Below are 72,089 nucleotides of genomic sequence, written 5' to 3' on the forward strand. Positions count from 1 at the left end.
CGTCAATCGGCGCCAAAGTTATTCAAAATAGAATTTTGAGATTTCCTATGGAAACTCGGTCCTAACTATAACTATCTACTGGCGACTGCCAGTAGATAATATATATATATATATATATATATATATATATATATATATATATATGAAGAAACCACAGTCCTGAAGCAATCTATATATCTATATATATATATTCACAGAAAAAACCATAGGTTTCAGGCACGTTATAGTTGGGAATTAGCATTTAAAAAACCTCAGAAATTCACTGAAAAAAACATAGGTTTCAGGGGTGTTGTAGTTAGCTGGACTTTTCAATTGTACAAAACCATTGAAATTCCCCCGTTATAGTTAGTTCAGCTAACTATAACTCGCGCGCCCGCAATGCACTGCTGATGATGTCACATATTACATCACTCATGACATGGTCAGTGACATCACTCATGACATCACTGATGACATCTCAAATGACATCACTGATGACATCATCCAGTGAAAACAGTTCTGGACCATTATAAATAACCTGAATCGACCGGTTACAGTTTTATCCTCAAATATACAAGAATTGGAGTGGGTTGAATTTCTATCTAGGAGGTTTTGGGAAGCTCCCTTGACAGAACTAATCGAGGGAAACACCTTTGATCAAGGGGCGGTTCATGTAAAGTCCACTGGGTTATTGAAAAGTACCAGCCCAGTAGATGTCACCACTTCAAAGCAGAAGGATCAATTGGACGTGATCATAAATCCAATGGAGGAAAATGTCCCCTTGTCAGAACCAATCGTGGGAAACACCTATGGTCAAGGGGCAGTTCAAGTAAAGTCCACTGGGTTATTGGAAAGCACCCGCGCAGAAGATGCCGCCACTTTAAAGCAGAAGGAGCAATTGAACGTGGTCATAATTCCAATGGAGGAACATTTCTCCCAGAGCTCAGCCACAAGTTACTCGTCCTCTTCGATTGAAGGAGTCAGACGTATAATTAAGAAAGGCAGAAATGATGGCGCACCAGGCCCCAACGGAATTCCTCAAGCAATCTTTAAATATGATATTCCATTTTGGGGCAATCACCTTTCCAACTTATATCAAGAAATAGAAAAACTAAACATCATACCAGTAAACTGGCAAGGTTCGATTTTGACACCTCTATTTAAAGGAGGAGAGAGAGCAAATCCGGCGCACTACAGATTGATAGCATTGCTTGACGTAGAGGCCAAATATTATGCCTCCCTGGTACTAGAAGAGCTTAAGGCATGGTCTGACGACCTAAACCTAATTCCGGAAAACCAGACGGGCTTCAGACAAGGCCTTGGCACGACGACGAATATTTTAGGTCTCTCGCTAATTACAAACAAGTGTAAGCAGAGGAAATTGCAACTTTACCTCTGCTTTATAGACCTAACAGCCGCCTTTGACAGCGTTGACCGCGACCTTCTGTGGAAAAAGCTGCGAGCCTGGAGTATCCCTGAAAGGGTTTTAAAAGGCATCCTGTTATTCTACTCTAACACCTTGATAAGGATTAAGATAGGTGACGGGTCCAGACTCTCAAGGAAGCTGACAACCACTAGAGGCTTGAAACAAGGGTGTGTTTTGGCCCCCCATCTTTTTAATTTGTTTTTATCTGACCTCTCTCCAAGGCTGGACTTTATCAATGCCCATCCACCAAAACTTGGCGAACTGAGAATTTTGCATCTCTCATACGCGGATGATGTGGTATTAATGAGCCAAACAAAGATTGGCCTGCAAAGATGCCTGAATGAAATGTCCGTTTACATTTCAGAAAACAAACTTGAAATAAATTCATCCAAAACAAAAACTATGGTGATTGGGAAAAAACAGTTAAGAAAACAGACAATCTGGCTTAATGGAATTCAACTCGAGGAGGTAAAAAAATACAAATATTTAGGCCTCTATATCGACAACTCAAGAAATCTTACGGAACACAAAAAATATATGTCCCAGAGATCAAGTGCACTAACATTTGCTCTTAGCCTATTAGCTAAAAAGCTGAAGGGCCCCTCTTACAAACCGTTGCTCGCCGTAATGAAGGCAATAATCCTGCCTACTCTAACTTATGCCAGTGCGGCCTTCCACGGCGAGGATGGAGAGCTCCTAAACCAACTAATAGCTTCCATATACAAAAAAGTATTCCAGATTCCAAGGTCAGCTTCCCCAGCCCAGGTTCGGCTGGAATTTGGCCTTACAAATGAAGAAGTTGGCAGAATGTATGCGACGGTGAAAAACTGGTACCGCTTTAAGCTAAATGCTGCTACCTCAAAAATTAACGAGGCCATCTGGTCTGATCTAAACCAAGACAAATCCTCTCCGTTTAATCAATACCTTTGTAAATCCCTTTCGGCTACATGCACGACAGAAATATGGAATAAAAACTTGCCGTACCAAACGTTCAAACAAGTTGTAAATAAAGCTTCAAAAACTCACTCTCTGCTACTGGACAAAAATATTCTAAGATCAAGGTCGCACGCCTGGATGGTGATAAACCACTATAAGTCCCTCGTTCCGGCGGCTTATCTATGTGAAACTTACTCGATTAATATAAAAAAACAACTTATGGCACTGCGTTTTGGATCATTACCATCCCTGGCTGAGCAGCCGGCCTGGCAGCATACAGGCCCTAAAACGTGCCGGCTGTGCAACCATCATAAAGAAGACTTTATTCATATAATTTGCACATGTAAAAAACTGTGGATCGAACGAGTAATCTTTCTAAAGACAAGTTTCAACGAAAGAGGTATTAGATCCTGCAGAGCCGCAATAATGGCGTGCCTAAGCCCCTCAGACCCCTCACTGCATAGCAGACTAATCAAATTTCTTAAAGCCTTTAAAAAGCATTGCTAAAAGAGTCTGAAGCTGGGCAAATGAGGTTTAATTTTCTGCATTGAACTTTTAAGAAACAAAATGATTTTATAATTACATTTCTGTTTTAACTGCTTACTGTCATTTTGTGCTTTTGCTACCTGTTTTAAATTGTTATGGTTTTAACTAACTAAACAATAAACATTACTTTACTTCATCCAGTGAATGTGTGTTTTTCTGAAAATTAAATATGTTTTATATATGTATATCTCAAGGTCGATGGAAGAATAAATGGGTATATAAGTGTCTAAATGGATGATTTGTTTTTGAAAAATTGATTGTGTAACTGACTGATTAAGTGTATCATAGTGAATACATGGCTTAGTGAGTAATGTTTAAATATGTAAATATCTGTATCAGTCTCTCACTTTGTGTATAAGTGGCTGCATGGGTTGGTGAGTAGCTACATGGGTGTCTATATATGTTATTAGTTGGTTTTTTGAGTATCAGTCTGAGTGTCTGCATGGTTCGGTGGGGGGTATTACGTAGTGCATAGGTGCATGAATGAGTGACTCAATCTTTGTATGTGTTGAAGACAGCATGTGTGCAGGACTGTATGGGTGGATGAGTGTGTGTATGGGTGTGTTAGTGAGTGAATGACTGTCTCAATAGTGTCTTTATGAGTAACTACATATGTTTTAAACTAGTATATGTGACTATTGGTGTATATAAGTGAGTATATGTGAGTGTGAGAGATTGAAAGAGTTCCTGTATGAATAAGTATGTGTTTCTATAAGTGATAGTTTAAAAGACTAAGTATGTGTAAGTTTCCGTAGAAGTAAGTGTGGTGGTGTGTGTATAACTGTATATGCAAACAAATGTATGTTTGATTCTTTATTAGCATGAGTGACTATGTGTGTGAGTAACTCTTTGGATGAGTGGCATTGTGTAACAGGATGTATAGGTGTATGAGTACATATGATGAGTGAATACATGTATGAGTGACTGTATAGGACTGTTGGTGAATGAGTGGATGTGTATGTGGATCTTAGAATTACTGAAGAGGTTGTTGTAACTGGTATTGGTATGTCCATTGTTTTGAAAAGTTTAGTCTCTATCTTTGAATGTGTGTATCAAAGGTTATATTAGGGTGAGAGGAGGTCTGCCACTCTATCACAAGGATGATGTCATCAGTGATGTCATCAGTGATGTCATTTGAGATGTCATCAGTGATGTCATGAGTGATGTAATGAGTGTCACTGACCATGTCATGAGTGATGTAATATGTGACGTCATCAGCAGTGCATTGTGGGCGCGCGAGTTATAGTTAGCTAAACTAACTATAACGGGGAATTTCGATGGCTTTGTACAAGTGAAAAGTCCAGCTAACTATAACACCCCTGAAACCTATGGTTTTTTCAGTGAATTTCTGAGGTTTTTTAAATGCTAATTCCTAACTATAACGTGCCTGAAACCTATGTTTTTTTCTGTGAATTTCAAAGGTTTTTTAAATGCTAATTTCTAACTATGCCTACAGAGATAGGACATGTGAAGAAAGAAGAAAAAATGCACAGAAAGAAAATAAAGAAGTGCAGAATGAAGCAACAGAAGTCCTCAAAGACGAAGAAAAGTGCAGGAAGAAGGATAACGTGCAGAAAGAACAAAAAGAAGAGCAGAAAGAAGCCTTGTTGCAAAATCATCCTGTACCCTCAACTTTTTCAGACGGATACTGGTGGTAACTGAGTCTGACTAACCAGTCCTAGAGCCAGTGCTATGTTAAAAGACACTTAGAATACAGTGAAAACACCTACATACAATAAGGAACATTATGCGTTGGGGTCCCCCTGTGATTAGCATGACCTCCTCTGTAAGCCCCTAGTATATATATCTTAAAACAGGCCACAGGGCGTTTTTGCACACGTTAACTCAGGCCCCGTCCCCTCCCTTCACCACTGTGTAAACACGCCCTGTGTCCGTTTTTAGTTGGGAGATTAAGTTCATTTGAATCCTGAGGGTCCCTAGGGTCCAACTAGCTCACTAGGTACCTCCAGTAAGTGCCACAGAGCTGCGTTGCAGAGAGGTGTAAAAAGTGGCACGGCCTGGACCACCTCTCTGCAATGCCGCTCAGTGGCGCTTACTGGAAGCACTTGGTGAGCTAGTTAGCCCCCAGGGGCCCTCAGTATTGAAGGAAAATTATATCCCCAATTTAAAACGTGCCATAGTGCGTGTTTGCACACGTCACCTCAGGCCCCGTCCCCTCCCTTCACCACTGTGTAAACGCGCCCTGTGGCTGTTCTAAGTTGAGAGCTTAAGTCCCCTTGAATCCTAAGGGTCCCTAGGGTCAAACTAGACCACTAGGTACCTCCAGTAAGCGCCACAGAGCTGCGTTGCAGAGAGGTGTAAAAAGGGGCTTGGCCTCAGAACACCTGTCTGCAGCGCAGCTCCCTGGTGCATACTGGAGATGCCTGTTGGGCTAGTTGGCCCTCAGGGACCCTCAGTATTGAAGAGGAATTAATTCCCCAACTTACAACTCGCCAGGGGGCGTGTTTGCAGAGTGCTGCAAAGAGGGAGCGTGGCCTCCGGCACGATGCCAGTCTTTTATTTATTTTAATTTTTTAAGAAGGGGGGCTGTGTGGTTCCCCTTCTTATTATAATTTATTGGCCCTGATGACCCCATCCCCCAGGGCCTGTCTCCTAATTATATTTTTTGACCCCAATCCCCAGGGCCGGCCACTGTTTTTATTATTTTTAAAAAATATATATTTATAGACACACCTAGGACATGCTGGACAAACCGTACGTACCTATCACGATGACGATTTGCGTGATATTCATTAAAAGGCGACTATGCATACAATGAATCCACGTGGAATGTATTTACACCACTAGTGAAGCTCTGACATGTCTGATGCCCTACCGTGCCTAATCCCGGTAGACACCCTTGTCGTTTATTTATACAAACATGGGTAGCTGTTGACGGGCACATTTAATACACATGCACACCAAGCCATTCAAAGGGGATTCAACACAAATTCGACCAAAACTATGCAAGAAACCCCCCTCACGGTTAATAAAACACACCTCCACTGCCGGATGTGTAATACTTTTTATTTTACTCTCTGGAAAGGGGACGAACATGATTTGAGAGTCACAGCGCGCTCCTGGCAGAGCCCAATGCTGTGTTAGACCCACCATTGCCTGCTGAGTGCCACACACCTCTGTGTTGTATTCCACTAGCTAGTGCATATGCTATGACACTCTCTAGCCCATGTGCACTGTAACACCACCCCGTGAATATGTCATGCCAAACTTGTCTTCGCACGGGTTATATTGCCCCATCTAACGTGCCTTCCTCGATGCCTATGTTATAACGCACAGTGCTATGCCATACATATTACAATCTGGGATCCATATCTTTGTCATAGTGCATATGCAACGTTACACTCCCCAGCACATATTTTATATTACAACTTTAGAGACTAGTTAGGTTACACAACACTGCACTGTGCATATTACACTCCAAGGCGCATATCGCATAGCACGCGCTAGTGCCTGTGCTATCTCACGCTCTCCAATGAATCTGTCATTGCGCACAATGTATTGCATATTATATTTCACGCCCGGTTCATCTTATATCACACTTTTTGGTGCATAGTTTATACCATACACTATATCTAGTTTTCATTTTCAATCGTGCTCTCAGGACTATGTTCTATATAACACTGTGTTCACCTACCCTTTTCACGGGCATTACATTTTGTGATAGGGGGTGGAGGGTCAGGGGGTGTTTCTGCTAAGTGAGCCCGGAGTCACAGTCACAAACGTCCTCTTCTTCCTGAATAAAAGGGAGATTATGCTGCATACTTGTTCATATTTTAAGTAGTTCGCACAGACACACGTTTTAAAAACAATAAAGTTCCTAATACCCGCCTTCTCTGAACAGTTAGCTTGCTGCCCCATCCCCCTCCTCCCTATCCTCTGTTGTGTGAATCCATGGACTAGCCTCCTCCCTCCTGCCATGTATGGTCTGATGTGCTGCCACTGCCCTCAATTTAGTATGATGTACCAGTCCACTCCTCCTGCCCTCCATTGCCCAATTCTATGCCCCATCATTGACCTCCTGCTTAAACTCTGTGCTTAGCTTGCTGCCCCTATTCTCCTTCCCCCTGCCCTCCGATGTCTTTGTGTATGCCCCTGCTCCATCCTTTTTGCCCACCATGTTCCATGGACCTGCCACTCCTATCTACTCTGAGTGTTCTGTTGAGCTGCCACTCCCCTCCCACCTGCCTAGCATTGTCAGATGACTGTAACCTGTCCCTGCCACCCTGCCTGTCCACATGCCATGCCCCTATCCTCTTCCTCCTGTCCTACATGGTCCATTGTACTGCCACACCCTTCTGCCCTCCCTGGTCTGTTGTGCTGCAACTGCTCCTCCTGCCTGCCCCGTGCGGTCTGTTGTGAGGCCCCTTCCCCTGAACTTTCTGGTCTGTGCACAGGTCCTGACCCTCCCTTCTATCCTCCATCGTCCTTTGTGCATGCCCCTGCACCCTCCTTCTTGCCCATCATAACCATTGTGCTACCACTAACCCTCCCACTTGCCATGCATGGTCTTCTGTGCTGCCATGGCCCCTCCCACCTTCCCTGTGTGGTCAGTTAGCTGCCCCATAACCCCTCCCACCTTCCCTCCATGGTCTGTGTGTATGCCATCACAGTCTCACTGTTGCTCTTCATGGTGTGTCTTGCTTCTAGTGCCCATCCTGCCTGACCTCCATGGCTATCTTGCTGCTCCTGCCCTGCCCCCTTGCCCCCAGCCCTCTGTTTACATGTGCAGACCCCTACTCCCTCCCTCCTGGCTTGTCTGTTCCATTGTAATGTCCCTGATCCATCCCTCCTGCCTTTTATGGTCTGTTATGCTGCAGCTTTCTCTCCTGTCTGTCCATTATGGTCCTGCCTCTTGCCCCTCTGTTCTCTGTTGTCCATGTGCATGGTCCTGTCCCCTCCCTCTTGCTTTCTATGGATTGTTGTGCTGCACTCCCGTCCCGCATGCCCTGTGTGGTGTATTGTGCTGCTGCAAACCCTGATGCCTGCCCTGCAGGGTCAGTTTGGTGCACCTCTCCATGTCCCTCCTGTTCTCTGTTATCCAAGTCCATGTCCCTACCCCATTTCCTTCCATGATCCAATGTACCATACTTGCGAACATTTTGAACTTGGTAAGAGGGAGATTTTGAAAAAAAACTGGGGTATTGATTTTCCCCTTTGAGTTACATTGAAAAAGAGGAGATTGTAGACAGGAGACAGATAAAATAAAGCCCATTTGAGCTTAAAAACATTGGACGTTTCCTGGCTGAATCGGGTCTGTTGGCATGTATGGTTGTACTACCATTGCCTCTTCCTTCTGCCCACAATGGTCTATTACATTGCCACAGCCTCTCTTGCAAGTCCTGTATTGTTGGTTTGTTGCCCCTGCCCCCCTTTCCACTGCCCTCCATAGTCTGTTGTGCTGCCACGGCCCTTCCTGCCTGCTCAGTGTGGTTAAATTGTTGCCTTTGCACCCTCCTACCTGCCTTTAATTTTCAGAGTCCGTGCCCCTGGCCTCTGCCTCTCAACAGTATCCTAATGAACAACTAGATTGCTAACATTCTATATTTATTACAAAAGTGTGGAACGCCTGACGTCATCTTGATGTAATCAAAATTGTAATACCTAGAGCATTTCCTTTAGAAATTACATATATGAGAGGGTCTTATTGGCATCAAAATTATGGTTAGTGCTCTAAAAGACTAAAATAAGGACATATTTTCTGAGTTTTCAAATAGCGAGAAAGCACTTTTACATTATTTGTTACCTTTATGTTTTTTTATCCAGTTGACCACTTGATTACATGTTGCACTTAGGGGAGAGGATGTGGTGTTACTTCCAGAACTGCAGACTTTGCAACTGGGGAACCAGGTTGGAGTTTCTGCTTCAGCTCGACATTCTGTGATTCTGGTCAAATCACTTAGCCTCCCCATGTCTACAACCAAAATGAATTTGTTCTTGTGTGATGTAACCAATGCTCATGTAAAGCACTCCAATACCTGACAAGTCTGCACTATATAACACTGCAAAAACACAAAATAATAAGTGTTTTGCACACTTCTGTCATTGGGCTATATTTGGGCTACATCTGGGTGATTTTGGGCTACATTTGGGCTCTTTTGTCTCCGGTGGCCATCTTGGGAGATTTATTTGTTATGAAGTTTCCTAATTTCCTCATGTACTGCAGTCTCCTCAGTAGGAAATGCTTTCAGTTTTTTACTTTGATTCCATCATGAAGGTATTCAGATATGTCACACATTTGCCATAAATTCTGAATGTTAGCACTCTAGTTGCTCATTAGATCACTGTAGTAAAACTACTGTTCACCATGGAAGTCTGCTCCTGGTATTAAAAGTGCATGTTTCAGTCTGCATGTCAGAATTGTTTAATGAAATAGAAGAGGATTTGAGAAGTCACTCAAAATGTGCCCTCATTTTCTTTCTTCAGCATTAATCATAATTTCTATGGCAAAATGAACCCCCTCATTGTGTTCCTTTTTAAATTAAATGTTTTAAGAGTTACCAGTTTATTCCAATCAAGATGGCTTCAGGTGTGCCATACTTTTGTCATAAGTAAGACTGTTAGCGCTCTAGTTGTTCGTTAGAACACTCTGGGACATTCTGTCATTGGGCTATACTTGGGCTACATCTGGGTGATATTTGGGCTACATTTGGGCTCTTTTGTCTCTGGTGGCCATTTTGGGAGACTTATTTGTTATGATGTTTCCTAATTTCCTCATTTACTACAGTCTTGTAACGCCCTGAACGTCTCAGGATCGTTTAACAGACACGATAATGAGAACGCAACCACTTGTGAAGGTTTAGTTATTTTAATGAAGGCAAAAATAATACAAGGAATAAACAAAGGTTATAGTCACTGGAATCCTCCAGGCTAAGTACGTTACCAGCCCACAGCACGGATGGTCCTAACCATCCTCTGCATATACGCCGATCCCGGCGTATGCCAACAGAGGGCAGAAATGAAATGGCCGACAATGCCAATCGGTAGGCTGTGAGGGGCACGAAGAGTGTTGGGGAGAATCGAGGAGTCAGGGAAACACCCAGCCGGGGTCTCTACCTGAAGGGAGCAGCCGCTCAACCTCTTCCTCAGACTGCACCGGGACGCGGAGTCACCTCCTGGTGATGCGTCACCGATACCCCAATCACAAGCAAAGAAGACTGAACCGAGAGCAGCCGCTCGATCGATCCCGTGGACTTCCGAGTCTGTAACGTGGCAAACACCTCCTGGTGTGCGTTACAGCTGGCAGTCCCTGTATCTCTGGTCGGGCTGGGAGTTACGACTCCAACCAGCAAAAGCGCCACTGCGCTTTGACTCAGCCGAGTCAAAAAGCGAAGCTCAATGGTTATCCGGTAGAGCTTCCGGGTCCTTCACAGGTGACGATTGGGCAAGACACGGCCCAGGGAGTAACGACTCGACCTACCTCCGTTCTTGCCTTACTGGAGCACCACTCCGGAACACTGCTCTTCACTAAGCAGGTACGTCGGTGTAAACACAATATCCGACAGCGTTGTACCTCCCGGTTCCTCCCTTTATAGGGCGTGTTTTCCTTGAGTTATGTAACAGCTCTCCTGTTTACATAAGGGCGTGTTTTCCTTGAGTGATGTAACAGCTCTCCTGTTTACATAAGGGCATGTTTTCCTTGAGTTATGTAACAGCTCTCCTGTTTACATAACCTCTCAACCGCTAAGCATCCTGGGAGATGTAGTCCGTTTTCGCTGGTTACCGTTTTCCTCCCCTCGCATGACAGGAATTCTTGACAAGTCTCCTCAGTAGGAAATACTTTCAGTTTTTTACTTTGATTCCATCAAGAAGGCATTCAGATGTGTCACAAATTTGCCATGAATTCAGAATGTTAGCACTCTAGTTGCTTATTAGATCACTGTAGTAAAGCTACTGCTCACCAGGGAAGTCTGCTGCTGGTATTGAAAGTGCATTTTTCAGTCTGCATGTCAGACTGTTTTAATGAAATAGAAGAGGATTTGAGAAGTCACTCAAAATGTGCCCTAATTTTTCTTTCTGCAGCACTAATCATACTTTCTATGGCAAAATGAACCCTCTCATTTTGTTCCTTTTTAAATTAAATGTTTTTAGAATTACCACTTTATTCCAACCAAGATGGCTTCAGGTGTGCCATACGTTTGTCATAAGTAGGACTGTTAGCGCTCTAGTTGTTCTTTAGAACACTCTGGGAAGCTGCAGTAGAACACAATGGAATCAACTGACAGTCTCTGCCCTTGTTGGATGTACATGTTTTACTGAGAATGTCAGACTTCATTCTCACATGACTGAGAAAGATCATGTGAATTTACAGAAAATATGCTCTCAGTTAGCTTATAGATCACCTTCCAAACCTCTGTGGGAAAAGCATGAGAAAATAGTTTTCTCTCAAACATGATTCATGATATCACAGCATAAGGCTTTTTCACATGGTAAAATCACCTTAGAACACACCACAATTCCTAAAATGAGTATGGTACCATCAACAAATGATTTATAATGTAACTAAAGTCCTAAAACCTTCTATTAACTTCAATGCTTTTTAATGAGGTGCTATCATGTATATTGGTCCCAAGATGGCTGCTAACACTTCTTGGAAGAAGTGCTGACAGCCAATCAGATCTCACGATGAGATGTGTGGTTAGGCTCCGCCCAGATATATGTGATTTTACTTTTGATTTTCTCAGGAACTATTGAACGGATTTACACCATTTAAGCAAAAGGCACATGCCTGACCTGAGGACTACCTCTTTGCCAAATTTCAAGTAATTCTTTTCAGCTGTTCGGGCTGTACCTTCGACTAAAGGTCCTATGGGAAAATGCATGGGGAAAACGCGTTTTGGGACCCCCCTTTTTTCTCAGCCCCCGCTTGACGAATCACCCCGAGACTTTCAGGGTAGGAGCTGAGCGGAGCGCCCCATTAGTTTTGAAAATTTTACGAAGATAAGTCAACCGGCGCCAAAGTTATTCAAAATAGAATTTTCAGATTTCCTATGGGAACTCGGTCCTAACTATAACTATCTACTGGCGACCTCCAGTAGATAATATATATGTCAGTTCAACGAATATGATGCGCAGGACTGGAACGGGAAGAGGTATTGGAGAGAATTAAGGAATTGAACAAAATATTTGATGGTCATGCGGAAAAAGGGAAAATAGAAAAATTCAGAAATGACTTGAAATTGAAACTGGAAAAGTATGAGAAACGTATAAAAGATAGGAAAGCCACCAAATTCATACGAGATAGATTGGATTATGAAACAGGGCGTATTTATATCTTTGCTAAAAAATTTGATTAAGTTCGGAGGCAACAAATCCAGAGTGGAGTATTACGACAGCAAGATGTCTCTCAAAGTGAACTGAGTGAATTAAGTTCAGATACTGGATCCGAACAAGAACAGGAGAGACGCAGAGACCCTAAAGATATCCGATTGGTGGTAACGGATGAGTTCCGTTTTTTACAGTTGGAACGGCAAACAGATTTCCAACCCTCGAGAGGCCGGGGAAGAGGCCGAGGAAGAGGAGGCAAAGAAGGGGAGGAGAAGGATAGAGAAGAAGTACAAGAAAAGCAAACAAAACGCTCAATGCGGTCCAATACGAAGAAGACAATAAGGAAATGAATTTAAATAAAACCATCATGAATTTAAGCCCAATTTCCTTGACAGAGGAGGAGAAGAGTGTTTTAAATTTGGGACTTTCGTACTGTGATGACAATGATTTCAATTATCCACATAGTAGAATGGACCTGTACCAATATGTCTGTAAACTAAAATTAGCAAAAATGTTTGCAAATAAGAAATCCTTCATTCCCCCCGAAGGAGAAGTACAGCATAGTGCAGATGAGGAATCAAATCGTCTGACAGTAATGGATGTACCTGTTTTAGAGAATCTTTTGGGATTATATGAAGAAGAAGAAATTAATCCCAATGTGATACCTATAAAAGAGAATACCTCAACTACTGACATTTCATTCAAACTAAAGAATAGTGATTACACCCCATATAGATTGAATTCTAAATATATACCACAGATGCCACGGGATAATGTGGATATTTTTTCGGACAAGGTTACTAAAGATCTAAAGAATCTGTATAGTAAGCTGGCGGAAACCCGAAATAAAAAAGGAAAAGGAGGTAATCCTCGGAAAGCACAAATAAAAAGAACAGTGGAGAGAATACAAAAAGATGGGGGTGTAGTAGTAAAACCGTCAGATAAAGGCGGTAATGTTGTGTTGTGGGGGCGAGAATTATACAAAAAGGAGGCTCTAAATCAATTAAACAGCCTTTGACCTGGTCCCTCGAGATCGCCTATGGCTAGTTATGAGGGAAACAGGTGTGCCCTTGCCGATCCTTGACCTCCTCATTCGCTTGCATGAGGGCAACTATGCCCAGATTAGTTGGGGTAATCAGAATAAAAAAACTGCAAAAATTCCTGTTAATAGAGGAGTCCGCCAGGGCTGTGTTCTGGCACCCACCCTCTTCTGTATATTTGTGAACAGGGTGGTGAAATTTCTACAAGACATTCCAGCAGACGCCCCAGCCCTGGCGGGCGACAAGGTCCCCGCCCTCCTTTTTGCAGACGACACACTGCTAATTTCCAAGACCCCAGCAGGGCTGCAGAAGCTCTTGGACAGATTTTATTTGTTTTGTAATCTAAGAGGTTTGTCTATAAACGACGACCAAACTTCTTTCATTTAATTTACGCAGACCATCCAAAATTATTCCCAAATTGGATGGAACTACTCTTGAACTTGTAAAAGTTTTTGATTACCTTTGTATCAGAATTTCTGATAATGTTAGCTGGAAACCCCACTTGGATAAGATGCTCCTTAATCACAGGCGGGTTGCAGGGGCTATTATGAAAGAACATCACTCCTCGCAGAGCAGGCCCATTGCACCCGCTCTAGTGATTTATCAAGCAAAAGCTGTTAGCTCTGCCCTGTATGGTGCCGAGTTATGGGGCTTCGACAACATTGAAGAAATTTCTAGGTCAGAGAACACATTTCTGAGAGCATTGGTTTCAGTCCCAAGGGGCACCCCCCTCAAACCTCTACTTAGCGATCTGGGTAGGCGTACAATTGAGGACCTGGCAAGATTGCGCCCCCTGCTTTTCTGGGCACGTTTATGGCGTACCCCCGAACTATCAAAGTATGCAGAGGGCCTCAGAGAAGTGATAAACACTCCGGGTTCACATAAAGTGGGATGGCTCTGCAACATCAAGAAATTATTTTCCCTGTTGGGACTTAGAGAAGTCTGAGAATCCGGCAAATTAATAAACAAGATCGACCTCAAAAGAGCATATTGGGCATGGATCGACACTAAAGAGATTAGTAACCCCAATTTAGGCAGGTTAACAGAAGACTTCTATCTACATAAGCAAGTCGTTAGCCTTGAGCCTTATCTTGATTTTATCCAGAAACCAAGAGACAGAACGCTTTACATACAATTTAGACTGGGCACACTACCAACCCAAGAGTACACTAACAAATGGAAGCCTCCCTTCCAAACACCGGCATTTTGCCCGAATTGTAGCGGGAAGGTTGAAAGCATTGCACACCTTATGTTCGAATGCCCAGCCTATAAAAACCCAAGAGACAGGTGGCTAAGTCCTGTCTGTAGACAGCTGGGAACATTGAACCATCATGTAGCCCTTAGAATTTTACAATCAGACACCAGGGCTGTGCTGGTTTGTGGTGTGGCCAAATTTCTTGGATGGTCATGGATAATTAGGCTCAAGTCTTTCCGTTCTGATATGAATTCCTAGCTTTTTATACCTCACCTCTTTTAGACTGCTTCTTTCAATCATAAGCACTGGGTTGAATATTTGAATTTAATTCTTTTTTATCTGATTGTAAATATTATATTATATATCAAATGTATTTATTAATTTTTATGTTTGTATGTTGATGCTTTTATGATATAATTTTTATCGAAATAAAGCTTTGATTGATTGATCAATTAAACAACATTGAATGTTATAAAAGGATTGAAATGACAGAATTTAATTTGGTTAAGGAACAATATCATGAAAGGTTGGATGAATGGAAACAGGAAGAATTAATTAACTGGGATGAATATAAGTTCTTAAAACAACATAACCCTGTTTTGCCTATGTTGCCGAAAGTACACAAAAATGCCATTACACCACCAGGGAGACCTATTATCTCCTCGTGTGGGAGTTTATTTGAAAATACCTCGAAATATGTAGACTACATTTTAAACCCAATTGTTAGGACCCCAACCTCATATATTAAGGATTCAACGGATATTTTGAAATATATATATGATTTTAGATGGGAAGAAAATAGCATGTTACTATTAACACTAGACATAACAACCCTGTACACGAGTATACGACATGAGGATGGCCTTAAAGCCACTGCATTTTATTTGAATCAGAGACCCCTAAGATTTTTAAGGCACAATTGTATGCTGCTGGAAATGATGAAGTGGTGTTTAACTAAAAATATGTTTTTGTTCGGTGATGAATTGTTTCAGCAAGAGAGAGGAACGGCGATGGGTACCTGCTTCGCCCCCAGCTACGCTAATTTAAATCTGGGCTGGTGGGAGGAGCAGGTACTCAGAGGGCCAACACTGGAACATTGGCTAGAACATGTCTTGCTATGGGTACGATTCATAGACGACGTCTTCGTGCTGTGGCAGGGCACGGAGACTGAGATCACACAATTCATGAAAGATTTGAATGATAATACTCTTAATCTAGCATTCACTGGTCATTTTAGCAAAACTTGTATAGACTTTTTAGATGTCAGGGTGAAGGTAAGAGAGGGAAAGCTAGAGACAACAGTTTTCCGTAAACCAACTGCAGGAAATACAATTTTACATGCAGATAGTGCCCACCCAGCTCCACTTATTAGGAGCATTCCTTTCGGAGAATTTTACAGAGCTCGTCAAGCCTGTAGTAGTGAGGAAGAATATTTGAATACCGAAAGTGAGATGACAGAAAGGTTTTTACAAAGAGGGTATTCACCTAATGTAATCAACAGGGCCGCTTTAAAAGCCAGGAAGATACATAGGAAAAAGGCATTATTTGAAGCCTCCAAAACATGTAAAAGGAAAGAAATCCCGAATGATGGCTTAAGTAACTGTAGGTTTATAACCACTTTTAATACAAGACATATAGAGGTTAGAAGGATTTTGAACAAACACTGGCACTTGATTAAAAGTGATACGGTATTAGGCCCAAAAATGAAAAAACACCCAGACATTACATTTCGGAAGTCCAAGTCATTAAAAGACAGAATGGTTAGCAGTGAATTCATTGAACAGAGAAAATCGGGACAATCTAGTTGGTTAAGTAAAATGGGATTTTTTAAATGTTTTAAATGTAAGGCGTGTCAACATGGAGTGAACTGCACGCAGTTTACTACTATTTTTAATAAAACCATTAAGGTAAAAGGACATCTAACCTGTAGATCCAACTTCGTGGTATACTGGCTACAGTGCCCCTGTAAAAAGGTTTATATAGGTAGTACCACTTTACAGCATAGAAGAGCCATAGTGAATAAGGATAGGACTTATCCTATTGCTAGACACTTCGAGAAATACCATCAGGGTAATCCTGAAGGTCTACAGTATAGTTGTATAGCGGAAATCCCTAAGAAAAAAAGAGGAGGGGATAGGGAGAAAGAAATCCGCAAATTGGAAACTTACTATATACTGGAATTTGATTGTAAGGAACCACATGGTTTGAATGTTGATGAGGATCTGTTCACTTGCCTTTAAGAGAAGTAAGTATAAATAAAAATAAGAATTGAGTGTTCCTGGAAGTAAAAATAAGTCATTGTCTAAATAATGAAGTGCTAATAACACAGTTTTTTCTCATTTTTTGTTTTAAAGAAAAAATCCTTTTTTTATATTTTAAAAGTAAGTCAAGAAGGGGACACAAATAAAGGAGCAATACAACTAATTTAAAAATAAGTTTTTTTTAGGATAAGGCGGACATGTATCTTGTTATGGAAAGATTGGTGTTATTTCTTTTCTTTATTTTTAAAGAAATTATGATGAAGTTCTTTTTTATCTAGTACTGAAGAATAGTATCCCAAATTTTATGAGAATGTTAAAATAGGTTTACTTAAAGCACTAGCACTTTATCAATTCGAAAATGAGTAATTGTTTACGTAAGCATTTGCACCTTGTAACAACTCTAGAATGAGTATTTGTTTGCATAAGCACTTGCACTTTGTAACAATATGTTTATAAGAAAAACAGTTACGTGAAGGTAACGTAGGCTATGGTAAAAAAAAATATATATATGAATGTCACCTTATTCCTATGCTTTGGATTTCCCTTGAATGTTATAATATGCACTTGCACTTTATAGGAAGTAATTAAGTTTAAATATATTTAATTACTCAAAGGGTTTGTTAAACAAAGACAACTATTTGTAAAATGTTCGTTTTGTAGCACTTGCTCGAAATGACACACACTAGAGAAACCATTCCAAGATGGCACCACCTTTTATATAGAAAAAGGAAGGTGGAATGTAATCTGAGTAGTCCCTTCTTACTGTCTAAAATGTTTTTAAACAATCGAGAATGAAAATACTATGTCGTGAGCAAGGTAGCGTCAAGCTATCGAAACGCGTAGATAAGTGTCTCGTCGAAATAAAGGAGACCCATTTTGAAGAATCCCTTGGTGTGCTGCGTGATTATTTGCAGAGGATAATCGGATAACTGATATATATATATATATATATATATATATATATATATATATATATATAAAAATCACTTAACTACAATAAAACATTGCTCTATTTATATTGCTCGGGCGGAATAAAGTGACGAATGCAGTTAACTTTGGGAACTCTCCCCATTTGCCTAGGGTCTGCTGTAACACATCTCTTACATGTTTCTTCCTTGCTAGACTGTCATCTAAAAAGTACAGCCTCACTTCAATATATGAATTGCTGGTGATGTTTGGGCCCATCATTGGTTCTGAGGGAGGTGGTCTCATGTCTCACCTTTTTATAAGCATTATAAATGAACATCAGACCCCCTCAAGAATTGCCTTTGAAACACATTCAGTTTTTGTTGACGCTTTCAATATGCCATAAAACATGCAATTTGTAAATCATTTTCAAAAATGTTTTGATGGGACAACTGGGACTGCTCCTCTCTCCCTCAACAAACACTTCTGTAAAATACCTTTTTGGCCCATTACAGTTTGATCAGTGTCACTCCCTGATGTGCTTTAAAATTAATGTTCCATTTATTTTACATAAAATTACTTGTAGGAAAGCCCTCCATTTTATTTTAAATCCTTTCAGGTTCTAACAGATTTTATTGGCATATTACATGGCAAAATGGACCATTTGCCACTCATGACCCCAAACACTCCTTTGGTGTGGGGAGCGTGTTACTTTATCCCATGTTTTGATCAATATTACTACATATAAAATGCTCAGTTCCCACAATGAATCCTAACATATCATGGAGGAGGAAAACGAAGGCTAGAGCACCATAAGTAGATTTTTACATAAGCCTCACAAAAAGTGATGACAGCCCTGTCTATTGAATAATATGAATGGACCAGTGTCCAATGTATCCTGCAGAGGAGGCAAAATATTCCATGGCTTCTATGAATAAATGAATATCAATTAAGTCTTGGAGTAAGACAGCAAGTGTAATTGAAGGCAGATGAGGGGGGTGGGGTATATGATTCAGTCCATAGATTAAGAAGCACAACATTAAATAAAGGACAGTTTACAGTTAAACTATAAACAGTGCAAGGCCACTGCCAGTTCGCTCTATAGACTGTTGGCTGGGTGCAGGTCATGGGAGATAAACAGGACGTGGGTTAGGTCCACATGGCAGATGGATGCATAGGCTCGGCCCTTTGCCTAATCCAAAACTGAAGGCCAGGTTATGTGCTCAAGCACAATTACACACAGCCAAAGCAATCTTGTTTGAGTACATTGTTCCTTTTAACGAACATGATCTTCATTTTACTGTTGGAGACATCACAAGTGAACATATACATTCATTGCTATGTTTCAAGTTGGTGAGGCTCCTTCATGGCAACATGTAGAGACTATTTCAAACCGGTTTTATCGCAAGCATGGAGTAGCTCCCCAATGTTAGGGACATCTACATAAATCCCAGAGAGAACTTCTGGAAATATAGGACAGATATCGTTTTCCAGGAGTAGTCCTCCTCTCTATACGTAGATGAATTTACACACTGAGTTTTTTGCCTCACATGAAATTGTTCTGCAGTCAAACACCTTTTCTGTAAAATACAGGGATGCTGCAAATGACTTCTGGCCCATGAAAGCAGTGTACAAAGATATGACATCCCTAGGTGCAGGGATTTTGCTATTTAGGGTAATTATGTGCTCAGATTTCCATATAGCCCTTAGATAATGGATACAGTAGAGGATTTTCTGATTGAGTTCTAATTTTTGTGTTTGTTTTCACTTAGAGGACTATAGTACATCTACCTGGCTGGCTCAGGTGAGTACCACAAGAGGATAACAGATATCACAGTGATCAACATCAGAATATGTGGTGTTCAGCATATTTAGTATATTTAGAATATTGCAGGTGTCTAGTTATGTCTAAGGTAAGACTATGTTTCATGGCCTGTGTTAAAATGCATAGAATTTACAAATGTTTCATACAATTTAAAGGAACCTGGGACTCAGTGGGCTCTGATCTCCTGGGCCCATCAGACCTTTATACTGTTGCTCTTCTACTGGTAATAAATCTACTTTTTAAGAATGATAATGTCCTCTGGAATATCTGAACACTTCAAAGTTGGCAACAAGCATGGGATCCTGGTATTTTTTGTTACCTGGTCAAGTCAGAATTAACATTTGGTTATCAATCACTTCTTTGCTTCCTAAAGGTACTGCTTACTACGTTTTATCTCTTGACTAGAGCCCAGGGGATCGTTTTAAAGTATAATTTTATTGTGAATTCACTCCAGTGAGGATTCCATATTGGATACTGGATGACAATTAAAGAATGTGTTATTCAAGTAATGAATGGCAGTGAGCGCATGGATGTCTCACCCAGGTTCACACTGTCTTATAAGATAATCTTTTCGTGAACTTAGTCAGGTGGATATCATTTTGATTTTCCTCTTAATATCGTAAGCTGGGGGGCAGTTAAGGACCGCGTTATTCAGCTAAAGAATGGCGGTGAGCGCATGGAAGCTTTGTTTATGCACATGAAGCATTGTGTTAAATCAAGGCTATTCACAAACATTAGTCATGTCTATAAAGCCTGAGAGAATATGTATGCTGCTCTTATCTACCTAAATAAGTGGAGCTGGGTCATACCGGAGCTGCATATGAGAGGTTGATCGATACCAAGTCAGCATCTATAGCGAAGGAGGGTTGAAGTAACTCTTCGGGCACACATAGCTTGACTGCTATCCAGTGACACATACGGGATACGTTTAGCAGCCACCTTGAGTTTACAAAATTGACTCTGCATACAGTGTGTTGCTACATGGCTTGTCACACCAAACCAGTGATGCGCACACTTCAACCATACATTTTTGTTGCACATTCAGAGTGGCAATATGCTTAAACAGTGACACGCACATTTTACATTACAACAGCGTGTTACCTCAGTGATGCCCACACTATATTTATAGCATTTACAGGGTCAGTGTGGGACACAATATGCTCAATCAGGGACACATACACTTTACATTTTAACTGCATGTTGCTTAAGTGATACTCTCTATTAACATATATGTTTGTAGACAGTATTTACCAGTGTAGTACAGTTAAAAAAATATATGAATCTATATATAATATTTTATCTATGATTTATTTTTAGCTAGGTGTTCTAGTATAATTTGTGTGCTTTTAATATTCCCTAAACCACACTTTATTACTTGAGTATTTCATTGGATATTTCATGTTCCCGTGGTAATTATGCAAACAGTTACTCCTCCAAGTCCCTTTTCACAAGAACCAGGTGAACCTCCAGTGAAATGATTGTGGTATAGATCGTTTGATGCATTTTTAGGGTTCATAGATGGATTGAAATTTAAAGCAGATAGGAAACAAAGTCTCCTTTATTATTTTCTAGGAATTGAAGGTGAGAATGTGTTTGGTCATTTACTGAAATATACAGGTACAGACAGTGAAGATGTGGAAGAATTTCAGCTTGCTGTTCAACAATTAAGTGTGTATTTTGAGGGAAAAATCAACCTTGTTGTCCATAGGCACACATTTTTCACTAGGGTGCAAGGTCCCAATTAATGAATTGACTCTTATGTAACAACTTTAAAACTGCTAGCTAGTTACTGTGAGTTTGAAAGTTTACATCTCAAATTATTTGTGATACTACAAAATTGTCCTGCAAGAGTCCATCATTGGCTGAGGATATTGATTTAGCAAAAAGTATAGAGAGTTTGCAATTAGATGCTAAACAAATAGAAACAGACAATCCACACATGAGTTGTCAATAGCAATTCTCCAAAGTTCGAAACAAACTTATTCTTTGAAAAGACAAATAAAATCGAATCAGATCTAAGGTCTGCTGCACTCAATCTCTCGCCCTCTCTTGGCTCCTCTGTATCCACACCCCTGCCATCGCCACATGGTCTCTGCCTCAAAAACAATGCTTCATGGAGTCGATTCACTCCCCTCAATGACATTACCATCCTCAATATTCTCTCGACCCTTAAACCCTCAAATGACTTCAATGACCCCCTCCCCTCAACTTCTTTAAAGAAATGATTGGCTCACTAGCACCGCTCTGATCCAAGATCATCAACGCCTCACTTCTTCATGGTGAGATCCCGGGCTGTCGGAAGGCTGGCCTAGTGCTCCCTATTCTCAAAAAACACACAGCTGACCTGAACAACTACCGACCAATCACTAACATACCCACCCTGGCAAAACTACTGGAGAAATGTGTTCATGAACAACTACGCAAACACATTGAGCAATTCCAGCTTCTCGACCTATTCCAATCGGCCTTCCGCACTGGCCACAGCACCGAAACGGCCATCACTCACATAGTGGACGACGCTCTTACTTTACTTGACCAAAATGAAGCCTGCCTTTTAATTCTTCTCGATCTCTCATCTGCATTCGGCACTGTCAAACATGACAATCTACCTCTTGCAATGCAGGATGGGGCTCTCATGCATGGTCCTTAAATGGTTTTCCGCTTTCCTCAATAACAGAACACAAAGAGTCAAATTCAACCAGTCTCTATCCAACTATAGTCCCTGCATACTGGGTGTCCCCCAAGGATCCTCACTCTCCCCCACACTCTTTAACCTTTTCCTTAACCATTGACTGAAATTCTTAAAGACTCCAACATCCAACATCACATGTATGCGGATAACACCCAACTCTGCATGAAAATTTCCTCCCCCGAAGACATCAAATCTCTCAACGGAACCCTTCACAAAACCCCAAGCTGGCTAACCTCCAACCATCTCAAACTAAACGCCCTCAAGACGGAATTCCTCCTCATTGCACCCGCTAGGCAAACCCCCACTGCTGTGAAATAGCTCTGTAACCTCACCGCCCTCAACTGCACACCACACATCATTGATTCCACTAAATCACTGGGAGTTGTGCTAGACAAAAACCTAAACATGCAAGATCACATCAGATCAGCGACCAAAGGAGCGAACTTCCAACTTTGCATCTTAAGAAAACTCAAACCTTACCTTCCCCAAGACGACTTTAAATCGGCGGTGCAAGTACCTGTCATTGCTAGACTAGAATGCGGCAGTGCTACTCTATGTGGACTGCCGAAACTCAGTTTAGCCCCCCATCAGATCATCTCTAAATGCTGCTACTAGACTCATCACGGGTTCTAAAAAGACCAACCACATTTCGGCGGAGCTGAAATCGCTCTATTGGCTTCCTTTTGAGGCAAGGATCCAGCTAAAAATCATTTGAAATGACCCATAGAGCACTACTCTTCAACACCCCACTCTACCTGACAAACAAGCTGGAACTATCTGGTGGCTCCAGGTCCACAAGGAGCTCCGGCACTCTGCTGCTCAAGCCAAAGAAATTTAATAAGCTTAAAACCTACAAGCGTACATTCTCTGGCATCGCCCTGAGAATCTGGAACTCCCTGTCAGTGGAAACAGGACTGATTTCCTCTACACTGGCGTCAAAGCTCTACTAATGAACAATGTGTTGAACTAGATGCTTTTCTCCTCTTGCCTCTAGCCTACTGAATACATATCATGTGTTGCAACCCATTGTCGCCTGCCATATTGTCTTGTTTGCTCGTGATGTATATTACCCCACTTTTCATTCTCACCCAGCCTACTTCCTATGTCCGCCTTAATGTCATCTTGCTCCTGTTGTATATTGTCCCACAGTTACATTGATTTTTCTCCCCTAGCTGTTTTCCTAGGTCTTCCTCAACCATATGTAAAGTGCTCTGATTCCCACTTGGGTCATGTTTGCGCTATACAAAACTTCAAATACATAAATAAATAAATAACTGAAGTGGGGCGGCCTCTTACAGATAGAAGAAATGTTGGTAGAAGCAAAAGTTCAATGGATAGTCAAAGATAAGAATATGAAAGTAGGTCGAGATCAATTCAAAATATCTTGTTATGGATGTGGTTCTTCTTTACGTGTCCAGTTTAAAAAAAAATCCTGAAGTTGCTCAATATTGCTGAGAGTGTAAAAAAATTGGTCACTTTGGAAAGGTATGTAGGGGGCAGACTTATTGCAGTTAGGTGTGTACATGATCATGGCGAAGGTGAAGAATTCGAGGAAGTTTACAAGAAAGTGGGAGAATTATTTTTATCTATAGATTGTGTAGCTATTATTAGTGTACAACAGGAAAAGAAATATGATGATCCTTTGGTTCCAGTGAGAACTGACAATTGTCCCATATCTCTGCTCATTGATTCAGGTGCAAGAATCACAATTATAGCAATTCATAAGTATAAAGAATTTTGGATGCAAAAGAAACTGCTACCTCCTGATCTTATAGTAACTACATTTGAAGGCAAAAATAAATCTGGAAGGGTATTTTTGGAGTGATATTTCATTTAAAAATAAAACCATTCATGGCAAAATCTATGTGGCACATAAAGGTATAAATGTTTTAGGATGGCTGCATCAGGCTGAGCATGGAATGATAATTAAACCTGGAGAGAAGAATCCTGTATCTATTGTAAACTCTATCGTAGATCGTGGACATTGGAAGCTAATTTTGTTCTAGTATTTTTGAAAACAAAATGGGTTGTATAAAAAGTTTCTCACAGCATCAACGTAAAGGAGGGAGAAATTCATGTGAAGCACAAACTCTGCAATGTACCACATAGCATGAGAGATGAATTTTCTCAAAGTTAAAAGACATGGAAGAGTGAATAAATCAAGCTTCTGATAGTAACAGACACTGCCAAAGGACAAAGTAGATTGCATGCTAATGAGATCGAAGGAGTGGTTTCCGATGATGGTTTAGATTCTTTCAGTTGTAGTGCGGCACGGGCAGTGAGTAACAAACCTTAAATACCCTTGTACTAGCTTGAATAATGTTTGCAGTGAAGAGCCTCTGAGGTGATTGTTAGACCTGGCATCATTGGCATGAGTCTCTCCTCCATTTTTTTCTGTTGGCCTCCTCTGTTTACGATGTTTTTGCTGGAAAATTGCTTTGGGCACTGTGCCACTGCTGATCAGTGCCACAGTGCAAGTGCTCCCTATGTTAAATTGATACATTGATTGGTTTTACAATGATTGGCTTGGTTGACTTACTGTTCAGACCCTAGTCTAGTGAACCGCGTGTGCCAAGGGCATGCAAGTTAACTGCTTCTGGTGGGCTTGCAGCACTGGTTGTGCCACCCAGAGAAGCAGCTTATAAAATGTGTCCCAGGCCTGCCATCGCAGAGCCTGCGTGCAGTCCCTGACTGCCATGTCGACTTGGCAAGGAAACCTACTTGCCAGTCTCTAAAACCTTCACTTTGCCACATTTCAGACACCTCTATGGTAGGCCCTAGGGCTGGGTGCATTGTTGGTAAAAGGTAGGTCATGCCCTGATGTGTGTGGCATGACCTAATAGTGAATTACAGACATTTTCGTTTTCACTATTGAAGGGCTACCTGCCTCCCATAGGCCAGAATGGGCAGACGGATTATTAACTCCATTATAATCTATCTGACTCAGGGAGCATGGTAGCAGGTCGAGTTTAGTATCCCTGAACTCAGAATTTAATAACACACCCTTTAGGATGGATGGTTTTTAAATTCTGTGTTTGAAAATAGCCCTTTTAGAAAGTGGCTATTTTCTTGTCGAACTATCCACCGGTCTCTGCTGGTTTGGTGTGTGTGTCAGGGGCTGGGTGCCTCCAGAGGTCTGAATGAGTCAGTGTGGGGTCAATGAGACATCTACACTTAGAGTGGGGGAAGAGTAGTCCCTGATAGCCTGCCCCGCCTGACACAATGCTGGCTCCACCTCCTGCCGGGCGACTGATAGCCCTGCCCCTGCCAGTGACAATACTGGCTCCACCTCCTGCTGGGCGTCTGATGACCCTGCCCTGCTCAGTGAATAGGCCAGGTGCCTCGGCCTGGCAACACCCATAACAACCCTAGGATGGGGGAATTTCCCTGCTTGGACAAAGGGAACAAAGCAGAAAAGGGGTATAAAAGAAGGACCCCTGAACCAAAGAACTTATATCACTTCTGACAAGGAAACCTCTACCAAGGACAAGAAGCCTGCTGATCCAAGGACTTGCCTCCCCCTTCTGCCAGTGTGCTGTTTGCTGGGGGGGAACCTGAAGCTGCTTCTTTATTTTTGCCAAGGGACAAGGAGAGAGGAACTTGGTGTGTACTCTCAAGCTTGCAAGAAAATCTCCAAGGGCTGGAAGAGTGCCAGCCTCCTGTTGAAGTCACAGGGCCAAAGGACTTCACCCTCTACTGAATTGCTGGTTGCTGGAAAGTGTTATTTCCAGTGCACTGGGGAAATCTGCAGTCTCGACGTCGCCAACGCCGCCGAATCCAGCTCGACATCGTGAGTAACGGCTCCAGTGTTCCGAGCCTTCGACGCCGGCCGCCGGGCCCGATTGACGCCAGTAGCGACACCAGTGAGTAGTGAGTTTGGCTCCAGCTCCAAGTGACCCCGTCTTGACGCCGGTATCGACGCCAGTGAGTAGTGAGTTCGGCTCCAGCTCCAAGCGACCCCGTCTCAACGCCGCTGCTGATCGCATCGATGCTACGCCCCTCTCGACGCCGTGAGCGCTGCTCCGGCCCGACACCTCTCGACGCCGCTGCGGATCACCCCGAATCCGAGGCACGATCAACGCGGACCCTTCGACGCCGACTCCTCGACTCCGTGGATTATTGTTTTCTTCATTCCAAAGGTACTGTGTTTGTGGGGTCTGTTGCAACTCCAGGCTCGACGTAGCGCTCCTCGCGGTCGACGCGGAACCTTGGTAATATCGTAAACTCGACATCGTGTGACTCCTGTGGGGGTCACATTGTTGCCAAGAACTGTGTTTTCCGAAGAATACTTACTTTTGTTGCTAAAGAACTATTTCCTAAGAAGAAACTTTACCTGAACTATTATTTTTCCTTCCAAAGAGTATTTATTAAGATTGTGGTATATTTTTGTCGTTATTTGGTCTTGTGCTAAGCCTTATATAAAAATACTATTTTTATAATAACTCCTGTGTTGTGTCCATTTGTAGTGTATTCACTTTATTACTGTATGTGGTCATAAATGCTTAACACACTGCCTCTGAGATAAGCCTGTCTGCTCTGCCAAGCTACCAAGGGGGTGAGCAGGGGTTATCTGAGTGTGTAATCCCCTTGCCCTAACTAGAGAAGGTGGGTCCCTATTTGTCAGAAGTGTATACCTCTGCCAACTAGAGACCGCCGGTTCTAACAGTGATGAAGATGCTCTTGGGAGGTTGTGCACCAGATGCTACAGTGGCATAAAATGTCCTCATTTGTTGTAGTGGTTGCTGCCAGTTCTTTTCGTACTACTTATACTATCAGAGCAGTCTCAGCCACAGCTGGACTCCCTGAACTGCTCATGGACTCCCAAAGCTTACTATGTGTTAGACCCGACATCCATGGTGTGGTATTACCCCAAATCTTTATCCTTCACTCCTCCTGTATGCTGAATACGTTTTTGTTGGCTTTAGGACTCTGCACACTTTACCACTGCTACTAGTGCTAAAGTGATTGTGCTCTCTCCCAAAAACATGGTAAAATTAGCTTGCACCTAATGGCACTTATCATTTACTTGTAAGACCCTAGTAAATGATATTGCATGTATCTAGGGACTGTAAACTAAATGCTACTAGTGGGCCTATAGCACTCAATGTGCCAACCACGAACATAGTCTTTTAAAACATGTCTCAGGCCTGGTACAGCATCCTGTAGCGCAGTTTCAAACTAGCATTTTGAGCTAGCAAAATAAACATTTTGCCAGGCCTAAATCTTCCTTTTTAATAGATATAAGTTCCCTCGAAGATAGGCCCTAAATACTCATAGGGTAGGGTTCCTTGTTTTCAAAAGGTAGGACATTTGGGTTTAAGTTTTACAGTTCCTGGTAGGGAAAAACTCCCAAAGTAATTTTTCACTACTGTAAGTCCTAGATCTCCCATTGACTAACATGGGGTTACCTCATTACGTTTAAAAAGTGATTACTTTTGATTCTGGGCAGATAGAGTTATGTCGTTTAGAATCAAATGAATGTAATCAAAATCCTCTTTTCTGGTAAATTCAGATTTTCAGTCACAATCCTGAAAATACAATTTTTATAAAGTTGCAATTGTCTTGCCCTAACTATTTATACCTTTTGTCATTTTCCTGGATCACATGACTGTGAATGGTTCTGCTGTTGGGGTTTGTGAATTCCTTCCAAACTGACAGAATAAGGGATTAGGGGTGCTGGATGTTGGAATAGCTTAATTTACTATTTCAACTCCAGTCTGAGCAACAGTAGGGAAGATGTTGTACTTTAAATCCAACACCATTCCACCAATCCCCCCCCCCCCTAAAAGCACGTTGGTGTTACGACTTGTGTGCTAATGCAGTGTTGTCCTATTGCCTGCACTGTGTTGGCACAGCATGATTCTGACAGAAAGTCGCTCCCTTTTGATGTACCATGACACCTCTCTGCCAACATCCTCCAGCTAAAAAAACCACAGAAAAGACGTGCATATTTGCAGGCTAGACTCCATACTCTGAAAACACCCTCCACTAAACACCACATCATCCAAGCCTTTGAAAACACTGTTCAGTTAACTTTCTCTGCAAAGAAAGGTTTCATGCCATGTTAGCTCAGTATAAAACACACCACACACAGTTTTCTTACATTTATTCGACTAATTGATCACAAAGTGTGAAGGTGGTTGTTAGAATCCAGGTTCTCTGGCTGGCACAGGTAGGTACCTGTGACGAGCAGGGAACCTTTCCTCTAGTCAGCGTAAGGGGTTACACTCCTAAAATAACCCCTGCTCACCCTCTAGGTAGCTTGGCGCAAGCAGACAAGGCTTATCTCAGAGCGTTATAGGTTAAGCATTTGTGAACACATATAGTAACCAAGTGACAACACTACAAATGGACACCACACAGGTTTTTATATTAAAAATAAGGATTCTTTATATAGAGTTACCACAAGACCATTAAACGACAAAAATACACAATACTGTTACTTTAGATGGTAGAAGTTTGCTTAGTTCTCTTAAGTTCTTAAATGCGACACTTTAAGTCAATGTACCTTAGATGCGACACGCAGGGCAACGAAAGTGTTGCAACGATGCAGATGCGATTAAGTTTTTGGTGCAAAGAAATAAAGACGTGAAGATCTCCCAGATGCGTTACGCTTCTCCGATGTTGCGAGAAGACTCGACTCGATGCGTCAGCTATAGCGGCGTCACCCCTTTATGCGATGCGACGACAGCGGCCTTGGCAGCGACACTCTTCTCCGACATTTGCGAGACGCTTCCGCTCGATGCGATGCTGCAGCGGCGTCACCCCTTTACGCGATGCGACGACAGCAGCTCCGACGGCGGCACGCTTCTCCGTGGATGCGAGGCGCTTTTCTTGCTGCGGTGCAATGCGACAACTATGATGGCTGCGATGGCGACACGCTTCTTCCTCGATGCGAGATTCTACTCTTGATGCGGTGCAATGCGTCGGCCACGATCGCTGCGATGGCGACACGCTTCTTCGGCGTTGTGAGACACTTCCGGAATGATGCGAGACGCTTCTGCTCGATGCGATGCTGCAGCGGCGACACCCTTTGCGAGATGCGACGACAACAGCTCCGACGGCAGCACGCTTCTCCTTCTCGAGTCGCGCTTCCAGCTCCTTGCGACATGCTGTCCCTCAGAAGGCCCAACAACAGCAGCAGGCACTTCCAAAAGACTCTGGGGAGCTGGGGGGTGAAGTCCACTGGTCCTGGGACTTCGTTCAGGGGATAAGCTCAGCACAAGCCCTTGGAAATGTTTTAAGCACAAGTTGAAATAAAGTCTGTGTAGTCTTTCTCCTCTCCTTCCAGTAGCAAGGCACCCACTGCAGGCCAATCCCCCAGGTCAGGGACAGTACCCCTCCTTACAGCTTTCCCAGTTCCTTCTCCTCAGGCAGAGGTTCTTCTTGTCAAGCAGGATCTAATTTCTTGGGAGCAGGGTCCCAATACTTATACCCCTAATTCCTTTGTTCCTCTGGGGTAGTGGGGCCTTTGCCCAGTCCAAACCAGTTCTTGAGCACTTTGTTGACATGACTCTGCCTTTCTATTCAGGCTGCAGGGCAGAGACATCAGCCGCTCCACAGGAGGTGGAGCCAGCATTATGGTGGCAGAGCACTGCCCTATTCAGAGTCCAGGTGCACTCCTCCCACCCATCTGGATGTCAATCTCTCTATTCACCACCAGGCTACCTAGCCCTGCCCCTCTGGGTTTCCCCAGCCCTGTCACTCACACAAACCAGACAGGCAGATACACATCATAGCAGAGGCGGGCTGAAATGGTTAGGCAAGCAATTACCAACTTTCTAAAAGTGGTATTTGCAAACACAGAATATTAAAATAAACTTTACTAAAAGATGTATTTTATTATTCTGAGTTCAGGCATACTAAACTCTATTTTCTACCATGTTCCCTGGGTCTGTTAGGATCATAGGATGTAACAATTCTAACAGCCCAGTCTGGCCTATGGGGAACAGGTAGCCTTACAATAGTGAAAAACGAAAATGGCTGTAATTCACTATTAGGACATGCCACACACATCAGGGCTTGTCCTACCTTATGCTTACAATGCACCCTGCCCTTGGGCCTACCATGGGGGTGACTAATATGAAGTTAAGGGAAGGTTTAGGGACTGGAAAGTGGGTACACTTGCCCAGTCAGCATGACAGTCCCAGACTGCACGCAGGTTCTGGAATGGCAGACCTTAGACACATTTTACTGGGCCGCTTCTGTGGGTGGCACAACCAGTGCTGCAAGCCCACCAGCAGCATTTGTATTTGCAAGCCCTGGGCACTCCTGGTGTACTTTACTGGGGTCTGACAGTAAACCAAATAAGCCAATCATGGAATCCAACCAGCATATACATTTTAAATAGGGAGAGCATATGCACTTTAGCACTGATCAGCAGTGGTAAAGTGCCCAGAGTCATAGAACAGCCAACAACAGTTCAGAAAGAATACAGGAGGAAGGCAAATAGTTCAGGGATGACCCTGCAAAAAGGGCCAAGTCCAACAGTGGTGCTTATAGCAGCAGTGGGCTATTTCTCAAAATTCTGCTGCCTGTCTCGTGCAAGCTCCCCTGTATTTCAGATGGAGTCACTATCGACAGTTAGCGACAATTCCCATTAGAAATACAGGACTCAAGGTAACTCTGCTGGTCCAGTGTATTTCACTTGCAAGCTCTACTTATTACACGCATATGGGTGGGGGAAAACAAGGTACAACCAAGGGAATCAGTGCCTTAAGTACAGACTCATCTAGTAATTCCTCATCTGTACGGGGACCCTCAGGGTCCCACATGTAATCTCCTGTAATTCTGGCTGGCAGTTAGCACTGCCTTTCACATCAATAACAAAGTTATCAAGCGTGACTCCAGGGACCCCACACTGGGCTTAAGATGTGACTTGGTTTCTGTAGCACACATTCCAACCTCCTAACACAGCCGTACCATAATCATTTCAGTTTATGCAAAAACGTGCAGGTGTGATTAACGCCCTCTTTTATTCTGCCCTTACTATGCATTAGGCTCCACAGAGCTCTACGCTTACCTCAGCTTCAGACATCCGAAGGCAATTGACCAATTTATCTTTCCTGCCTGTCAATTCTCGAAATGCTCAGCGTCTTTAAACTTTACTTTAGTTGGAGGGGAAGTGTAATCACTTCCAAACACATCACGCTTAAATAAAGCTTTATCTGACACAAAAATAAAATCACTGTGTTAAAATGTCCCAGTGCAATCATCAAATCAGGCGCCCAACCCATTTAAAACCATTACTTTGTGACCGTCGATAAACTCCTCAACTGTTTTTCCATTAGCTTCACCAGAAAGCAATTCCCAGTGATACGCTGCGACACTTGAAATCCCCGCAGAACAACGGCAACCTGTCAGTAATTCCAACTTCATTTCCACAGGGACCGACTTGGATTCGCGAACATCACAGACATTGAAGAACGAAAAAGTCCCGTGTGTAACGACTGCTCCTTAAAGAGCCCCGAAGGGGGGACGTGGCCCTGCTACGAAGGGGACTCGGGGTGGGGTGGGGTGGGGGGGGGGGGGGGGGGCAAATGAAGGTTTGAAGGATAATTAACAAAATAACTTATCTGGGATGACCGGATTGTATTAACGGCAGATAATATTGTAAGTAAGCATCTCTCTCGCACACAGGTCTCTAGTTAATACTGTAGCTTAAAAGTGTGGTAATATTTTTTCAACAATATCTTTTTATATATTGCTCTGCATTGTAGATGTGTGACCCAGGGCCGCCTGCTTGCTTGGATGCACTTCAGCGCGTGTTCACATGACATTAAGAAGTTCAGGAATAGCTAATAAAAATAAAATCTATGTGCTGTTTCTTTAGAAATGCTCACAAATGCGACAACTTTTCCTAAAATTCTGGCACAAGCCATGTCTTACAGTGCCACTAATAGCGCCCTCCTTACCAGTCCCCGTAGTGCATTTTGGGAGCAGAGACAGGCTTGCCGCTTCCGGAAGACTCTGAGAAAGAAATATCTGCTTCCACCTGGCAGGCTGGCGTTCTTAACTTCTGATTAGCAGTAGGCCTCAATCTAACATTCAATGATATTAAATATAATATACCTGCAGTTTCACTCCAGTTTTTTGGGAGACTTTTATCAATATAGACCAGTGTGAATCTGAAAGCAATGCTTCCTGAAAATGGACCTGACGCTGCCCTTTCTTTCGGGGTTAGGATTAAGTTGGATGCCCTGCTGGGTCTCTGCTGGCTTGCAATCCTGCTTTTGATGGCCTTGCTTGTGTAAAAGCCACAGCTAACCCTAGGAGTCCATAAAAACAGACATGGAGCACGAATATGCTCCCTTCATCCCTCACCAGAGGCCAGAAGATGGCTGCCCATAAGTCAGCAACCTATAACTGAGTGGTGATAGCTTTGGTATATTAATAAATACCTGAGAAACACACTTTAGGGCCACATGCCTCGTTGTGCAGAGGTTTATTTCTCATGCCTCCTGCAACTGTGATAGTTGTCTTGTACTGTTTCCTGGACTCAAGCTTCACACCACTTCCTTATGACTAGGCCTTGACTGCTCAACCAATCTTCCAGGAGAGTGAGGGAGGCTTCAGGAGCCACATTTCCATCACAGGCAGAGTGCCCAGTGTTCTGGTCAATAAGCAACCTCTGGGGCCATATTACCTTAAGTGTCTCATAGTGCTCAACAGGCATGTGCACCCACTGTCAGCACTCTGAGGGCACTTTGATATTACAGAAGGGGCAGAAGATGCTTGTGCAACCCTTCTGTAGCACAGATCACAGTCGCGTTGCATGTTTGCTGGTGAGATATTACGAGGGTATTGTCTCCTTTGCATGGGAGTGTGGCCACTTGCAAATGAAGAAGTGTGTTGCCTCTGCATCATGCCACATTTTATATGCAGGCCCAGGGGCAAAGGAGCTGCCTGTAGACACACTGACCGTGTGCCACAAAGATATAGTGGATTGTCACTGTGCCCCTAAAGGAGACCCCTGAAATTGGGGAAAGCAGATCCTATGGATCCAGACACCCCTCCCCCCCCCTGCTGGTTAGTGCAGACACTCACTGCACACACCATCAGGGGTATTTCTGACCCCTTTTAAAAAGCATACCCCATTGCTGCTTGCAAAGTGAAAGATGGACTGCTGGCTTCAAACAGTTGGCCCGCAGTTCGTAGCTGTGCTGCAGGCAGCGCATTACCTGTAATAGGACACACTGTCTTACTCTGGGCCCAGAGAACCAATTCAAAGGTGCACTCATGTACAGATCAGAACTGTGCACGTTGTATGTAATATGGATATGAAATATGATCTGTGACAATGATAAGTTGGCCCTTCACCTAAATGGATCTTGGAAAAAGCTTGCCACCAGGAAACAACTATTTAATGAAGTTTAATGAGTACGGCCAACATGATTTCACAAAAGTATTACATTGATAACAGAGTAATCATTAACTGCCAACATACCAATAAGTCCTTAGTGGTGGAAAGGATTCTTCTTATATTCTACACATACTCTTGCATGCGTGTGTCTAGATCCCGTGTCTGTGTTTACATTTTCAGTGGAAGGCTTCGTTGTTTATCTTCCCAAATTCTTCCTAGAAGATTACCAGGGCCAGGTTCCCAAATGGTCTTGTACACTTAAAACCATAATAGGTGCGCAAAAAAGCAATGATTGAGGGTGAATTTGATCATTATAACAGACATTTCAAATTTAGAAATTCAGTATGGTTGAATCTACATTGTCACATTAAGGGATAGGGGCAAGTTTGGGGTCATTCCAGTTTTGGTCTGACGGCAAATGTAGTTTAACACACATCAGCCTGTATGTTTGTGTGTCTTTCCAATCTTTTGCTGGTCGTTTTTTACCTGTGAAACGCAAGCACATTTGCTGCTGTTAAAGTTCCATTCTAAGGAAGGAACTTTGGATTGAACTCCGGTCTGCCTGGAGAAGAATGACGTTTGTCCATGAGAAAATATTTTTTTTCTGGGGAGAAAAAAAGTCACGTGCAAATGCACGTTTGCATTTCTTTTCAGCCTACAAAATTTTCAACCAAGTGGAAAATCCTCACACGTTAATACTATGGATTACATTTTTCGTGGAAATCTACCACTATCACAGATTTCCTTCAGTTCTTCTGTTTTTTTTGTGACTCTTTAAAATTCTGAACTTCACTTCAAATGCTGGAACAATTCCAGAGATACAATTTGCATCATTCAAGCAATGCTATTTGTGAATTACATCCTCAATTTTTAAAGTATATGTTAGTCTGTTTTGAAACTGCTTGCTACTTTGGAACATCTGTGAGAAGCCGAGTTTTAAAATATGCCTCTGGTGACCTTCCACTGTAAATTCCATTGCGCAAATGGCTTTCTATTAGGATAATCGATTGATTTCTCAGTACAACAGAGCATGATGTCAACGTGTTAGCAAGGTTTTTCATAAGTCAATTGTGATTCTGTTTATGTTAAGATAAAATTCTAGCAAAAGAAACTTGTAGCTGTGCAACTGCCATGCATCACTGTGATTGTCTTTCTTTATATTAGTATTTTTGTAAGACGATATAGTGTTAGGTGAAATTTAGGAAATCATCAAAAGAAAAATATTCCACACATCTACATCAAAAGAATCAGTAGTATCCAACTAATAAAATATTTATGTACAAAAATAAAGCATATACAATCTAATCGGATGGTTTTTCATATTGTGCCCACCACTGATTTTTAGTACATAGATTCGAAAAGATGAAGGCTACACAAACGTACAACACAGCAAAGACATTTGTATAACATTCTGTTCCTTCATTAAGCTATTCACACAAATCATTATGAGCTCAAAATGTAATGTTAAATATATAAATAATTAGGTCTTAATGTTTAAAACACATGCAGGTTTTTCTCCTGCTCACCAGATGGTGAACTATCATCCAGACAGTGTTTCTTTTTTTTAATGGCCCACAGTATAAATGAAATACTTTTCCTGTCTCCTCTATTGTTCCATGAAAGTTAGGTGAGAAAGCGTGATGCGCTAATTAGCAATGCGCATCAGACAATCTGTAGTGCCACATGCTGGTTTACACAACACAGATTTTCAAATAACTCAGACATTTATTTAGTTTGTGTCATAAAAGATGTTTCCTTGGAACAAAATGCCTTATTTCTTGAAATAAACCTAATGGAACGACTGCAAACGAGTTGAAACAGTTATGTTTTTGGCAGGAGGAGGCAGGTAACGTGAGTTATCGGCCCCATCGTAATTACAAGTTCTGCTGTAACTCTTTTGTTCCAAACGTTTTACTCGGTGTCTTTACCTGGAAATCAGGTGAAGATTTTGGGTCAACTGCCAGGGAACACGAAAATTATACTGAGGGAAGTGTAGCTGGAATTACTGACTCCCACTGTTTTCAGTTGTGTAGCCAGTGTGTCCTGGTGTTGCGTAAACTAAGACTCTGGTTTAGCTTCTACAAGGCTTGCTTTCACACCCACTGATTCATGAACTTAGGTCATTGCTCCAAAGCTTGAACATTGTTAGAATTGGGGGTCTCTAGTTGGCAGGTTTGTACCCTGCCCAAGTAGGGACCCTACTTGCTAGTCAGATAAGAAGATTACACACCCAAGATAACCCCTGCTCACCCCCTTGGTAGCTTGGCACCAGCAGTCAGGCTTATCTCAGAGGCAATGTGTAAGCACTTGCATACAGCACACCATAGCACAGTGAAAACACTACACATGGACACCACACCAGTTCAGAAAAATGGAGTATCTTTATCTAAAGAATATGACAAAAATCCAACATACAGGTTCCAAAATATGACTTTTAAAAGGTGAAAACAGTTCTGCCCATAGAAAACTATGGATGCGGTTCTTTTAGCACAAAGAACCTTGGCTGCATCAAAATTACAGGATGAAAACAGGCACAGAGAAGGTGATGCATCTGTTCCTTACTCACAGGGAAGGTGATGCATCGGTTCCTTGCTCCAGAGAAGGTGATGCATCGGTTCCTTTCTGCCATGCAGGGGTGGTGAGGCATCGGTTTCTTATTGTGAGGGAGGCGATGTGTCAGATTCTTACTGAGATCCCAACGTCTATTTAGATTTGGCGCACAGGTGCGATGCATGTGAAAATCCAGGTGCTACGGTTCGCTGCAGCAATGATCCAGGTGTTGCGTCAATTTCTGCAGCTGCAGACAGGTGATGCATCAATTTTTCCAGGCTCACAGCAGGGCTTGTGTCGGAGAGGGAGTTTCTTCTGCAGCTGACAGGCACTGTGATTATATTTTTAGCTGGACCACAGGGATGAGTGTGTTTATTAACTGCACAGCAGCTTGCAGTGGGGAAAGCGGTGCTGGAAGGGAGATGTGTGAATTTCCAGCAACAGGAGCCACACAACAAGCTCTATTTCGTACGACGTAAGTGAAGAAAACAGACTGCGGATACGAACGCAAATAAAGATGAATAATTAACATAAATGTTTTTGATTGCTGCATTTGATTTTGGCGGTTCATGTTATCACCAAAAAAAAATAAAAAATAAGGAATACTGCGACTGCGATGCAGTGTGTAAGAGGACAGACTACTCCGTTTTACGTTTGTGTGTTCAAAAATATCAATAAAGATTGCCTGCTCATAAGATTAAAATAGTGAATTGTGGGACTGATGAAATGTTTAATTATGTATTTTAATTTAATTAAATGTACTACAGTCTTAGACATGTTTCACTGTCAGGTTTGTAAATCTAAAATGGGCTTTCGTTCATCTACTTCTTTCGAGTAGATAACAATCGTGAATTGAGTCTTGTAAACATCATGCAAATTTTACCTTTCTTGTTCTTTCAGAATGTAATTTCCCTGAAGAAGGGCAAAGCCCGAAATGCATTGGGCGGAATTAATGTTATACTATGAATGCAATAGTATAAAACGATTCAAAATAGAGAAAAGAAATTAATAATATGAAATAAAAAGAAGAAACCATTGAACAAATTTGTATGAAACTTTATTGAAACTTATTGAAAACAGTTGAAGCACATTCAAGGAGTGCACAGTTGGGGATGTTACTCCCAAGGGAAATAACGCACATCTTTGTAGTATTACTTACCTTGTGCTCAGAAGGGTTACCAACTCTGCACCCATTATCTCGATGAATTACGATTAAATTTAAATTTGACCACACAAACACATCAAGGAGTGCGAAGGTTCCACATTCCAATTGGATTCACGCACTTTCTAAAAGTGTCATTTTCAAACAATTTAATAATCATCTTCACTAAAAGATGTATTTTTAAATTCTGAGTACAGGGAACCTAAACTCGGAATCTTTCACTGTTCTCAATTGAAAGTGACACTTGTAAAATGTTACAAGGCAGCCCCAATGATAGCCTATGCGAGAACTAATCCTTGCAATAATGAAAAACTGAAATTCACACTATTTTACTATCAGGACTTTTAAAACACACAGGTACATTAGCTACCTTTCACATACACTGCACCATGCCCATGGTGTACCTTGGGCCTACCAAAGGGGTGCTTTACATGCAGTAAAAGGAAAGGTTTGGGCCTGGTGAGAAGATGCACTTGCCAGGTCAAGCTATAACTGCACTTGCAGACACTGCAATGGCAGGCCTGAGACAAGTTTATAGGGCTACTCGTTGGTGGCACAACCAGTGCTCCAGGCTCACTAGTAACATTTGATTTACAGGCCCTGGGCACACGGTGCACTTTACTAGGAACAAAGCAATAAATCAAATATGCCAATCATGGATAACCAATTAGAATCACAATTTACACAGAGAGCATATCCACTTAAGCACTGATTATCAGTGGTAAAGTGCCCAGAGTCCTAAAGTCAAGACAAACAGAGTCAGAAAAGCAGGAGCCAAACAGTTTGGAGATAAGCCTGCAAAAAGGGCCAGGTCCAACAAATGTAAAATAATTGTGCAAAAAAGCACCCTCCATGGGCTTAGATAGCAGAGTATCAAAATAAGTAACTGGAGTCACTCCGTAACCGAGTCCTTCTGGTTTGGGGAAAGTTTAAAAGATTTTATTACAAAACTTTCAGAATCAAGTGGTACAGAATAAATGTCATAAAGGCTCAAATCAAAGTTATTTCAGAATTATCAAAAATCAGAAACCATTCTGAGTCCCAATTGAGCTGCAAAATCAGAAAAGTGTTGGACAGCATCCAAACTATAACAGAAAAGTCTTCTCTAGAAGCCTACATTCCTCTATCTAACCACCAGTATCAAGAGGCTCTTACACACAATTCTTGCATGACAAATTAGATAAAAACTGCAGATTTATAAGAGCATGATCTCAAGTAACAACTCTTTAGCAGATCAGAAGTAATAACGTCAGCATCTTTGTATGTTAACACTAACCTGTTATAAGAAAGCAACCCGCATCTTCCGTGTCACTGTCATCCTGTGATGTTCGAACAAAATATGAAATATTTTAATATTATCAGTTCACACAAATGAATACACTTGGTTCTCTGGAGGACCTACAACAGAAAAGGCCTTGAGTGTGTCATCATATTCAGAACACTAGCATTTTTATTAGTAAGCCGGGTATTCTCAACAATATCAAAATATTAAATCAGTTGTCTTTACTCTTTCAGAGCCTGTGGGGAGATAAGATGTACAGGGGAACTTGATTGGAAGGGGTCAATGCAGCAGTTTCTAACAGAAACACAGATCAAATTCATATTGGAGGCAAGATGGCGGCCGCTCTGTCGGCTGAGTGAGCTGTTCACACTCTCTCCTCCTGAGGACCTCCCTCCCCCTCCTGGCTATGTGCGGTGTGCCGGACCTGCTGGACTATCGACTAACCCAAAGGAATATGGCAAGAACGAATAAGTGTTGCGGATTCCCGGGAGGATCTGGCGGCTAAGACTTTGGCTCTGTGGCTTACCTCTGCCCGCAAGATTGGCTTGTATACATTCCTTACATCCGGCAGCAGTCGAAGCCCAGTTTCCCTTCGTATTCGCCGTAATTCAGCCTAAGATGGCCGCTAAGGGAGCAAAGACTCGTGGTCTTACCGCTGATGTCGGGAATGCAGCAAATACTGCGAATCTTGGGAAAGCGGCCTCAGACGATACTCTGATGGATGACACACGTTGCTCACTCTCTGGTATGAGCGGAGCTACTGTTTTTACTGGAAGGGGCCACCAGACTGTCCCTGCGCTATTCAAAGCGCAGGCTGTGAGAAGCAAGACTCTTAGTGATTGCGTGGCAGGTAATAACGATGATTGTAACACTGTAGCAGTGCCGGCTACAACTGGGAAAGCTGCAGCAATCCTGGAGGGATCCACACAAGGGCTCATTCAAGATACTGATTTCTCTCCTCAGGGGGGTGCTAATAATCTGAGTCCCAAATTAAAGAATAAGGGAGGAACCAAAGTCAGTGAGCTTAACAAACATAAATATAAACATAACCATGAAAATACTGAGGGTAATGACGAATCACCGAATACCGTATTGGAGAATCCAGAAAACGGCCTTATGGGAGATGTAGTTCCCCAGGGTATCAGTCTAGAAGAAGGCACAATTGACCAGGCAGGCGAGGCTGGTGAGAACTATACCGCCAGGAGTGTTGTCGATCTGCAAAAGGGAACACAAGAACCTCAAGGCGCCTTGAAAGATGGAGACTCAGGGGAAACATTTTACTCATTATCTGACCAATCGAACACCTCGGGGGATGAGAGTCCTGGTAAAGAATGGGCCAGGGAGAAGAGTGATACCGGTTTTCTGTACTGGGAAGAGGAAGAACCTAAAGACAAGTCCTCTCACTCTGTGAACGGTGCGTAAGCAGAGGGACCACGTGTCAGATAAAAATCTGGGGTTAACCGGATCTATGACCTGGGACTATTCATTTCCCCCAAACTTGGAGGGGAGCAAGGATGTAGTTGAGGTAATACATACGTCAAGGGCAGACCCAGGGGCTCCTGAAGAAATCACATTATCAACCATATATCAGTCAATAATGGCCCATCGTGAAGAAACTCGGCTGGAAAGTCTTCACAATCAGGGTGCATGCTGAAAAATGCTAAATTCAATATGAAGGGTATCAAAGACCTGCTCAGAATTCGCAGCAAGGATCGGCAAAACAGAGACAAGACTATCCACCTTAGAGGATGAATTGGCTAACCAGAGAACCATCATGGAGTCCCTGAAATCCCTGAAGGAGGACACTCTATGGAAGATGACGGACCTCGAAAATAACTCAAGGTGGAATAATCTGCGGATTTTGGGGGTACCAGAGGGCAAGGAGGGGGGATGTTCACCAATTTGTGATCAAACTTTTTGAGGAGGCCTTCCAGAACTACCTTGGGGCTGGAAAAAGTACAAAGAGCTCATCGGTTTCCTTTCCAACAGAAAAAATGGGGCCAAGATATGGAAAGACCACGGGCTATCCTTATCTGTTTGAATAACTTTCTAGCCCGAGAGGCACTGTATGATCTGGCTAGACCAGATAGGAAAAGAAGGGGGAAAGGAAGCGATTTCTTTGTAAGGCCAGACTTCTGCCCTGCAACAGTCGAGAAAAGATGGCAGTTTCGCCAACTAATCCCATTATTCCAAGCAAAAGGGGCACAGGTTTTTTTGCACAATCCCGCTAAGCTGAAAGTAATCTTCCAGGGGCAGACACAATTGTTTGTATCTGAGATTTTGGCAAAAGATTTAAAATGTACCAGGGGATAAAAAGCTCTTAGGAATGTTGTAATGCTGTAATGTTGTGACAGATAGGGTGTTCATTTTATAGTGTATGACGTAAAGCCTGATCTAGGGTCTCCTCTTTTTTTTTTTTTGGATGATTCCCCTGACACCTTGTGCCCCTGCTATTTTTTTTTCTATTTTATTTTCTTCTCTTCTTGGATTTTTAATGATACTGTAGTTGGGGGGTCGATCTTGAAGAGGGGGTAATGATTCAGCCTTCCATCACCAGGGACTGTTGGCCCCTAAGCCTCAATGGACAGGTAGTGGGGGGAGGGAAGGGGCGGGGGAGACAGTGCTGAGGGGGGAGAGGTGGTGGTGGTGGGGTAAGGGCAGTTAGGAGGGTTGCACAACTAGGGCTTGTTACTTGTAGTCATGGCATTTCTTTTTGTTTAAATACAAGAGTACTTGTTGATAGGACATATGGAGTCTACTTTTATTGTCTGAATCATCTCTTTAGACCGAGGGGGGAATCAACTGCCAAGAAAAATGATGGGTGGAAAGGATAAAATCCGCATCTGCTCTTTGAACGTGAACGTATGTGGTCTGAATGACAGAAAAAAAGAGATGTATTGGCTAAAATTATACAATTCATGCACATACATATTCTTTGTTTACAAGAGACCCATATACCATGGGTTAAATGGGGGTATCTGAGAGGCCTGGGTCTAGACATATTGGCTTGTTCTCACCAAGCTACTACTACTAGGGGGGTGGCTATCTTAGCTAAGAAAGGCATCAGCTTGTGTCAAAGAAGCAAGGAGGATAAATGGGGACGATGGGTGATCTCAGAGCTTATGATTAACGAAACCCCATTGACAATATGTTCACTGTATGGATCTAATTTGGACGATCCAGAGATCTTAGACTTCCTTAATATTGAGTTGGCCTTATGGAAGTAGTTCTCTGTGGAGATTTTAATATCTATTTGGACAGTAAGTTCAATGTTCTTGGGAATGCTCCATATCAAGGAAGGAAAGCTAGGACGTTTAAAGCTTTGCAGAGGGTAGCAAGGGAACATGGACTAGTTGATCTTTGGTTTAGACACAGACTGGGGGTCCCAGGGTACACTTTTTACTCAGGCCCTCATAACAAATTTGTTCGCTTGGATTACTTTTTTATATCCCAACAGATTGCGGAGAGGGCCAGTATTGATATCTCCCCTAGGATAATCTCGGACCACAACCCACTGGTTGCTGAGCTGTCACTAAGTGGCATCCCTCAGGTCCAGAGGAAATGGTCTTTTGAAAGGAAATTGCTCCTTGAACAGGCATATTGCGAGCATATGTCCAAATGGATAATGGAGTTCTTTAGTATTAATAGAGACACTTCCGCTGAAACTATTGTTTGGGATACGTTCAAAGTAGCCCTCCACGGTGAAACTCTTAGCTTTTCTATATATCGGCAGAAGGCCAAACAGAAAAAGATCAGTGGATGGGTTGATCAGTTTAGGATAGCTGAAATTGAGCTGATGAATAAAATTGGGGACGGCCTGGACAATGAAGAGTGTCTTCAGCGTATAGCTTTGATTAAATCCAAAATTCAGCAGCACTTTGGGGAAGAAGTCACCACTAAATATACACAGTTTAGGGCAGAAGCATATGAATTCGGGGAAAATGCTGGAAGGGTCCTGGCAAAGCGTCTCATAGAGAGGGAAGTGGTCAGTGGAATATGTAAGATCAAAGATCATCTTGGTCAGATTCCAGATTCTCCCATTAAAATTTTAGAGGTATTTCAGAATTTCTATCAGCAATTATATACTGAAGAGATAGGTACAGGAGAGGCAGCGGGTCCAGAGGCATTTCTGGGGTTCTTTGAAGATCTTGAAACAAAGAAGGTTACGCCGGAACAAAATAAGATTCTTGCTGCCCCAATTGCATGGGAAGAGATAGAAAATGCTGTAACTTCTCTCTCAGCCAGTAAGGCAGTTGGTCCAGACTGCATCCCTCTAGAGTTCTTTAGGACATTTAGATCAGCACTCCGACAGGATATGGTCTCATTATTTCAGCAGGCTCAAAAAGGGCAAATTCCTGAATCTTGGTGTAAGAACACAATAGTAATTTTCAAGAAGAATAATAAGCCTGAACTTCATCCATCGTCGTACAGGCCAATCTCCCTTATTAATTCAGATAGTAAGGTCTATTCTAAAATAATAGCCTCTAGATTACCTAGAATCATCACCCCTCTTGTGTCTATTCTCCAGCACGGGTTCATCCCCGGGAGAGATTCAACCAATCATGTTAGACGTGTGATCGCTCTTCTCAACTGGGCTAAAGCTACAGGATCTTTGCTGGGTGTGGCCCTGTTGGACGCAGGGAAAGCGTTCGACAGGGTCTCCTGGCAATTCATGTGGTATGTATTGTAGTGGAAGGGGTTCTGCCCCGAATTTTTCTAAGCAGTGCAGACACTCTATATCTCACCAGTAGCACAGATCCGGATATCAGGGCAGGAATCAAAATCATTCAGAATCAACAGAGGTACAAGGCAGGGGTGCCCCTGTTCCCCCCCTGCTATTTGCACTTTACATCGACCCATTTCTTAATACGTTAGAGAAAAATGTGAATATAAAATCAGTGAAGATCAACAATACTGAGTATAAGACATTGGCCTACGCAGAATATATCGCAATACTTACTAGCTATATCACAGTGGCTTTCCCAGCAGTGAGGGATCAGGCGGAGCAATATGGGGCCTTATCGAGTTATAAACTAAATATCGATAAAACGCAGATAATCCACTCTAATTTTATCCGTACTCCTGACCTCCCTGTCTTGACTGAAGCAACATACTTGGGGATCAACATCTCGCAGTCAGTCGATCAAATACCAGATCTAAACATCTTTCCTATGATCGCCAATGTCAACAGGACATTAGAGAGGTTAGATCACCTACATCTTTCTATTTATGGAAGAAATAATGTCTTAAAAATGCTAATTCTCCCAAAATTTCTATACCTTTTCAGGACTATTCCCTTAGAGTTCTTAACGGTATCTCTGGCAATAATTGAAAGAAGTTGCTCTAGGTTTTTATGGGGATTTTATAGGGCTAGAGACCGAGGAGGTTGGGGGGCTCCCAACTTCCTAATGCATCATTGGGCATCACTGCTACAACATATGGGGATTCTGGTGACTGGGACTAAAGAAGAGATACCTATGGCTGTAAGACCAACTATCTATGAAATTGTACTGGACAATGAAGCTTATCAATGCTTAGTCAAAAACTTAGAACCCAGCTACTACAAAAAAACTAGATTTAAAACCCTCAAGGCAGCTAACAGGGTCTGGAGAAAAGTTTGACGGAGGTTTAAGGTTTCTAATATAAATGTGTATACTCCCTTCTCAGCGCATGGCGTTCTACCGCCAATTTTTCAAGATCAAACAACCTTCCAATGGGGCAGTGTTGGGATTGATGATAGAAAAAATATCTCTGGTGGAGACAATAAGTAGAAAGTCCCGGATCGGAACAATCTATCAAATATTACTCCAAGTTCTCCCCGATGATCTATGTAGTCAAAATACTAAATGGGAGGGGAAATTTGGGAAGGGGGGGATAAATATAGAAGACTCAATTGCTCTAATAAGTGAGACCTTAACAGCAGGAAGCCTGAGAACCCAACACTACATGTCTATTTTTGACCTTTACTACACTCCTCGAAAGGTTGCGAAATGGGGAGGTACACGGGGAAGCAAGTGTAGCAGATGTGGATTGGCGGCCGCAGATACTGTACATATGTTTTATTCATGCCCTAACTTAGCTCAACTTTTTCAAGATATCGAATCTTTCTTTAATACAGTTTTGAGGATCCCGCTTGCAATAACACCAGAATTGGTCATCTTGGGCATTGACTGTAATGGGGGAGGGAATATAAGAGCAAGACCTGAGGCTAGATTTGTATTTATCGCTATGGCCATTATTCAATCGTGTATTACCTCTCAATGGATCAGTCCTGACCCCCCCACATTTTTTATTTGGAGATCTAGGATTCTATCTGTCTATAATATGGAGTCCTCTGTAAATAGACTGAAAGGACGTAAGAGAAGGAAACTCGGGCAAAAAACTTGGGCTCCTATTTCCGAATGGTTCGACTAAATTATGTTTATCTTTGCTTGCTTATCAACTTTGGGCTACTGTTTTGTTACCTATTAACTTGTTTCCTTTTTCTCTTTTGTTCCTGAACTATGAAATCGTCCTGACTTGTAACTGTAACAAAGAAACAGAAAAAAGAAAACAAAATCATATTAAATGGAGTTGTCACCTAAATGTGGCTTAATTCACTCATATTAATAAACACTCCAACCCTCATATTAAACTTGTTTCAAGTGTAATCAAATTATTCATCATGTTTTGTGTTTAATTTACTGACCCACTTCTATTTTGCATTGACCTTCTATTTGTGTAACTTGTTTATGTGATATTAACACCTGAAGAAAGAAACACATCTACTATGTTTAATCTATCCACATTCTAAGAATGAACCCTGGAATTCTGTAATTTGCTAGTCCCTGGAGTACAAACCTGCCATAGAAGACTTTGTTTGTGATATTAAACCACTGATTTCATCAGCAAATTACCCATGGCTCAACATATATGACTATGAACAAATTACATTGGAATTTGTTTTCTTTTAAAGAAACAAAAAACATTGTAAAAAGAGAGCAGAATGTAATAGCCTTAAGTAAGAGAAGATTGAGCATTTAAAAATGCATACGTCAGATAAATGTAGAGAGGAGATAGTGAGGAAAAACAGAAAGCGTAACTGGGCAAAAATAACTTTTTTCTTCTCTGCATAGATGTGCTCTTTTAGGATATTATATGTTGACACTTTCATTAGGTACTGAGCAAGATATGGATCACTGATACAACAAAAAGCATTAACACTGAAAGAACAAAATTACTCTAAACAAAATATAGCAATGGCAGGCAGTTGTAGAAGAAATAAGAAACTTGAAGGCAGAAGACAGTTGAAGAAAAAATATAGAAGAGAATACATGAAACAGGTGTGGTGCCTCAAGATACTGTCCCCTCAATACAAAAAGACAAGAGACACATAGATAATGAAAGGTACCAGACAAACAGAAGACAATACATGAATGTACCTTTGTAAAGCAGATCCCAATTGATTGGTAATAATTTACCTAAAGATTATCATGTCATTAACAGCCATAAAATGTAAAACAAAATTGGCTCAGTGAAAGGTTACCTTTTGCCCCTCATTGTGGATATTTATAACTGAAAAAGGACAGAAAAAGTGAGGAAACCCTCCTGCCTTCACCTGAGACACTGTGACATGGCGGACAAGCTGTAGAGCATGCCGGTCATCGGCCCAAAAATTGAAGGAGGGTTTTAAGCCAATGTAGCAGTGCTACGTTTAAAAAGAGTAGTGAAAGAAATAGGGGCACAAGAAGTTCATTATCAAAACTCTCTCACTAATCCTAAGGATGATTTAGGCAAACCCACAAATACAAGAATAAAATTTGCTACTGGTGGTTTGTAGAAAAGGAACAATGCAAACTGAAAGCCAAATTAACAATGACAAATACGAACCAAAATTGTGTTAACTTATCGTTATCTACACATCCAAATATGTTACAGACAATAAATATAAACACACAGCACATTAACATTTCTCCTTCAAAACTGACTCCTGCTGTCACAGATGTATTATGGAGGATGTTGATTTTGTCCACTTGTCCTGAAGCTGTGTGGATACACTGGTCGAAATATTTTAGGAAATGTCTGTGATGATAGACATTGATCTGGAACCCTCAACACTAGAGGCCCTGCTGGTCTATTCCTGTGACATACCTAGCAAGCTTGTAAATTTACTGCAATTGCATTACTGCTAACAAATGGATGTGTGATGCTAAATTGGGGAAGGAGCCCAACTCCCACAATTAATGGACGAATACATGATATATTATACTGCAAGACAATGCACACCTGTACACATCACAGCTGATACAGTGCTAGGCCGAGGATATCTGGGTGCCTGTGCAGTCTCACCTGAATACCCATATTTCACCAATACATTAGCACAGTGAATAAGGAGGGATCACTTATTGAAAGCAATAGAGAGATTGTGCATGGAACAGTAGTGTAGGAAGATACTCAATTTCACATTAATTTATGCCGGAGATGAGTTACATGTTCTGGAGACTGCCTTGATGTAAAAATCTTGTTGGTGAGCAGCATTCTTCTCATTAATAACTGTGATGTATACTTTCTGATATTAGCATTGTTGTTCTATGTTCAAACTTTATACCAGACTATGCTCTTCAATTAATTGTCTTAGAATTAATGCTTCCTTGTTTGACTTAAGGTACTGATTTTGTTATCATTGAAACACAATAATAAATATATAAAACAAACAACTTTCCAACAATAAAAAAAACATATACATATATAAGAACACGATCATCAATCATAAAAAGTTCCATTAGGCAAGTTTTTTAAAGCAACATGCTGCTAGATTCTATTCACTAGCAATAGATTACGAAATTGGTTGTACAGAACACTGCAGAGTCAAGCCCAGTATCATTATTGTTGTTCACTGCCTTCTAAATGTCATTCTACCCTATTAGAGCGATAAGATAAGCCAGGACATCCAAAGCATCTCATAATGGGATAGACTAAGATAAAATGTGTCACTGTTTCCTGGGTTTGTAGAGACAATTTTAAGATTCATGTTTCATGCAAACAACCAACCTAATGCTTGTCACTGACCTCAAAGGGTGACGGCTAAATAAAATTTCATATAAATACTTCCCTTCACAAAGAAAGGCTAATGCAAGCAGCAGGCAGATGCAAATAATTTTTCTTGGGAAACAGGTTACCATTGCAAGGAAAGTCAAATACCCATCCACAAGAACCATCCTCATTACAGTGGATAATTTCTACTCAATGATGAATGGATTCCCAAAGCCACCACCAATACATGGGTGAAACACCGGGAACAGACCAAGGGCTTATTATGGGTATGGCTGTCCTAGAAACGCCGTACTCACGGTGGTGGTACGATTACCACCACCACGGCAGGTCCACTGCCGTATTATGAGTGTGGCGGTGGGACTGCCACGAGACCGCTGCCTATGCCAGAATCATGGATCCTGCTGCGGCTACGGTCTGCAAATGGCATGAATATGCTGGTGGTGCTGAGCATATTACAACCTGCATATACACCGCCATTTCACGGTGGGGATCCCGCCATGAAAAGGGTGGCAGACATACAGGTAAGGGGGCCACCACAGGGGTCCTAGCTAAATCTGGGCCTGGGGATGCATGCAGGGGGCACAGCTTGTGCCCCCATGGAGTTGTACCCTTGTTCCTGCACAGTGTGGCATGCATGATATGGTGCATGCCACACCATGCAGGAACGTGCAGTACACATCTCACTGCAACTGTCTGCTTGTTGGGCTCTTCTATGAACCTAACAGACTGCTGCCGTGACACCGTCGTCAGCCTGCCTGCCCGTCCTGAATTCAAGTCGTAATCTGGCAGACGGGCTAATCACAGGATTGGCGGTCTTCCTGGTACTGCAGCAGAGGCTGTTCCATTGGAAGAACACCAACATTGTAATAAAGCCCTAAGTGTCATAGTCACATTAAGCATTAAAGAAAGAAGACTATTTCAACAAGTTGTTACCGATTGTTCAGACAAATATTTTCCTAAGCCCATGTCAGTCTTAGTATTCAACACCAAAGCCCCAAATCACTAATTAAAGCAAGATCATTCAAAGATTAGGATTATCTGATACAAGGAGAATTTGCCACAGTTCTGTTCTCTTCACTGAAGAACACACAGAGTCCCAGCAGCCTCCACAAACCTGCAAGATCTCACAGTAAAAATACACCCCAACCTAATTTTCTTAGGGTCACAATCTGCTTCTAATCCACTCTCCATGAAAGATCATTTTGGTAACAGCCATGTGATCCATAAAAATTGCAGGTGTGTGCTAAATTGCAAATTACTAACTTTACCACTTCATCACAATGTAAATCTAAGTAAGAGGATGTGAAGTTAAAGCTGGAAAATATATACTTAACTTGATAATGCACTGCATGGTCTCCATACATTTTCGTAATATGAGCTACTGATGTTTAATGAAAATCATCCAGAGCTACTAAAATGAGTAGTGTTATAATAGTGACCACATCAGACACGATTCTTTAGTGGGCAACATATGCAAGTCACAGTACTACCATTTCCTTGCAGTTGTCCTATATACCATGTGGGAAAGTCTTTGTATCCAACAGACATTTCCATGCATTGGGAAGAGGAGAGAGTAGACCAGGAAAACATTCTTTCTGTATGCTTGAATAATCATAAATTAGACATTCATTTTTTTGTGTGTAAATCAGACCTATTAGTTGGATACCTCAATAATGAGTGTATAGTCCTAACATTTTCAATATGCAGCAGTGGGGAACTGTGTATGAGTGACTATTTCCTCATCATAAATAATGCCCAAGTTAAATTAGGTGAAAACAGTAGCAGAGTTTTGAGAGTCTACTGTTGTTGTTGCTCACAAATGTCCATGAGTAAAGTGTGAGCCAGTCTTAGGAAAACAGAAATACCAAAAGTTAATAGAATGCTGACCCACAAGCATTAAATATGAAGGATGAATGAAAACACTGTTAGATAAATTCACTCACAAACTGAAGTAAAGCCTTCAATGTGTCTGTCCTAATGAGCCTTAATTGAGCTTTTCCCATCTAATCCATCTGACCTTTGCACATACACAATCAACACTCAGCTAAATCCATGAAAGAACATTAAGTTTCATAATATCATTTTCATATTTACAACTCTTCAAGATGGCCGACGTGATCTGTTACAGCTCCGTCGCAGCCCGCTGCTATGTAGCGTATTCAGGGCCCCAACATAGTCTGGAAACACAAATACGGAGTGGTGAAGATGCGTGGAGACAGGGGAAGCTGCTGAAATTGCTGGTGAGCCCTCGGATCAGGAAAATGAGTCGGGTGAAAAGAGGAGGAGGCGCAATTCAAGATGGCGCCATCCCGCCGCAATCGCCAGATTTAGGCTGCGGACCAGAGCAAGGGCTGAACACCGGCAGAGAAGAAGCTCTGAGGGACAGTCTACTATCGGAAGGGGGGATCACGGCAGATAGAAGGCTAGAAACCAGACGGACGGATCGGAGCCCAGGAACACAAGAAGAAGAACTGGCCAAACCCGAGTGCAGCAAACACTTCAAGGAGCAGACTGGAACTAAAGGTACCCCCTGTGCACTGAGACTCTGGAGCTATGGTACTGGTGCAAGGGGGGCCCCAAGAACTGAATGCAGACCGAGAGAGTAGGAGACCCTGTGGCGCCCTGTCTGACTCCAAAATGGTGGCCGTCCCTCCCATTTTCAGGTGTGGTGCGGGGCACCCCAGTGGCACCCTGAGGGGGGAAAGCAGTAATAGCAGGGCCCCAGGAATGGTCTCAGCAATCCGTGAAAAGGACCCAGATGTGGGGATCTACAGGGGTACTAACTCCTTGCCTGACCTTAAAATGGCCACCAGGGGAGACTTTCACCATGAGGAGCTCCGACCTTGGAATCTGTCTCTTCCCACCTCTCTGCCTCATTCCTTGTGTTCCTGGTCCATGGTTTCCCACCCCCCGACCCCCCTGCGCTACTCTGACACTCTCTGAGTTCACCAGTTCACTATCCTGACAGCAGAGTCCGAACATTATGTCCAACACCCGGTGGAGCTGCTTGGTTCAGCTATTGAGGAGATCGGCCCTGGTTCATCACCTCCGCCGTCACCTACCCAGCCTGACATTGGGCACAGTTTCTCCCCGTCTCCCTGTTTCTCCCTTCCCCTCCCCTTCCATGACAAATTTTCTGTAACTCTGCCCTTTTTCTTTGGTTACTAAGTTTTGATTGCTTTTAACAAATGTAACATGTTAGCCTGTAACTCTGATCCTCTTTGTGTAACCTATGTAAAGTGTGTAACTAGCAACTCGCTGTTCCTTATGTAAAGCGCTCTGATACCTACGGGTCTAGCCAGCGCTATATAAAACTCAAGATAAATAAATCAATAAATTTGCATATTGAATCCAATGTAAAATAATTAATACTATTATTTATTACATAAAAAATATAGAATTCAAAAATGCTTTCACAGTTTACCCCTCCAATATTCTATAATCATTAAACAAAATATTTACCTTTATTAATCACTTTATTAATGAGGAAATCATTCACTTGACATCACTCTCTACTATTTCCTGTAAATCTCCTCTGCCATCTTCAGCTGGTTGAAGACAGTCCTTGATGTTCTCCATTTCATACACCTTGGATCTCTTCCTCTATAAACTACTCTGTCTTTCTACACCTTTTAAACAAACACCCAGAACATTTTAGGAAAACAATCAGGACAATTGCACAACTCATTATGATTATTACAGGTGTTAGGATTAGGCTTAATGTGCTCCATCTCAGACTATCTAACCAGTCACCAACCTTGCTAAAATCCTTTCCTTTCCTACTAACCCAGGAATCTACAATTTTCTATAAGCTAAGCTCTTTGAATGATTGAATCTCATGAGAGATGTTAGTAATATTATCAGGTATATATTTACAGCACCTTTAATACCTTGTAAACCCCACCCTATTTTGCTAGGAGGATATCCAATTCTAAGCAATTCTGCATAACCCTGGCCCAATAGCCATCATTTCTGCATTTACTTGCTTCAATGATCCTGCTGTTTCCACTGCAAGCTTATCTGCTAAAGTTGAGGGACACCTGAATTTCACATCATTCACTGCCACACCTGCAGAAGGAATTATAGCTTCTACTATATCTAAAACTACCTACCAAGAGCTTCAGTTGCTTTTTCTCACGCTTATTTCAATGTGCCTTTAGCTCATATAGTTTACTTTAGGGAACACTAAATGCCCAATAATGAGATCCAGCCCAATTATGTGGCAAATTGAAAGTAGTAGTCTTCCCACAAACATCATGGATTCCTCTCAAGATTGGCTCTCCAACTAACAAATGTTTTACACTCACTTCGTAACTTGTCACACAAACTTTCCCAACCATGTACAACCTTACCACCTTTCAAAGGACTATGTCGTACCATGAATAATTCACCCTTAATTCTTGCTCCATTATAAATCTAGAATGCAAAATCGACAATCTAAATCCTTTATCTTCTTTTATTTGTAGGCACCTGGGCACCTAGCTTGCCACTTGCCTGTGGCCTCCAGTTCCTGCTTGTTCCAGCCTGATCCAGTTTCCACCTTTTTACCAAGTGACACTGCCGCTGCCTTGATTTTTTCCACTCTACTTTCTTCTCACCAACAGAAGCCTTGCCCACCGCAGGACCTACTTAATGAAGGTCGCAGCATGACTGCATCAGTAGGCACCAGGGCACATAACTTGCCTGTGTACTCCAGTTCCTCCTTGTTCTAGCCTGATCCAGCTACCGCCTTTTGACCGTGACACCGCCACTGCTCTGGATTTCTCACCTGGGTTTATCCCACTCAGTGTTCTTCCTGCCACAGAAGTCCTGTCCACCAGAGGCCCTACTTAATGCAGGCTGCAGTGCGACCAAGCAGCATAAGCATGCAGCTGGTGGGCAGAGGGCACGCCAAAAGCAAGCCAGTATATGCCCATCCATGCCTGGACCATGCCCAGTACAAGAAACCCTGATCCCACATCCACCCAATGCAACACAACAGCCTCCCGTGTCAACAAACGCTGCCACTACTCCTTTGTGACCTCAACACCACACACCGGTAAACACGCTTCTGTTGTAGATCCCCCAGCATTACAGTAGGACCTTTCTCCTGCGCCCATTGTAATTTTACCTGCGACACCACAGATGCAGACACAACCACCTCCAAACAACCAACGCACGTAGCCACCTCACATCTGATCCCTTGGAAAACAGTGCACCAAAATCTGGGACCTCCTCTACAGTAATATACCCGGCCGCCTCTTCATTACCAAAACTTGGGTCAACCTAGCCTCCAATTTGGACATCGCCACAGCCATCCCATCTGCATACAAAATCATAAACCAGGACGAACCCAGAAACCACACAGAGAACTCGATCATCTACTACAGCACAATTGACTGGACCACCTCCACGGACTAGACCACCACCTCCACTTTAAAATATTAATGACTAAAACACTTCCCTTAAGGGAACGCTCGTCTACTGCCCCCTGGGCCCGAGTGGAATTCTGTAGCCACATTGCAGACTTAATTATTCCTCTCTCCATCAGATCAACCAACTACATCTTCCTTAGGGACCTTAATTTCTACTTGGAAGACACCACAGACCCTAACTCCACCACCCTCTTCAACAGCCTCAGCAACCTCAGACTCACCCAGCTCATCCAAGGACCAAACCACACAGCAGGCCACACCCTTGACCCTATTTTCTCCTCTAACAACATGATCACCACCACCCAATCTCACATGGTCAGACCAATACATCAAACATTTCAAGATATCTGCCCACCAAGCCACCTCACCAGGAAACCTCCACCATGACACTGGCGAAAAACAGGACCAAGATCCTACGGGAACACCCACCCAACCAAACCGGGTACCTCAATGCTATTTTTATTTATTTATTAAGGAGTTTTATATAGCGCTATTCAGACCCGAGGGTATCGGAGCGCTTCATAACAGTTTTTGAGCAAGATTCATACAATAAAGCAGTATTCTACATGTAGGTTCGGAAGTCCAAGTGTGCTGAGCAGCATTGAGGTAGTCCGTGAGTCCAGAGATAACCTCATAGAGTGCACATTGTCTTGGGGTTTTGATACAATAAAGCAGTATTCTACATATAGGTTCGGAAGTCCAAGTGTGCTGAGCAGCATTGAGGTAGTCCTGTAGAAAATTGAAACCTTCTCAGGGGTCTCACTGATACACCTGGTCCTTTAAACCAACAAAGAAGAGATTGGCACAGAAGCTGTAATATAAAAGACATTTTTTTTATTAACCTCAGATGAGGGAGACTGCGTCACAGTACCCTCAGGAACTGTAGGAGGCATTCTAAGGAGTACAGAAACCAGGGGCCTTATATATGCTTAGGTTACATTAGTCAGCATAAAACCAAGGGGGGGTCCTGGCTCATACCAGCATGCAAAATGACTAATATCGGTATACAAGATTTGCTTGCTCAACAAAGTGGGAGGAGAGTCCAAACTGAGCACATTAGTAAGAATAGCCTGACAGTTCTATACTAGGAGCAGGTGCATTCTACTAGCTAGGCCCCTCTGAGCATGTGCAAGGCTCTGGAAGAGGGAAACAGCACATGGCGAGCACATGACTAACTAAAATGGCTGCCAAGTACAAAATGGCTTTCAGCTCATGCTAACAGATCCCTGCAATCTTTAACAGATAGTCCTTTTAGCATGAGCTAAAGACATTCCTATGATCCAGTTGGAACATAGAAAATATTTGCACATTTATCTTCATAAATGTATCAATATCCTAATTCATTGCTAGGTGGGCATTTTTCATTCTAAACATTTCATTAAGCTTGTACATATAAGGTATAAGCAGGAGTGCAAAGGGAACAAAGCATTGGGTCATAATTAACATACAGATAGCAGGAGAGAGTAATGACTTATCACAAACAGAATTATCATTTTTTTTCACCCTATGCAAAAAAAGCAAATCCTAGTACCATCTAGTAAAAACATTTTCAGGGCTCCTATGCATTTCAGTGACAATCATATTTTTAGGAGGAGGGCAAAGTAACATTGGTTAACTGCTCAGGAAAACGTTTTTCGTGTAGAATAAACATTATAAAAATACTAATATTAAGGAAGTCACACAGATTACAAAAACAATCCTGGCTCTAAAGGACCAGGAGGACCACACAGGGCCATAGGAATTAGGATGAAGAGCTTCAAAGGGCTGTTACTCCTCAAAAATGGGACGACCAAAGGGGTACATTATTGACGAAAAAGAAGTCCTTGGGGAAATTGAAGCCGCTGTACAACCAGCCAGAGGGGAGTCTTCTCACTGTGTCAGTATGAGCCTCACAGGCAGGCACTTGTTGTTTCCACGGTGGAGCTGCACAACTTGCAACTCAAGAATCACAGCCCAGTTTCAAGGGAAAAGTTTCTTCTTTCAGGATAGGGCAATCAATCCCCCCGAGCAACTGCCCTCAGCGATCCTGTCCAGTGTCTCAGGCAGTGCATCAGTTTTCTTCACTTGAATCTAACAGGCACCAGAGACACAGCACCTGTTCCCTAAACTCAAGTCCTTCCCTAACTCCTATGTTGCTCTGCTGGCGCACTGCTCATTCGTTGGGGCCACACATTGCATTCAGTGTGCCCAGGTATCTCTTGACCAACAAACAAAGGTGCAAACTTGCATTCACTTTGGGATCAGTATTCAGAGGCCTGATGCTAGGATCTCTGAAGCAACCCTTGTTTCAAAAGGGGTCACCTCAAGCAAAGCCTCCTTGCCGTTCTGGTTGGTCTGTGACTCATAGCTGGGCATTAAAAACTTGATCCACGATTTCTCCTTTCTGATTTGTGACTCCGTCTTTCGCCCAAGACAGTGGCAGGGGTACACAATTCATCCCAGGGCTTCCGCTTTCCCGGAGGTCCTAGTTGCTAGCAACGCCTGTGCTGGTTACCTTCACGTTGACTTCAAGCTGGACTGGTGCTGACTCCCCAAGCTGAATCTGATGTCCGAGCCCCTCTGGCAATGGTTGTAAGGCAGCAAATATCTATTGGTGGACAGAACAAAAGGTCTTTAGACAAGGGACAGAAATGGTCTATCAACAGAGAGGATAGTCTCAGAATACTTCCTAGTCTTGGGACGCCCCATATATTAGCAAGGCACCCAAGAACCACTTTCATCTATGTGAGAATAAAAAAATAAACAGCCTGGACCTATTGGCAAGTATAAAAGGAACTCTTTGGTGAACTGACAAGAGTAATATGTCACCTAATCCCAAGCAGCCAAGGAAGTCTGTGTTCATTTACTAAATTCTGAGGAAAAGAGAAAAGCAATACCGACATACTCCAAATCCTTACATTGGTGTATTCCTATATTATTAATCTGAAGACCCTGAAGAAAAAGGGGAAATGTTCTACACTTTTACTTGTAGATTTTACATTACTTGTACAGGACTGCAGACACTTCTAAAATGACTTCTCTTAATAAAAGCACCTACATTGTATGCTTAGGACCATGCTTTCATGTCATAGGAGCACCAGGAAAATCTAAAACTGCTAATTTAACAAGGATTCCTATTACATAAAAAACTGAAAACTTCAACATAATGGGTACATTTTCTCCAGCAGAACATGTTGTGACAAAAACTCCTATAAAACAATAATTTCTTCAAAAATGTTTGCTAAGGATCACATGGGGTCTTTCCTGCATTCTACTTTTCACAATCTAAACTATGCAACATCAGCTCTAATAAGGATTGTCAATTAATTGACACAGACTAGCTAATAATAATGGTGTTATCACCTGAGAATTTTAGAACAAAAACTACCCACATCTAGCTCCCCTTAAAGGTCAAATAAGGGAACAGCAATCTAGACTACTCATCCTTTCATAATTTCATCAAACAGGATGGGAAGTAACATAGCATATATATTTTATTAATGCTAACAATGTTTAAAACAGTATTACTGAATAGCCAATTAAATGTCTCATGGCTATTTCACAGACAACTTAGACAGGCTAAAAGAAAAGTAAGAAAAAGAGAGAAAACAAAGTTGCCTACCCTTAATTTGTAGAGGAGCTAGCCTCCTTCCCCCATTTTGACAGTAGGAAACCTGAACCAGGTTTCACTTCTGTCAACACTATCAACCCATATTTCTAGCAACTGGGCATAAACAAACTCTGAGGAGGTAAATAGCACATTGAGCTAGCTAAAGAACATGAATACCCCTTTAGCAAGTATACTAGCTATAACATGAGGGCACATGAAGTCAAACTAAATCCCATTGCGGTCTTATCTCAGCCCTTACACAGTAATCTTCAAACTAAAAGCATTAGTGCTGTATATATGGCAAAGCTATCCGTTAATCAGAACTCACATATACAATTATATTGCCGTTTATTCATACGAGTGCATAAGAAGTTGCTTTTGCCAAAAGAAAGTAAGCACAACTTCTCCTTCTTTTCCTGCGCTGCCATCTTGTCTTTCAAAAAGTTTCAGAGGTCAAAAAGTCAAAGAAAACCTTGCTGGGAGCCCTGCTAGGCTTCTAAATGTAGAACTCGACCTTTAACCCATTACCAGCTGTCCCATTTTGTGTGCAAGGGTTTCCATGCGGTTCTCCCAATTCAAAGTGAACCTAGAGACTGAGAGGTGAAAAGCAGACCCATTCCATCCCTGTTTGCCAGTTTAGAGGTAAGAGAATAACTGCTGCTGGTTTTTTATATTTATTTTCAATTGTAAGCAGTGTGCAGTATACTTTTCTAGCAGTATATAGGTCAGCTGTTTGTGTTATATTTAAATGTGTGCAATTACTGAAGCCTAAGGCAGTTTAAAAGCTGCTCTGAGTAGCAGAATTGCATTTAAATAGTGAATTTTGCCCAATATCGACTTTGGTGTTTGGGGCAGTTAAAAATGAATATCCTACAATGTTTTGCATAATAGGAATCCCCAGAGTGTTCTCTAGATAGCCTAGGAATAGGAAATCAGAAATGTACAAGGTATATCCTTATAAAAAAATGAGTTTTGTACACCTGCGCAGAGTGACATTTCACATGCAAGTTTCCTCATATTGCGGTACAACACTGCTTAAATTCAATTTTGTCGCTAGGAGTTCATATATGATTATTAGGCTTTATAAAGATTAAAGAACGAATGTAATGCATTTATTTTTAATAACTTTTTTTCATATAATTAAAAACATTTTTAATAAATCCAATCATTTTGATGATTCCACATATGAAAAGCAAGCTTCATCCCTTGCCTATCATATTTAAATGCATTCATTCATAACCCCAAGCACAGAAGCCTAACTTGGAACATGAAAAATCTGCGCCACTTTTTAAAGGACAGTCATTATTTAACATCAGAACCAAAATAATGAAACTATATTTCTAACTTTTTAAAACAGCAGTCTGAAATGCAGGGTTTTACCGAGGTTACACTGACTTAAGATTTAGTTGACTTCAGCATTTTCTTTTCTGTGGCCATGCGAACAAAAATAGCCATGTGCTATTTATGCAGCTGTTGGTTGAGCAGCAGGCGTCGAATTCTCACGCCTTTCTCAGGAGAGAAAACCCTTTCCCTGTATTTCTAATGTCTTGACAAAGTGTAATCTCTATTGGTTTGTGTCAGACAGCTGCTTATCAGTTGAACAGTTAAACACAGCTGTTGGAAAGCTTCTTTTTTTGTGTTGAAATGTAAGCAAAGTGACAGTCTATTTAAAACTGAGGCATATCAATGCAGTCAAATCTATCGTTCTATAATGTATGTTTAGTTCAGCAACAACCAAAGTCACTCACATAATGTGAATGCCTTTTAATATCTAATACAATGTATCTTAAGGAAATTGCTGTAACATTTTGTATTTTAGTTTATTTATTGCAAAACACACAATTTTGTTTTTGAGGCCTATTTTATTCCTATTCAATGTGAATTCTAATTTTATCTTTAGCATCGTGGCAATTTGCACACATGTATAGTGTCTTACTCTGTCAATTTAATAGTAACATGCAGCTATTTAGCATATGTTATATAATTCATTTTTGGATTTTTTATTTAATATTATTAAATGACATTTTGCATAACATAATGATGAAAAAAAAAACCACATCAAGCTCATTCTAGACATTTACAGAAGGGGGTCATACACTGAGAACACACAATACAGTGTGCTTAAGGCTAGCCATTCTTACAAAAAAGCACAATCGCTATTTACTCACACAAGTACCATCAATGTCAAATCACAAACCACATAGACATTTGAACACACATTTAACCCACAGATCAACACTTAGGACAGAAAGAAAGGACAGCCCACAGACTGTACTTAAACCAAACCATTTGTAAATACCAGTTGAAAGTCATATTTACTAGAAGATCTTCTCAATAGTAGCCCAAAAGACTGCACAAAAACAGCCCAAAGACTGTTCCATTTTCAAGAAGGCAAAATACACCAAATTCACTAGATTTGGCTGGCAGAACACCAAAAAAGAAATGCTCTGCATACCTCCATTTATAAAACTGCGCAGAACGGGATCCTTTTTATGTACATATTTTAATTCCAAGGGGTACGTAGTCACCAAGGAAGAAATATGTCTTTATACCTAAACCTAATTAGGGATCCCCTCCAGGGGAGCCGGCTTATTCTATTCACATCACAATATGGTACCTCCAAAAGGCAACACATACTTTGACGTGTGCTTGAAACAGGCATGCCAAAAATATTGCAAAATATACAATATTATACGCAAAGTAGCACTTAAGTAATGTGCCGTTCAAATTTTATAAAAAGTAGAGAAAAGTCTCCTCATTACCTGCCTACACAAATTGTAATTCATATCTATACTCCCTTATATTCCCATATCACTATATATCACTGTATCACTTTGTATCACGTTATCACTTTATCACTTTGTATCCCGTTATCACTTTATATCACTTTTTATGTCTCACTTTATATCCCACGTTATGTCACTTTAGATCTCATTGTTATATCACGTTATATCTCACGTTTATACCACTTTATATCTATACTTTTTTCACTGTATATCTCACTTTATATTACTTCATCTTTTTTATATATTTCACATTATCTCACTTTATCTGTGCAGATGGCGCACTTCTCTCACTATCTCACAAATTATGTTACCGAGCATAGGTCTCCAGATTCTAACTGCCAAGTTCTGAATGACCCAACGGTCGTTTTTAGAATACTCATGCCAAAAATGTTCTCAGTCAGGAGCGGTAAACATTTGGAGGATCAAACCAGGAAGGCCAGAAATATACTGGGCTGCAGAGACAGAGAATCTCCAGAATCTCCATGCACAGAGTACCTCCTTAGTAGAGTCCTGTCCTGTTGTCCTCAGTAGATTCCTGTCTCCTGTCAAGACTACTTCCTTGGATAGCCGCATTCTCTGATGAGGTCCACGTTTTGAGGTGCAATTTGTAAAAAAGAGAAACCTTCTCCGGGGTCTCACTGATACACCTGGTACTTTAAACCAACAAAGAAGAGATTGGCACAGAAGCTGTAATACAAAAGACATCTTTTTATTAACCTCAGATGAGAGAGACTACGTCACACAGTACTCTCAGGAACTGTAGGAGGCATTCTAAGGAGTACAGAAAACAGGGGCCTTATATATGCAGGGGCCTTATATATGCTTAAGTTAAATTAGTCGAATGCAAAAACAACTGTTGATGGACAGAATGCAGAACAATGTCATACATTCACCCCAGTACAGAGATCTGGGCCTAAATCCATCATTTTTTTGCTCACCATGCCGTTCCAGTTTGGACCCAGCCATATGCAAATCAGTCTTGACCTAGTGTCTCATAGGAACAGTCCAGCCCAAACTGCCAAGCCAGGTCCTCCCTGGTCTGGAAACAAGCATCCTAGGACCGGTTTTGGGGTTTCATCCCTCTTCAGCCAGGATAGCTTGATTCCAGTGGCATGGTGAGCACGGGACCCACGTCTGGCCATACCCTTCCCACTCGGGGTGACAAATACAAAAACAACAGTTGATGGACAGAATGCAGAACAATGTCATACATTCACCCCAGTACAGAGATCTGGGCCCAAATCCATCGTTTTTTTGCTCACCATGCCGTTCCAATTTGAACCCAGCCATATGCAAATCAGTCTTGACCCTGTGCCTCATGGGAACAGTCCAGCCCGAACTGCCAAGCCAGGTCCTCCCTGGTCTGGAAACAAGCATCCTAGGACCAGTTTCGGGGTTTCACCCTGCTTCAGCCAGGACAGCTTGATTCCAGTGGCATGTGAGCACAGGACGATGGATTAAACCCAGATATGTGACTGGGGGTGAATGTTTTGCCATTGTGCAACATTCCGTCCATCATCTTGTGTGTTTTGCTGTTCGCCCTATGTGGGAAGGGTATGCCCAGACGTGGGTCCCGTGCTCACTACGCCACTGGAGTGAAGCTATCCTGGCTGAAGAGGGGTGAAACCCCGAAACCGGTCCTAGGATGCTTGATTCCGGTCCAGGGAAGACATGGCTTGGTAGTTCGGGCTGGACTGTTCCCATGAGGCACAGGGCCAAGACTGATTTGCATATGGCCATGTCTGAACTGGGGTGGCGTGGTGAGCAAAATAACGATGGATTAAACCCAGATCTGTGACTGGGGGTGAATGTTTTGCCATTGTGCAACATTCCGTTCATCATCTTGTGTGTTTTTTTAGGTTACATTAGTCAGCATAAAACCAGGGGGAGGTCCTGGCTCATACCAGCATGCAAAATGACTAATATGGGTATACAAGATTTGCTTGCTCAACAAAGTGGGAGGAGAGTCCAAGCTTAGCACATTAGTAAGAATAGCCTGGCAGTTCTATACTAGGAGCAGGTGCATTCTACTAGCTAGGCCCCTCTGAGCATGTGCAAGGCTCTGGAAGAGGGAAACAGTACATGGCGAGCACATGACTAACTAAAATGGCTGCCAAGTACAAAATGGCTTTCAGTTCACGCTAACAGATCCCTGCAATCTTTAACAGTCCGTGTGTCCTGAGATAACCTCGTAAAGTGCACGTTGTCTTGGGATTGAACCACTTTGGGGGGGGGAGAGGAGCAGTTAGGGGTCAAATAGCAGGGAGGAGGTAAGTCTTAGAGCTACAATGTCTGGGAGAGATGAGCAAGCAGGAATTTGCGTTTAGATGGTGGCTATCGATTCGGGTGGGAGCGGTTAAGGAAAAGGACTTTTGGGTGTTTTTTGAATTTTGTGAAGGACGAGATAGACCTGATACCGACTGGGATGGCGTTCCAGATTTTGAGCTTGTTTCCGGCGAAGGACCTTGCTGCAATTTTTTTTGCGTGTTTTCATTGGGATGAGAAGTAGGGTGCTGGAGCTCCTGAGGTTCCTTGTCTGACCAACTCTCTTGAGTTTAGTGGCCAAATACTCAGGTTTTCCTGTGTGCAGGGCTTTGTGTGTGAGGCAGGCAGTACTGAAACTGGCACGCAATTAGACTGGGAGCCATTTTAGTTCTCGGAGTGCTGGTGAAATGTGATCGTATTTCCTGATTCCAGTGACCATTCTAGCTGCAGCGTTGAGAGTAGTTTTGAGGGGAGCTAGGTGAGATTTTGTTGTACCAATGAGGGTGTCATTCCCATAGTCGAGTCTGGATAGCACCAGTGATTGGGTGGCTTGTTTGAAGTCGTTGGTTGGGATGAATGGTTTTATTTTGTTAAGTAGCTTCAGGTTGATGAAGGCACTCTTTTCAGAGTTCTCAATGTGTTTGGCCAATGTCGAGTTTTGAGTCTAGGGTGATTCCTAATGATTTTACGGAGTGGGTCAGAGGGTGATTGCCGTTAAGAGCATCCAAAGTTTTTAGCCATTCTGAAATATGAGGGTTCTCTACTTTGTTGGAGATGAGGAGGATTTCAGTTTTATCTTGGTTGAGTTTTAAGTGGTTAAGCGACAGCCAATGTTGGATTTCTTTTAAAGTGACATTTAGTCTGAGAATGTCATCTATGGAGGAGGTTTCTAGATAGATCTGGGTGTCATCTGCATAGAGGTGGAAAGGGAGGTTAGCATTTTTCAGCAGGGTGGTGAGGGGTTCCATGTATATGTTGAACAGTTCAGGTGAGAGCACTGAACCTAAAGGGACGCCCCTGTTGACGGGGTGTAGGTCAGAGGTAAAGTTTTTTTTCAATCCTTTGTGAGTGGCAGTGTAAGAAGGAGGAGAACCAGCATAGGACCACCTCATCAGCACCTACCCTTTCTTGCAAAGCGTTGATGAGAAGTTGGTGATGAACCGTGTCAAAGGCTGCCGATAGGTCCATGAGAATGAGGAGGCAACATTGGTCGGTATCAAGGGATTTTTGGATGTCGTCTGTGATGTTGAGGATCGCGTGTGAGAAGTTGGCCTGGTATATGCTGTCCACTAGTTATAGTGGGCACCCTGTACCAGTCCAAACAACCCCTTATTGATGATAGGTTAAAGACAACCTTTACTGAAAGCTATCCTAGTGGTAGCTATGGAGAGAAGCCTTCAGGCTAAGTCTTGAAGGAATGTAGAGCAGCTTGTTTTACCAGTCTATAATCACTTGAATGGCTAAATGAAAGGCAACCACACCAGGTACATATATAAAATATATGTATTTATTGCTAAACACAGCCTCCTAGTCTCTTTATGAGGCTAGAGGTCAAAACACATAAGTTACACTTCAAATATTACAGTAAAATAGCACAAATACATGTCATGCCCTAGGGGCGAGCCAAACCATATACTAAAATAGTGGTATAAGAACCACGACTTAACTAGACACAAGGCCTAGAGCCTGTAGAATCGCTGGGACCCCAAGGAACCACCCAAGGTAGGGACACAGGTGACCCACGGGGGCCGTGTGCAGTGTGAGAACACAGCCGCGAGCTCCCTTTAGCTTCTATGGGGAAAGTCGCGGTTAGATTTTTAAAGAATATATAGGGACACTTAGAAATGAGTCAAGACCAAACCCTTTGGGACTTAGGAAGTTCTAGGGCCAACACCCAGGGGAGCACCAGAGTACATGTGTTAACTTACCCAGGGAAGCTGGGTGCATAGGTGTCAAATGGTGTCGGGTCGCGTTGTCAATTTCAATGGGAGCTGGCAAAAAAGTGCTGCTGCCGGGAAGATGCGAAGTGTCTGAAGAGATCCAAGCCTGGATTGAAGTTGAGAAGAACCTGAAAGCAGAGGGGACAGAGTCTGGGTCACTAGTCAGTGACCAGGAGGACGATAGGCGGATGCCCACCGATGTCGGGTGATTTCAGGTGAAGAAGGTGAAGCTTGACTCTTCAGCTATGAGGACTAGGAGGTGTCAAGGACAACCAGGAGCTGGATTCGAGCAGTCCCACAAAGAATGTCGAGTGCTGCAGTATTGGTGCCCAGATTGGACACAACAAGCCTTGGCAACAGCAACCCATGCAGAAAGAGAAGAAATGCTTTGCTGCAGACCAGCAAGGTTTGAGGGACTCACCACTTGGTGGGGAGTTGGGGCATGTCTGGAGCAACCAGGGAAACCCAAGGAAAATCGAAGTTGCCTTCTCAGGGACCCACCAGTTGACAGACCAGGAATCGAGAGGGAGCCTTGAGGAGAAACACAAAATTGTGGCCCACGGGTCACTTGGGGTGACTAGGCCAACAATCTTCAGTGGATTTTCTGCTCGAGGTGGGGGCTACAAGTAACCCCAAGCATGACTTCAAGAGACGTCAAGAAGTCAATGTACTTGCAAAAGTGCTAGATGACCAGGAGTTCCAGTTCCACGCTACTCACAAGGGCTGTGGATCTCAGCTTTGCTGGGGACTTGGGTCAGCCTCTGAGAGGTCTGTAAATCCTCTTCCTGGGCTGCAAATACTTCAGAGTCCGGCGGGAGCTTCGGATATGCAGACCGGCAAAATGCTTCATTGATGCCTGCCAAGCAGGGGAGTCACTCCTTGACCCCAAGGGAGATTTTTTCAGTCCTCTAATCTTTAGTAGAGCGTCGAAGTTCCAGGATTCAGCTTCAGAGTTTTGTCCAGGGATATCTACAGTTCTGTTTACAGAGGTTCCTTACTTCTACCTAAGGAAAGGGTTGGGCTTGCTCTAGGGACCCACCTATGGGAGGGTTTGGAAAGAGGGGTGGCTACACCCATTTCCTTTGTCCAGTTTTGTGCCAGAGCAGGGGCTGGAAGCCCCTGAACCGGTTTGAGCTGGGCTATGCACAGGGACACCAAATGTGCCCCCAGTGCAGGACTTCAAAGCACTCTGAGAGTGCTCCCACCCAGCCCCAATACACATAAGACTCTCTGGGAGGTGGTTACACCTCCCTGTGACAGGAAACCTATTGTCCAGGCCTCCCCTGCCGGAGTTTCAGTCAGCAGCAGGAGGAGGCCAGACCCTTGTCTGTGGCTGCGGCATCCATTTTGTGATGCTAGGCCTCTGTTAGATTTCTTCTGGGTATACCAGTACTGCCAAGTCTCTCCCTCTAGAAGGGTGGGATCATAACCTCACATCAAGAACTGATGTGGGGGTATGATTTCAAGGTGTTTGACACCAAACACGACATGTTTCTAAGCAGCCAGTCCAAAGTTAGCATTAACTGTTTTAGATATAATGCACTTAAGAGTATATGGTCAGGCTGCACCACTGACAACCTTGGAGAAGAGATTCTGAAGGCTGCAGAGGGGCTCAGCTCATGCTTGGGCACCCTCTCACATATAAACAAGCACCCTGCCTTCAGGATTGATAAGGCCTGCCATAGGGGGGACTGATAGGTTACTATGTGCAGTGATAGGTGAGGTATAGTAAACCTATACCTCAGTAAGGGGTGCATGCACCACCTTACCCAGGCTGCAGTAACAGACCTGTGGTGTCATTTTGGAGGGCTTTCCAGGGTGGCACAATACATGCTTCAGCCCCTGGGGTACCTATGCCCTGGGTACATACTATACCATATACTAGGGACTCACAAGGGTATCCCTGAAACCAATCTGGAGTGCACCTAAAGTACATGGAATCAATTTATCAGAGAAAGCAGATAGGCTGGGGACCTGAATAGCAGGTTCACAGCCAAACAAAGTCAAAAACCATCAAAACACCAGGAAAAAAGTGGGGGCAACGATGTAGTCAGATTCCTCCCTCCTACTTCGGGGTCTCGGTGCTATCGCCTTTTTCTGAAACCCAATTGGTGGGGGTCAAGAAGGTTGATGCTGAGTCAGTTGTTGGAGGACGCATTTTTCAAGGATTTTGGATTGGAGGGGGAGATTGGAGACAGGTCTGAAGTTATTCAGTTCCTTGGAGTCAAGGACTTTTTTTTTTTAGTAGTGGCGTGACTTGGTCAACTTTGAGGCTTTCTAACATGCTTTGATGCTAAGACCAAGCTCTTCAATAAATGGATCACTGACTGTGCCAACCACACCACTCCCACTAGAAACAAGACCTACAGAAACAACAAACAACCCAGAGGGTATACGAAAGACCTCAGAGAATCCAAGCAGCACTGCAAACAACTTGAGAGAAAAGGAAAATGCGATAAAAACACCACTGCAAAATCCACTTACAAAGCCACCCTAAACCTCTACCACCAACTACAAACTGCAATGAAAAAGGCCGTGACTCTAAGATTCAAAGCCATCTCCAACAATGCAAATAACTTCACCATCGTCACAGAGTTCTCCAATCCTGCATCGACCTCTCGAAGTTCTTTGAACAGAAGGTTGCCACTATCTACAACACATTCGACTCACAGCATACCGATACAATCTCTCCAGACCAGCCAGGGACCTCCTTCATCACCAGACAATAGCTAAGCTACTGAAAACCCTTCTCAAATGAAGGAAACACTGCCCTGATGAAAACCATCCACTCAGGAGCCCCCTCTCCTGCCTTTTCCAGCTAAAATAATTGAGAAAATACCCAACTAGCAGACCACCTAGAACTCCAACTCCTAGACAGCTCTCAAAGAGGCTTTTGCACCAACCACTGCATAGAGACAGCCCTCACTGCAGCTCCTGGTGACATCAGAGGTGTACTCGACCAAGGAGAAACAGCCGCACTCATCCTTCTCAACCTCTCCACAGCTTTTGATATGAGGTTCCACAAGTTACTCATGAGAAAACATTAGCACTTGGGTATCTCTGGACTGGACCTCAAGTGGATATCCTCCTTCCTCGTGGAGAGAACTTAATGAGTTTGAGTTCCCCCCTACACCTCAGTACCCATGAAACTTATCTGTCGAGTCCCTCAAGGATTGTAACTGAGCCCAACACTCTTCAATGTCTACAAGACATCGTCAGAGCCCATCGCATCAACATAGTATCCTATGCCGATGACACACAGCTCATACTCTATCTTATTGACTCAACCAGCACTGCCAAAGCAAACTTCACAAACTGCATGAGAAACTTCACCAACTGCTTGTGAAACGTCACTGCTTGGATGATAAATAACTGCCTCCAGCTCAACACAGACAACACCAAAGTCCTAATCTTCAGTAACAACCACTCCCTCTGGGATGCCTCTTGGTGGTCCTCCAAACTTAACCCCCCACCCACCCCTAGGGACGATGCCAAGACCCTCAGTATAATCCTGGACACCAACCTCTCCATGAGCAGACAGATCAATGTTGTCTTCTCATCATGCTTCCACATCCTTCAAATGCTATGCAAGATTTTCAAGTGGATCCAACTGAACACCAGGTGAACTGCCACCAAGGCTCTTATCACAAGTAGATTTGACTAAAGAAATGCCCTCTATATCATAATCCCAGCCTATGTCCTACGCTGACTCCAAACCACCCAGAACTCTGCTACCAGACACGTCCTGAACATCCCATGAAATAACCACACCTCACTAATCTCCACTGGCTCCCAGTACAGGAAAGATGTAAGTTCAAACTACGAAACCATGCCTACAAAGCTCTCCACAACACTGGTGGTCCAGCTTACCTTAAACACCGTCTAACCTTCTACCAACCCACCAGACAGCTTTGGTCTGCGTACCGGGCAAGCAAGAGCAAACCTCCCGCGCATCAAGAAGATCAGAAGTGGAGGATGCTCCTTCTCATACCTCGCAGCCAAGACCTGGAATGACCTCCTGAAACACCACAACCCCCCCCCCCATCCCTCATGGGCTTCTGAAGGAACCTCAAGGCATGGATCTTGAAGACAAAACGGCTATGCTCTTCTCTTCCCCCTCAAGCCTGCCCTACTCAGTGCCTGGATACCCTCACTGGTGATTAGCAGCTCTCTACAAATTCACATAACATCTGCTCCATTATAACCTTCTCTTCTTCTTTCTCACATTTTTATTCCTCTCTCAATACATTCTCTAATGAAATTATGCTCTTCACTATACAAATATACCCTCATTTACTAATTTTAGTTGCATGCTTGTTTTGTTCAACCACCCTGAGGAATTTATCATATTTAATAGCCTTGTCATCTTCCATTATTAGTACATCCTCTAAAGACATGACAAAATCAATTATATAAGGAGAAATAAATTAATCATGGTTAAATTTAGCAACATACACATTGCATGATCGAGAATATGATTTCAGGAGCTGAAAATATATTCCCTCACCAGCAGAAGTAGGAAGGAAAGCGCCAACATAGCAGCCATTAAACACAACTATAGCCTCACTAAGATTATTAGCAACACTACAATTTTACAATATTTGCTGTTCTCCATCTTTTAGTTTTGACAAAATACATATCACAATACTTCAAAAATTGCAAACACCATAAACATTTTCTCTAAAACAATAATAGACGTCTTCTGGTCTTAGGTCTTTGAAACAATAATCAAAACAAAAAATTCAAAATAATCTTTGTTACTTTTCTCAAGAGTTTATTTGATTTTCGTGGTTTAATCTTATTTTATAACTGTTTCTTGCTCTAACTTTGTCTTGCCAGTCTCTTCATTATTTCAAGGTGGGTCTTCTTCCACCTATGTTTCACTCTCGGATTCATTCTCAATTTTGTATAGACATTGATATACTAGATTATAACATTCTGATTCCGATTCTTCTGCTGACATTGTAGTTCGATATATCCATTCAGGTTAAGCATATGTTCTAAAAAGAACTCTGCTCAGTGCTTATCGTTTGGCAACAGGTGATTCACTTTTCCTGGTTTCAGAATCTAATGGTCACTCAAATGTTTCTGGGTCATGATGCTTTCTCCTACAAGTTCTTTTCCATGGAATATATTCTGCAGCTTTACTTGTTTACCAACAGTCGTTATCAATGTTCTTTTACTATCTACAGAACTTGACCATGAATTTGCACATGAGCTTTTTTTCCAGTCTTAACTTCACAATTTTCTGCCAACTGCTTTCTTCCTCTCGAGGTTTGAGTAACTCATATTGGTAACTACACCATCTCATTGTTTGATCAGAGACAACTTGGTGCAGGCATTCATGCTTTTGGTTCTTACACACCAACAGCTCTTCACTCTGATCCGTGCTTTGAAACTGGATGTTAGGCTTTTCAGGTTCAGAGATTTTACTGACCAAGAACTTTACAACAGGCCACCATAAACCAGTTGAAACACATACTTTTGCTAATTTGTTGTTAAGATTACATTTAGCTCGTTCTATCAGAGCTAAAGATTGGAGTTGATAACTATGATGGGACTGCTTATTAATCTGAAATGCTGTGCAGATAATTTCCAAAACCTTGTTCTTAAAATGTCTCTATAGAAGCTGGGAGTACAAATCTGGGTATCAATTCTCACAACAAAAGTCTGACAATCGTAACGCTATCTGATCTCCATGTAGGGTTGGTCAATGCTCATTTTAAGAATAAGCAAATAAGGACAAAGATGTACTTTAAACCAATGTATGGTGGCATCTGTACAAAGTCTGCTTGAAGTCTCGAAATTGAGCCTTCTGGTTTGCCAATATGATTCATCACTGTTAATGTTAAAGTCTTCTTCCGTATTTCTCTGAAATACCAAACACCTAACATAGATGTCCTCATTTACATTTCTGAATCCTGTATTTCCCAAGATTTAAAAAATATGAAAATAACATTGCATCTGGAAGGATATAGTTGTTTTCAGCATTAACATACAGGTCTTGATATCTTTTCTTGTAACCCAATCTCTCCTATTTCTTTTTCTAATCATCTGAGGTTTCCTCCTGCATTTCTCCCAACTCACTTAAAGAAGCCCGAATTGAACTCATAAAAAAAGTTTCCATTTTCTACATTTTGTATTGTCCATATTTTGATGATTTAAATGTTCCTGCACCACTGTCTCTTCTTGTAATACACAGTATTGTGCCATCTGATCTGCATGTTTGTTGTCAAGTATAACTAGGTCCTCACCAAACGTATGGGCAACACATTTAAACACTGCAGGCCCGATTCACAGAACTAACTTAAGACAAAATCCTAAACTCACTACCATTTTTGTATTCACAGAAGACACTTACTCACTTCGGTATTCACAGAAGTTAGGAGTCCTAACTTTAGAACTCCTAAATGCCTTCTGTGAATACCGAAAGTCATAAAATTAGGATTTTTCTCAGTTTAGGAGTCCTAAAGTTAGGACTCCTAACTTTACTACTACTAAACTGAGAAAAATCCTAATTTTAAGGCTTTCGGTATTCACAGAAGGCATTTGGGAGTCGTAAAGTTAGGAGTCCTAACTTTACTACTACTAAATTGAGAAAAATCCTAATTTTAAGACTTTCGGTATTCACAGAAGGCATTTAGGAGCCCTAAAGTTAGGAGTCCTAACTATACTACTAATAAACTGAGAAAAATCCAAATTTTAAGACTTTCGGTATTCACAGAAGGCATTTAGGAGTCCCAAAGTTAGGACTCCTAACTTCTGTGAATACCGAAATGAGTAAGTGCCTTCTGTGAATACCAAAATGAGTAAGCGCCTTCTGTGAGTACCAAAATGGTAGTAAGTTTAGGATTTTGTCTTAAGTTAGTTCTGTGAATCGGGCCCAGTAATTTCTTCTGGTTGTTGTATTGCGTTTGATACATTTAGGTATGTAAGCACTATTTTTTATAGGAACTCATGAAGAGGTCATGAAGCCCCTTTAAGACAACAGTTGAACGAAGCCATGAACCACTCCAAAACCATAATGGTTGCTGTTATAGATTGTCACATTTAACTCTTCAGATAAGCAGCAAGTCCTTGTTAGCTCCTAATTCTGACACTTGTGCTGAGGTTAAATTCAGTTGAAAAGATGCTTCCAGCATTTAAAAAATGGAACATACTACATAACTAGCTCTCAATACTCCATATTGATTTCTTAAGCAAAAGTCATCAACCAAATTTGTTAAATTAGCCATTTCCAAATGTGTTTCTTTGATATCTGGCCTTGATTTGGTACATAACTTTTTTAACTGCAAAAAAATCATCATCCCTTTTATCATCAGACTCATCAATTTCATTACCTTCCCGGTCCTCACAACATCTGTCCGAAATAGATAGCAGTGTTGCTGGGTTCAGTGAATTACACCTTTTAAAAGAAATGTTCTTTGCTACAAGGATAACTTGCCCATAATGAGACAGCCTACTGCTAGTTATGTGCTGTGTTGTTTGTGTCAATAAAATCTCAACTGAGTGAGGGACATTTACGACTAAAGTAAGAACCATCAATATTCCTTCACTTTGTTCAATAGCAACACTAACAGCTGAAACTTCAAACATACAGGATGACTTACAGCTACTGGATACAAAACAACTGATAGATTGGCAACTGGACACAGTAGCCCTTCATGCTTTTGTGCCAGGATTGATAATGTGCATCTACCTCTCTCCTGACAGAATAGGGAGAAAATTAAATTATAGTCTCTTATTCCCAGTGCTAGTGCACGATACAGACGCTCTCTAAATTCGTGAAATGTTTCAGAGCATTCTTCATCAAATAGTAGTGCATCGTGTGCATCACTGCAGGATAGCCTTAGTCAAGGTTTTGCAATTAAGGTAGAGTTCAGAATCCACTGAATAGCTAACAATTCTAAGCAACAGTTAGACCTCCCTCTGGGTGGTTTGTGGGCTCATTTTCAGAATGCATTCTTTTGAAGAAAAATTAAATGTATATATATATATATCTATATATATATATTTTTGATAAAGCCTTACGCTGCTCCAGCATAAGAAAAGAGTCGCACTCAGGATTCTAATTGGCGAAAAAACAATTTTATTGACTCTGACGCGTTTCAACAACAACCGTCTTTGTCAAAGAGTCATTCAGCGACCCGGAAGCGGTCATAGGCTTAAATGTACTTCCTCACAAATCAGTAGACATAGAAAACAGGGTACGTTGCGAATAGAGCCACAGTGCACATTCAATGAAAGACAGACTATCACAGTAATTGAACGTGAAATCCATACATTGAAACACATTGATGCAGCACACATATACATAATTCTGGAAAGTGAAATACAGTGAATAAACGTATATGTATGACTCAAATTAATAATTAAAATGAGATAAATGCCAAGTGGCAGAAAAGGCTATCATCGTAAATTACATTTCTTATTTATAATAAGATAGTATTCTGCTTATGCATAGATTACTGATGTAACACCCTCTGTTAACACAGATCTAGGCAAGTGCCACTCCTAACAAAGAAAAAAAATATCTTTATCATTGTCATCTACTTCGGGGGAAAACACAGCCACTCAGTCCGACCACCTGGGGGTCACTAATTGAACAAAAGAGC

This window comes from Triturus cristatus, chromosome 2_2 (assembly GCF_964204655.1).
Source record: "Triturus cristatus chromosome 2_2, aTriCri1.1, whole genome shotgun sequence".
Taxonomy (NCBI): Eukaryota; Metazoa; Chordata; class Amphibia; order Caudata; family Salamandridae; genus Triturus; species Triturus cristatus.